General features: G+C 38.1%; 2 protein-coding genes across 2 annotated transcripts in view; both read right to left on the reverse strand.

Annotated features, from left to right (window-relative positions):
- The window catches only part of LOC146002761 (uncharacterized), a 23,070-nt gene extending 18,529 nt beyond the window's left edge, over positions 1-4,541 (reverse strand). Inside the window, exon 1 of the mRNA XM_083140696.1 lies at positions 4,407-4,541. Coding sequence (XP_082996822.1) covers positions 4,407-4,541 — 135 coding nt within the window. The remainder of the gene's footprint in view (positions 1-4,406) is intronic.
- A 23,946-nt stretch (positions 4,542-28,487) lies between these two features.
- Positions 28,488-38,586, reverse strand: LOC146003058 (uncharacterized). The gene is made up of 3 exons (XM_083141224.1): positions 38,391-38,586; positions 36,825-37,437; positions 28,488-28,675 (listed from the first exon to the last, which is right to left on the reverse strand). Exons 2-3 carry the CDS (start codon positions 37,432-37,434, stop codon positions 28,488-28,490), a joined length of 798 nt encoding a protein of 265 aa, XP_082997350.1. The 5' UTR covers positions 37,435-37,437; positions 38,391-38,586.
- Between the last annotated feature and the right edge of the window lie 33,503 nt (positions 38,587-72,089).

The following is a 72,089-nucleotide window of genomic DNA, read 5'->3' on the forward strand; positions in this document are numbered from 1 at the left end:
AGTATATTTATGCACAAAGAGCACTAAACTTGACGTTATTTTGGTCGATCCCAGCTGCCATGGGTCTATAATTTAAAAAAATAGATTTTTGCACTACGCTTTTATGTTTCCTCTTGTTGCGACTTGCGAGTATGTGTAATTCAACGGCGGGAGTAGGAATCTGAGAAACTACCCAAATTACAAAGAGAAAATGTATTAAGCAGATAAGCGCATAATATTTATTATTATACACTATGCCCTATCCGATAACTTAATATTAACATATGTTTTCCTTGTATTAAGCAGACATTTCCAACTTGTATTTTCGTCCTTTTAAAATTATAATTCCTGTAAATAAGAAAGCCCTAGAGGTTGCGAGATATGAATCAGAATGTAACATATTTTTTGTAATAACTATTCTTCTCGATAAATGTGTATGTATAAAGTAGAGAACCATATTTACTAGCCATGAGGAATAGTATGATATCACGTAAAAAAATGAGTCGGGTATTAATAACAACTAGCTATAAAAAAAAAGTGCAGTCGCGAGGAATTAATATGTATTATTATTTACCAGATTCAAAAGAATAAAGCACTTAAATTGTGAAAATTCAAAGTGACGTAAACAAGTGCTGTGCAAATTTTAAGGCTTTTTTTAGTTCCGATATCTTTTCTGTTATTGACGATCGTCTTACTAAAATTCTTAGTTTCACAGCACTGATGTTCCGACATAATTTCCGATGTTAAGATGAAATTAAACTTGCAATTTAATGTAATAGCAGCACATTCAGAATTAACTTCCCCATATATTTAAATGGGAGAACAATTGCTCATCAAAAGCGTGGGGTCACAACAGGGGTGCTGCCACCTACAATAGTTTGCTTTGACCAGGAACATACAAAGAATGCATGACTTGGTGGGAAGCTGTTCATTCTTGCAGCTGTTGGTCCAGAATAATGACGGTCCGTGGAGGAACATTTGAAAATAACTGTTCCTGAATACACTTTCCATACGTCTTGCTCTCTATTTTATCACATGCGTCGGCAGTGATTTTCTTTGCTCTATGCACAAAAAGGCAAATCGGGACTGGACCTACAGTTTAAAGTGGGATCTGAACCACTATGTGTCTCCAATGGGTATCAAACCCGGGACCCCTTGATTACAAGGCGACGACGTTACCACTGCGCCATCGGGGAGGCTTCTTTCACATTTTTCGGTGCACTGTCTCATTTGAAACGGAACAGTGTTTATAATACCGGCATACACTAAAGCAAATCACCCCCGGTCGTTGCATTTTAATTAAAGCATTAGGTTTCCATACCCAGTGGAGGCACATAGTGGTTCATATCTCACATAAAACCGTAGGTCCAGTCCCAATTAACATATCTGTGCAGAAAAGTGGATTTAAAACTCAATTAATCAATTACTAGAGGTGTGAAGTAGATGAAGTTCTGTTGTATTTGTGTGAACAATGAATACAGAAAGAAAGAGACAGACATTGGAAATATTCAATCTAAAATGCTCTCACTTTGTGTCCATCAGTTAACGTTATTGTCTTGCAAACAAGTTCAGGATTAAATTTACTTAGGTATCTCATAAATCTATTTCCTATTTATGCATTTGCATCAAACTTTACTATCTGGAAAAGAACTGTTCGATCATTTTATATTCTTTTAATATGATGCTATCGATACTTTTTATAATAGTTAGTCATCCTTTGGGAAGAGCAAGTGAACTGGGGGTCTTCCCGTAGATCCGCCAATGCATACAATATGCCTGTTTTCAGAGAAAAATTCCCCCAAAAAAGAGAAAGCGCACGCACAAATAATAAATTTCTTGACCTGGCCCTAAGATGGAAGCCTATTCACGAACTTTTGCCTGGCCATTCCCCGCTCCCTTCCCTCTTCCCAACACGTGTTTGCAGCGAGTGGCAACAGGCGGAAGGCTGTTATTTTTCACTCCCCAAATCCCGGTTAACATAAGAAAGGAAAGCGCATTCTTTGAATGTTCTGAATTGTAAAAGAAGGTATAGACCATCAAAACCTTACATTTCTTCTCCTTTTTGCATATTTATTATTTTCTCTTCGCATGTTAACCACTTTTGTTTCTGACAGAATAGGGGTGGGGATCTCAAAAGTAAAAGCCCATAACAGCCCATACTGAACTCTTAACTTGGGCTCCTCTATAGCACATTGATTGGTTAAATGTAGTAAATGAAATTACGTAAATATGCATATAAATAGTGTTTGTGAGTGGGTTTATAAAATTCAAATTTTCAGTATTAACACAAATTGTTACACAACTTACAATAATATAATACGGTTCTTCTTTCAAAGAACTCCCCCCCCTCATTTTCTTGGGGTAAATATAATAATTTAGTAACCCATAACAACAATTATGTGGATTTTATCAAGTAAAACTTTCCTGTGACAAGAAGTTAAAAATGCAGATTCGATAGATTTTTGTTCCAAATGATGCACCAAATTAAGCAGTATACAAAACATTATATTCTAAGAAGTGATGCTATTAATGAATATCGAGAATATTGTTTATACTTGTAATGCAGCTATAGTATAAAACAAAACATTCACCTCAGTATAGTGCAAACATGTATTCTCACAACACATCATTGCGAACGAAGCGAGCCAAGATAATTTTTACATCCATTTATTTGCAAGCTTTCAAGAATATTAATTTAATGGGGTGTCAATACTTTCTTAGGATCCCGAGATATTTAGTCTTTTCCAGCTTCTCTTTTGGCACGTTCGGGGTGTTGGAAACATGTGGATACCATATTGTATCAAAATTTAATGTTCGAACTCTCTCTCCACTAAAGAAATCCCTTGACAATCTAAGATTTAACACTTTATCAAGATCTTTCTATCTCCCCCTTTAAATTTAATACTCAATCATACCACCAAAAGTTTCATGACAATTTTAGACTTACTGTTGATATTAGAGAGTGGATATTGCCTCCTCCAAAAATTAATTCTCAATATCCACACCAGAATTTCCGACAGTCTAAGACAATAGTAATACACAAGAATTGATACCCCCCTCATTTTAATGCTCAATCCCCCCTCTAACTAAAATACCCACCATAATCTAAGACCTAGAGTTGGATACTGACCCCCCCCATTTAATTCACAATGCACATGTCAATTAAGGCCTAATATGTAAGAGTTGGATTTATATATCCCCCCTTTCTTCGACAATACTGCCCGACCCTGTGGCCGAGTGGTTAGCACATTGCACTGCGATGCCAAGGGTCCCAGGTTCAAATCCCGGTCGGGCTTGGTTGTTTGTGAATGTCCATTCATCAATTTCATCATTTCATCACTCATCCCCATCTTCGCAAATTAGCCAAGAGGCACAAAACGCGAAGTAAAATAAACTAAATCAATCAATCAATCAATCTTCAACAATACTCATAAACACTTTCTATTTTTCATCTAATGGATTAAATATGGTGCATTTAAGGTGTAAAAGTTTTACATGTATTTTGGAAAAATATATAAATGTTGAATTTTATATTATTTGAAGGGAAAAATCACCCCAAAAATCTCAATGGCGCAGTCTGTGGGCACCCCTGCTGAGTATAAATAAAAACAAAACACAAGACAGCAACAACACAGTAACTGAGGTGTACTATGTGGAAGTGTGGTTGACTTTTGAGTGTCTCCTGTGAAGGTCACCCCTTTTTCCCTGTATTATAAAATTAGAACTGACATTGGTTGCTACTTATTGCAGCTCCATAATGCTATGAAAATTCTTGATGCAGCTGGCATGTTCATTGCAACATTGATTGTCTTCCTAGTTTGTCGAATGTAAGCCTTACCAAAAGTGCACATGTTATGGTTATCCATGCACTTCCGTTCCCAGATTATCCTTTGGGCTTAATAGTCAGCTTCTGGTTTACAGTGGCAATTTGTTACCAGTCTTGAGATGCTTGGAAAGAATGTGGCTGATGATTCTAGATAATATTCCAGTGTATGGAGTAAAGACTATATTCTCCTCTAGGTCTGATGTGCCTGTGTTCCTTGGAGTGTCCAGGTATCCTGAAATGTCTGGGTTGTCTCAAAGTGTCCAGTTTTTTTTATTATTATTATTTTTCTTGTTCCTGTTGTGCACCACTCTCTCTAGTGTAACATTGATGGTGATAACTGAGCATCCATTGCACCTGAAAACTGAGTTCAGACAGCCTACTTTATCTGGCTTGACTTGATTTGGTGTTTTAAGTCCACTTTATGCACAGTAAGGCTGATTGGGACTGGACCTACAGTTCAAAGTGAGATCCGAACCACTATGTGCCTCCACCATGTATCGAAACCGGGACCCCTTGATTACAACGTGATGACGCTACCACTGTGCCATTGGGGAGGCCTTACTTTATCTTAAAAATGCTCTGTATCAATGATGCAAATCACCCTGTGGCATAATGTAGATGGTGGTGTTGATTGCTGCACTGGATTGTCATAGCCCTTGACACTGAGGTATAGATGTTTGTGCACCAGTTGGCCAGACATGCTGTGTCCTCTTGTTCCATCTACCTTGCATTTCATGATGTCCAGGAATGTGAGGTTCAATTCAATTTAACTATCCTTTATTGAAGGGTGAGGTTCAGCTTGGGGCTGTTCAGTTGGACTCTGTCGCCTTAACGAATTTGATGGTGGGTTGTTCAGGTGGTCCATGAATGCCATTAGGAAAGCTTCACCAAGTAACCAGATGTCAAAGGTATCATCCACATAACTGTAAAAGACAGCAGATTTCTGTGGTACTGTAAGGAGTGCTTCATGTTCAAAGTTCTCCATGAAGTTTTGTTGCCCTGGTCAATTCTGACCATACATGCATTGTAACCTGGTATTGTAGCATCTGCGTGATCATTAATCTATGACATAAGTTACATTTAATCTGAATCTTCTGAAAGAGAATATCTTCAGTTTTAAAAACCAAAATTAAAACATTTGTTTGTTTTGGATTCAGAGAAATATTTCATGAAGGTATGTCAATTTCAAGTTTATCTGTTTCATGTAAAAATTGCAAATGCTAAAATTGATTGATTGATTTGTTGTTTTAAGTCCACTTTATGCACAGTAAGGCTAATCGGGACTGGACCTAGAGTTTTAAAGTGGGATCTGAACCACTATGTGCCTCCACCGGGTATAGAACCCGGGATCCCTTGATTACGATGGTACCACTGCGCCATTAGGAAGGCACACAAATGCTAAAATTGAATGATGTAATTTTGGTACACATTTTCACTATGAAAATAGGTAAAATTTTAAATTATTCAGCCTACTTCAACCTCTGGTCATCTGTTACTCCATAAGCCACCAAGTTGCGAAGTCTGATATTGGGTAACCCAGCTGTGACCAGTTTTGACAAGTAGTTTGCTGACTAGAGGGTCCCTGCAAGATGTTCTGATGTTCAGATTCTGCAGAGTTCTTGAAGTGGTGGTCACAGTTGCCCACCTGAGATTGGAGCTGTGCAGTTAAAAATGTGTACATTGAACATCCAATGATGCTCATGGTTGAGTGGCTTTGTCCATACCATCACAGTGGTACTATTTCCATTGGTGTTAATTGTTGATCTGTGTTTGCATTTGTTACTTGCCTGGCCCCCACACTTTACCTCCACACTCGAGGAGGGTGCACTCCGTACTCGGCTCTCATTTGTCTACGGGTATCTATCTTTGTACGACAATGCACATGGGTTGCAACATGTCAACAAAATTATAAAATTAACAACAAATACCAAGAGACAACGGATAACCTTTGAGAAACCTTTTTGATCAGAGGGATAAATTACCTTGTCCAGCAACTGTGAAATTAAAAACAGAAATTTTGGACATTTTCTAAAGTTTAATTAATGTAAACTTAAATATGTACACAAGCCGTATCCGAACGTTCATTTTTCTAATTATCAGGCCAAAACCCTAATTTTGATGTTGGAAATCTCTATTGTTTATACCTGGATGCTTTACATTTTCATGAATTTCATCGGGAGTACGCTTGTCACAAGGTAGACTCGCGATACTCCAAGAAACGTCTTAACAGGCACAAGGTTGCCCGACGTGTACATTTCTCAACACTCCACGGTGACAAGGCACTAGGCTGCCATGCGCACCTTAATTGCTTCCAAATAACATCCAGAACAAACTACCTTTTCACCTGTAAATGGGACACCAAGGAACTAGCTTGCCTGGCAATCCAATCTCTTACAGCATCCGTTGCGGGAGATCTGTCCTCTGATCCGAGCTGACCGAAGCGAAACAGCCTCTCCCTTCCAAGTCACAGTTCCAACAGCAGACCTCCCCCACTCTCATCTGGGAGTTTATATACGTTTGGTTGGCGTCTGTCGCCAACAGCCCTTCCTTCAAAATTTTTAATCTTTAACAGCTAAAACACCCACCTTTCCTTGAACGTTCGAGATACGAAGAAAGAACAGAGTGCTACATAGAATATACGAACCTAAAATGCATAATAAATAGATTTACACTAATCTCACACACTTATTTTTACACACTCAATTACCTAATTGATTAACATATTAATCAAATATTTCAATAAGAAAAAAATACTGTTGCCCTGACATGGGGTCAGGGTAACACATTCTTACACCAATGCAGATTTTTTCAGAAGTCCTCTGGTTTTCCTATCTATTGCAGCCATACGTAGAAATTTCAGCGAAAAATGTAGGTTCGAGCAGGACTCAAACCCAGCTTAGTAGAACACCAAGCCATTGCTGAACCACTGAGCTCTGGTTTTGTCGGATTTTTTGCTGTCGCTCTTACCTGCATGAAATCGTTGAGCAAAGCTAGAGCTGGCTCAGTAACTCTGTGGTAGAGCAATGGCACAGTATGCCAGAGACCCGGGTTTGAGTCCTGATCGAACCTGTCTTTTTTGCTGAAATTTCTACATCTCCTGTGGGTGCCAAATCTTAATGCAGCTATAGGGTCTAAAGAAATGGTTGGTACATTCTGTCAGTTACGATTATGTCATTGCCTGAGGTTTTGCAACTAAGCTCATCAATAAGAGATTTAAATATTGATAGTCAAACATGAGTTTTTTTGGGGAATTCAAATTGTATTTCAGCAGCTCGGGAGTAAAACTTGATAATCCATAAAATTATGCAACCGAGAAAAATGCAGGTTTCCATGTGGCTTATGGGTTACCTAGATGTTCCAGTGTGTTTCTGGCCAGCTACTGAAGGAATGTTAACTCAATTTTGAACGGAGTGTGGGTTATCAAGTTTTACTCCAAAGCTGCTCATTTATCAGGGATATCTAAAATAACCCTTCACCAATTTTTAACACAATATTTTACAGGGTAAGAATCTAGAACTGGACTAGCTGTAAACATATATCAATCATCGTTTCAAACTTCATGCTAAATGCTTGAATCTCCACAATTTTCCAAACCATCCTAACATATGGTACATAAAATTATGGTGCTCTTAATGTAAAAATGTTTCGGCTTTTTGCCAGACACAGTCAATCTTCTCTAATGGCTGTATTAACTTAAATTATTTACCTGTTCTCTATTCCTTTCATTGAGTTTCACCCTCTTTGCTGAGGTCTTGTCTTTCATCGTCATATCAGCATCAACACAGTTTTGGAGGAAATCGAGAAATATATCAATCTCGGCTAAACATTGGATGCACACAATATCTGATGAGTCAAGTGGATTTGTTGCCTAAAAAAAGGATGGAAAAATGTTTATGTTTGAAATAAATTAACAATACATGTGAGGTGCTCAGAATAATAACAGCAGATCCCAACCGACCTCGAATTTTGAGATACAAGTATGGCTGTATACTGCTGCCACCTACTTTTCATATGCTGAAGTATTAAAAGAATAGGGATATGACAAAACTCATATCCGTAAAGAAAAATGAAAATATTATCAGTGAAAAAATGACATATCCCTACTGTGTGTTCTTTTGTTTATGTCCACTACGAGTTTGGTGGCGTTGTAGACAATATGGCAAAGGTTTATATGACATACGACGGTCACTATTTATATTTTGAGCCTAGCAATGTAAAAACAGGAATTTGGCATTGAAAACTGCTTTATTGTTTTTCGAAGTATTCTCCTTGATGGTCAATACAATTTTGCATTCGTTCGAACCATTTGTCAAAGCAGTTTTTCCAATCTTCTTGAGACACCTACATAATATGGTTTTTGAACCCATCAACGGCATCTTCCGCCGACGAAAATCGTTGTCCACGCAATTTATTCTTGACATTCGGGAAGAAGAAGAAGTCATTGGGTGCCAAATCAGGACTGTACGGCGGATGACCCATCAATTCGATTTTTTGACTGTTCATAAAGTCGGTTGTTAGACGAGATGTGTGACAGCTGGCACTGTCTTGATGAAGAATGATCCGACGACATTTGTTTGTATTCCGTATTTGACCGAAGACCTCTGGCAAACAAATTGTTGTGTACCATTCAGAGTTGACCGTTCTACGTTCCTCTAAAGGCACAGTTGCCACATGACCAGTTTTCCCGAAAAAACAAGCGACCATTTGTTTCGATGTGATTCGAGGGGGAACAACTTTTGTTGGATTGGGTTCATCTTGAAACACCCATACAGTCGACTGCTGTTTATGTTCTGGCTCATATGCATATATCCATGATTCGTCACCTGTTACAATCTTATATACGTCTTTTGAAGCAACACAATCATATTTATTGAGCATTTGTTTGCACCAATTGACGCGAGCGTCTTTTTGAGTTTTTGTCAAATTGTGTGGGATCCAACGAGAAAATGCCTTTCTCACAGCTAAATGATCATGTAATATTTTATATATGCTGGTGGAACTAATGCCTATGGTTGCCTCAATCTCACAGTATGTCACATGACGATCTTGCAGTATTAGGTTTTGCACAGCATCAATGTTTTCTTGAACAACAACTGATTTTGGACGACCTTCGCGAATCTCGTCGGTGAGCGAATGGCGGCCACGATTAAATTCTTTATACTAGCGTTTCACAGTGGCAAAGGATGGGGCTTCATCGCCAAATGTGGAAGTAAGTTGATCGATGCACTCTTGCCTTGATAATCCACGTCGAAAATCGTAAAAAATCATCGCATGAAAATGTTCACGAGTTAATTCCATTTTATTGTTGTCGCGCAATCTCCAAGGCAACATAAACAACACAAATCAAGTTATTGACAAAACATTTGAAGTATGTTATGGTCAATAACGCCAGACGATTCCATGCAAACGTCAAATCGCACCTAACTTCAATCAGTGTTGCCAAGGCTCAAAATATAAATAGTGACCCTCATATCACTGTGTCAGAAAGCATTCCTGAACTTATTTGGTATTACCGTACGTCATTATCTTCTTTTTCAGAGATTCTGGCATAACAACACACTCAGTCAGCACTGTGCGAGGTATGTGTTTTAATCATTACGTTACCTAGTGAAGTTATGTTTCACATTGCTTGTTTACATGCAATTCAACGCATGTTTTACTGATTTTGGCTGATTTCAGAGCAAGATAAGATCTTCCGCAACCTTTTTTTAACTGCGATTACACTACTGAACATTAGAGAAGTGCTGTAACTTTCCTGATTCAACTTGCATGTTTCAACGTTTGTCTGGCGATGTGAAGGACACATTTTTTTAGAGTTTTATGGCCTTGGTAATTATAATAAGCAGAATGCCTATTTGATTAATTTAATCGAGAAAAACGAACCTCGAAAGGCATACAGAATGGACAGAATAATCTAGAGACGAAAGTAGGTGCAAGTTTACCTATAAGTATCACAGTGAAGTGAAATTTCAGCTTCTTCCGAATAAAGAAAATCCTGCATACAGTAGGGACAAGAGGTGCATGATGTTCGGTTGGGTTCTTTCTTGTTTATAACTTTTACCCAATTTTTTCACCTATTTTTTCCTAGTAAACAGCACAAAATCTGTGAAACCACCATGGTTCAAGAATTTGCAGATAAACTCGAAAAATCATATTTAAAAGAATCTAAAATAATTACGTCATAATGTTAAAAGTCTCCTGAGTTTTGAAATGAAACAGATAACTGTTATTTTTCTCAAAATGAACTTTGGTTGGGATCTGCCGTATTAGTCTGAGTGTCTCATGGAAATTAGGTAATAAATTTTGGAAAAATATTTCTTTACAATGTTTCTCTTTTGAGATCTTGTCCTGTGTAAGAGACAGGTGACCCCCCACCATTGTGAGAAAACTGGAAAGATAGGAATGAATGGCATATCCTGTCATGGAAACCTAAAACAATGACAGGGGGCTCCTTGTGCTGACAACACGCCAATGCATAACTGAGTGGATGATCCCCCAACTCGGCAGGAGGGAGTGAAACTGGCAATCAATAGGTAGGCCCTGGCCCGTGGGCTGTTGTGCCATTTTTTTTTAAAAATTATGTACATACCTGTCCATTTCAGAGATAAGGAAAATATCATTACAAATGCTTAGTCAGGAACATGAAAGTTGTGCAACTCAATCTTTAATACAATCCACAATACATCAATTGCATCTGGATTTTTCTTGTATACCCCGTGAGGCACCTAAAAGTACCACCTGAAATAGCGAAGAAACCAGAAACAGTAGCGATGTGAGGTTTGCGGGAAACAATAATATCAAATGGGGCTCGTAAATCGGAGGTATGGGGTGGGTCGAAAAATATCGACAAATGGGGCATCTGGAGCAAAGTCATATTTTTTTAAATGGAACAATATACAATAACATGCATAATATAAAAGAGCACATGCAGAGAAACACAACGCCGTTGGTCTCATGCATCTACTGCACATAGGAACGAAGATATGGCCACGTGAAAATATGTAAACAAACTAACAAGTGGCCCACTTGACACTCAGTACCACGACACGTAAGACTTCTCAGGTGCCTGACAGAACTGCCTTTACGCAGAGCAAGTTTTGATAGCAGGTCCACGAGATCGTGTTAGTTCATAGCAAGCAGTCATAGTGGTAAGAGCGAAGATTATGGTGTACACAAACATAGAAAAAGCGGACATGATCCTGATTTATGGGGAATGCCGAAAGAATGCCTCAGAAGCCTACCATGTGTACGCAGAGAGATATCCGGACAGACGACAGCCATCTCAACGTCTGTTTGGTAAGTTATTTATTAAATTAAGAGACACCGGAAGTGTAACACCACGAGCAGGTGCGCGGAACAAGCCAACTACAGGTGAGGCAGGTGCAACAAATGTTCTCGCTGCTGTTGCTGTGAATCCGCACGTTAGCTCCCGTGAAATTGCCAGGGATGCTGGGATGAGTCAGCGAAGTGTATTGCGCATTCTGGACACACACAAATTTCACCAATATCATATCTCCCTCCATCAGGAACTTCATGGGAATGATTTTGTGGACTGTGTTCGGTTTTGCACATGGTTGTTACGACACGACACACCCGATTTGTCACGTATCCTCTTCACTGACGAGGCAACTTTTACCAATCATGGAAATGTCAACCTAAGGAACATGCACTATTGGTCGGTGACAAATCCACATTGGCTTCGCCAAGTGGAACGCCAGCGCCCATGGAGTGTGAACGTGTGGTGTGGTATAGTGGGTGAACATCTCATTGGCCCTTTTTTTTATACAAGGGACACTAAATGCTGACCGATACATACAGTTTTTACAAAATGAACTGCCTGTACTATTGGAGGACATACCACTTCAGACAAGGAGGGACATGTGGTACCAACATGACGGGTGCCCAGCTCACAGTGCAAGACGCGCTACAGCATGTGTGGAAAATACATTTCCAAATCGTTGGATTGGACGTGGAGGGCTTGTCAAATGGCCGGCTCATTCCCCAGATTTGACACCGTTAGACTTTTTCCTGTGGGGAAAGCTGAAGGACATTGTCTACCGGGATGTGCCAACAACTCCAGAGGATATGCAACACCGCTTTACTGCAGCCTGTAGGGACATTTCCTACGAGATGCTACATTCTGTGCAATGATCTTTGCGTGGGCGCCTCGTTGCCTGTATCGCAGCTGACGGCCACCACTTTGAACACACACTTTGACAGGTTTTCGCTTCTTACGCAGTGGTTCTTCCACATACTGTCATGGTCATTTTCATTATGCTGTAACACTGTCAAATACATGGTGCTGACGATGTCTACTGTATTTTTTCTTCCTTTAACACGTTCTGTCTTCATCTTGTCCAATGGCTTCCGACATCTCATACTTGTACATGCCGTGGTACTGACGGTCAAGTGGGCCACTTGTTAGTTTGTTTACATATTTTCACATGGCCATATCTTCGTTCCTATGTGCAGTAGATGCATGAGACCAACGGCGTTGTGTTTCTCTGCGTGTGCTCTTTTATATTATGCATGTTATTGTATATCGTTCCATTTAAAAAAATATGACTTTGCTCCAGATGCCCCATTTGTCGAAATTTTTCGACCCACCCCATACCTCCGATTTACGAGCCCCATTTGATATTATTGTTTCCTGCAAACCTCACATCGCTACTGTTTCTGGTTTCTTCGCTATTTCAGGTGGAACTTTTAGGTGCATCACGCGGTATATACACATTGCTTGCATTGTAGAATAATTTCTGTTGTAGTTTACGGTTCTTCCAAGCACATAAACACAATCCTCAACATAACGTTTTGGGAGAACACATGTTTCCTTCATTACAATTTATTCTTGTTAAATATATTTGAATGTCATAGATTGAAATGTGGGGGAGGCATCATTCTTTCATTGAAGAAGAACACTGGAAGAAATTAAATAATGAGAATGGCATTATATATTAGCTATGGAGTTCTATTTTCCAGAAATGGAGTAAGCTGCTACCTTTGAAATTTAATCCTAGAGAAGAGATAAAGAATCTTTGTAGAGAGGAATAGGATTTTGAATTTGATAATGATATGAAAAAACTAAATATGCTTACGAAGGCAGTAATTTATTTTATTAAAAACATAAACTAACCGTAATGTTTCAACCTTCTATCAAGGTCTTCTGCAGACTCTGTATCAAGTACAAACGTACATTGAAGAAGACCTTGCTAGAAGGTTGAAACGTTACGTTTAGTTTATGTTTTTAATAAAATAAATTACTGCCTTGGTCAGCATATTTAGTTTTTTTCATATCACGGAAACAAGGCTTAATAGTGTTATAATTGCTAATGATATTTGGGACCAAGGTTAAAATTTGATGATTTCATTTAAAACAATAACACAATTTACATAAGAAGTGATTGTTTCACAGTTGTTATGTTTCAACACCATCACAATATTGACAGGGTTTTCATTTAATTGACTATTGTTGTAACTGTATCATTAATAAAACAAGAATAAATGTTAGATAAAGGGAGCATGTGTTCTCCAGAAACAAACATTATATTGAAAATTATGTTCATGTGCTTGTAAGAGCCGTAAATGAGAGAAATAATGCATCTGGATATGTGGTGACCAACTTACACCTCTAATAATAAAAAATAGAACAAGTAAATAAATAATATCAATATTCATAAATTATGGAAAGAGTCTAGTCGCTAGGGTGTCTGACTGCCATGCAGGAGACCAAGATTCGCATGATCGATCTAATGTCTGGGAAGCTTCCTTTGTTCATGGCAGATAAACATTGGAATAAATTAAATAATGAAAATGTTAACATAGACCCACTAGAGTTGTTTTCTTTTTCACAAGTGGAGTAGGCTACCATCTTTAAAATTTAATATAACGGAAAACAATGAAGAATCTCTGTAAAGCAATGATGATTTTAAATTGCCTGATGATATTTCGGATTTATAGTTTTTTTAAAGTTTTTTTTATCTAAAAAATAATAATAGTAGTAATAAAACAGACTGCTTATTTCACAGTTAAGTTGCTACATTACAGCAATGTAACATTGACAAGATCTAATACATAACTGGCTCTTTTTTGTTAAAAAAATTGTAAACATTGTTATAACTGTATTTTTAATCAAACTAAAAATAAATGTCTGGTGAAGGGAACGTGTGTTCTCCTGAACAGTCACAACAAAAAACTGTTTTTATGCTTGTAACAACCGTACAATACAAGAGAAATAATTTGGAACCATGTCTGACCACATTTATTTGCATGATGTTGTTTGTTCTGCTGTGCTCGCCAAAACCAGATTGAATGTGAACACTAAAAAAGTTAGCAACTTAACCACTGAGGCGGTGCTAAGCTACCCATGTAATCACTAGAGCCCACGACTTTATGTTATTACACATTTTTAATTTGGCATCGGATCAGATACTGGTGTGAGATCTTTATGTATATGATGAAAATAAAATAAAATAGACAAACTTGATAAGGCATGTTTTCACACATTTTACCAATTTCGGGATTTTACAACATATTCTTCAACTTTCTCATAATAAGACACATATAATTTTGTAATTTTCTTGCTTATAATTATAATTTTGTCATTCATTCTTTGCACCTTTAGAGCAATGAATAGCTTATATTATCAACGGCAAGATCAGGAAATCACGGACAAAGAAATTGAAAGCAGATTCCATGTTTTACCAAGCAGTACAGAACAATAATACTCCATTTGTTTTATCCTGTCGACAATTGATAGCCGTGCTAAGATTATTGACGAAAATGTTCTGTCATTGTTTTGAATGCACTAAAATTATCGTAAACAAGTTACAATTGTTCTCATTACATTAGCTTTCTTTTTCGCTTCTCAAAACAACCAGTCAAAAATAAAAATAACATTCGGTAAATTAACTCTTAACTAACTCTCTAGCCTTCTTGACCCCGAAGGTTCATGGCTGCAGTAACACAAGCCTTCCATCTATCCCTATCCTGAGCAAGATCTATATACTCCTTTCCATCTCTACCAATTTCCTTTAGGTCTATCTCAACATTATCCTTGCATCTTCCCCTTGCTCTTCCTACTGGTCTCTTATCATCAGGTTTCCCAACAACAATCCTGTAAACTCTCCTTTCCTCTCCCAATGGGCCACATGGCCTGCCCACCTAAGTCTTCTTGATTTAATCATTCTAATAATATCTGGACATGAATACAAATTATGTACTTCTAAATTATGTAACCTTCTCCACTCACCTGTCTCCTCATCCCTTTTAGGTCCAAAGATTTTCCTAAGGATCTTATTTTCAAATACTCTCAATTTATGTTCCTCTTTCAATGTAAGGGACCAAGTTTCACATCCATATAATACTACAGGCAAAATTACGGTTTTGTATATTTTAACTTTTAGTTTCTTAGATATTATACGAGAAGACAAAAGTTTATGAAGAGAGAAGTAACATGCATTTCCTGAATTAAGCCTACTTTTTATTTCCTCTTTAACATAATTTTCATTTGTTAATATTATTCCTAAGTATTTGAATTTGGAAACTGGTTCAAACGAGTTGTTATCAATAATTAGATTTTGATTATTACCTAACATTTGGTTTCGGCCTGTAAGCACATATTTAGTTTTCTCTTTGCTAACTTCCAAACCTATCTCTTTAGCTGCCTTCAAAAATCTTTTAGCATTATTCTTAAATGTATTTACATCATCCCCCAGTAAGTGTACATCATCTGCATATGCTAACGGCTGAGTCACACTGTTTAATTTTAGTCCTTTGTTAGTTTCTTTGACCTTCCTAACAGCATATTCTAAGGCAAAATTAAAGAACAATGGAGATAATGCATCTCCTTATTTTAACCCATCATGAATTGTAAATTTGTCAGACATATTACTATTCACATGAAATTTTACATTGTTTCACTGGTGCATACTTTTATCATATTAAGAAGCTTCTTAGGTATTCCAAACTCGACTAATATATTATATAATTTATCTCTTTTGACTGAATCATATGCTTTTTTAAAATCAATGAATAGCTGATGGTCATTTTGATTATATTCCCACTTTTTCTCAAGTGTCTGTCTAATGTGCAAAATTTGATCTGTTGTTGATCTATTACGTTTAAATCCACAATGATAGTCACCTATAATTTCATTAGCATATGGGATTAGTCTTGTTAAAAGAATGTTAGATAATATTTTATATGTTGTTGAGAGTAGAAACATTCCACGGTAATTATTGCAGTTTATTTTATCACCATTTTTAAAGAACCATGGATTCTTTCCACTGTTGAGGGATTTCTTCTCTATTCCATATTAAAAAAAAAAAAAAATTTATGAATTTGACATTAACAAATTCCCACCATATTTAATTAACTCGGCTGGTATTAAATCAATGCCAGGTGCTTTGCTATTCTTTGACCTTTTAATAGCATCTCTAACTTCAGTCGAGTTAGGTTCTGGAACTATAGGTCCTGCTGTGTGTACTTTATTTTCTTCTGATTTATCTCCTACATGAAAATTTAAAAGTTCATTAAAGTAGTTCTTCCATATATTCAAAATATCACTTTCACTTGGGTCAGCCAAAAAATTGCAGTTTTTATCTTTTGTCAAGTTTGCTTTAGGTTGCCACCCTTTTTTAAATTCATTAGCACCTTTATATAAATCTGTGATGTTCTTATTTTTGCTGTTTGTTCGTTAATTTTTCTTTTCAAGTAATCTCTTTCTTTACTTCTAAATGTGTGGTTAACTTCTCGCTTTGTTCTATTATAATTGCTTAAATTTTTATCATCAGAGTTATTTAACCACCTAAGTCTAGCCTGATTTCTTATTTCTATTAGGTTATGACATTCATTTTCAAACCATGGCTTACTTAATCCTGAAAAATATTGAATCTATTTGACATTTTCATTTGGTAATCTTTCTTAATTCTATCATCAGCATACTTTCCTGCATTAAATTTTTGAGCTCTTAGCTTTTGTTGCTTATGATTTATCAGTCTTTATCTTAATTCAGTAATTACTAAATAATGGTCACTGGCACAGTCAGCACCTCTATGTCAATTATATTGGTATGCCTTCTTTTATCAATTAGACTATGATCTATCTGATTATGAGTTTACCATCTGGAGAAGATGTGATACTTTTCACAATTAAATTCTTTGAGGTTGCAAAAGTAATTAATCTTATACCATTATCATTACTTAATTCACGAAGACATTCTTTACCAATAGTAGGTTTAAATGTCTCTTCTTTGCCAATCTGTGCATTACAGTCACCTAACAGAATTTTCATATCATACTGGGAAAATTTATCAAAGACCTGTTCTAACTCTGCATAAAAATCATCTTTAGTATTATCATCTTTATCTTCCGTTGGTGCATGAATTTTTATTAAAATAATTTTGCACCACCTACCTTGTAAAACTGCATATGATATCCTAGCATTAATAAATTTAATATCCTTATTCCTAATGTAGATCTTATTCTTAGTCCAAGCAGTCCTCGCCTGGAGATGTATTTGGAAGACTATTTTACCTCTGGAATATTTTACCTTGGGAACATCCATGGCCTCATATTGCTGATTCTTGACATGTCTTTTTACAGTGCAGAGTTGTCAGCTGTACGCCTAACCCCAAATATGAATGGAGGACCGCACATGTCGTTGGTCAGCGGATCCCTCTGATCTAGCTGGGAGGACCACACTAGTCCACCAACCATACCCCACTTTCTGCCAATTGTGGGATGCTCATACAGCCATGACAGGACAGCTCTGTAGATCCCAACAGAGCAAAAAGTTGACCATATCACTCTGTTGGTTGACTAACTGCAGTGAACAAGCCACTGGGCAAAGGGGTCGTCACATCCCTTCGCTTACAGATTAACTGCATTTTTATTCAAATTAACAACACAATCATAAAATGCAGTGATAAAACTACAGACATACCACAATGGTCTGGATGGCCTAGTGTGGGATTCAAACTGCAAACACTCCGAATGTGAATCCATCACCTTAACCGTCAATTGAAAGGAAGCAATGCTGGATTGCTACATTTAACGTGAGGATCTGGTGGCGATAGAGTTCGCACAGAGGCAGCAAACCATCTTCTGCACTATGAATCTGTGGTTGGCACCTACCGTAACATGTGAGTCGAACAAACGCTACTTGTCGCGTGAGATTTAATGGAAAATAATGCACAACGATAGACCAAATAATAATAAAAGCATAATTCTTTTTAGCATAAATTATGCTCAGGTTATATTCGAGATATGTGACAATTTTCCATACTATATGACATAAAAAACGGCATTAAATATACAAATGCCATAAAAACGGCATTAAATATATCAATAAATACACAAATCCCACAGACGCTGTCTCAGTTTCTATAGGTCTGCCATCTTTCTTTTTCCAATTATTTTAATAGTAAATTTAGCACTTCAAATCACTACTACTATAGTGAAGAAAGTCACTCAAAAATCATGTTTAATCTTCAACTGTATGTTGTTTGAATATTTAGCTGCAATACATTGATAGATATAATCGCAGAAAGTTATTGTACTTTTTATTATGTCCAATTTAAGAATAAAATACGCTCACAGTGCATATCTTCATCACCTGACCATCATTCCCTTAGCTTCTACTGTCTTCATTTTTTGTACTCAAATAACAGAACGGTCCATCACTAGGTTATACAGCAGCATTGTTCCCAAAAATTAACACAAGTTTATGAAAATCACAGTGTCCAGTCCTACGAAGGCAACAAATGTTTTCTGTTACCAAAAATGAAAGCTCTGTTTGACTATGGCAAATTTCCATTTAAGTTGTTAAAAACTACTCTAAATACCTGGAATGTATTACATGTTTAGAGCATACTTGACAAATAACTATGCCGGCAGTGGTAAAAAACATCGTTACCTTCTACTCACTGTTGGAGAAATATGATCTTGTGTCTTGTCTCCTTTGGCATTTATTGTCACTTCTGCAGCACACACACACAGTCACAGATTTATCAAGATGTCACTAACAGATAATCCTCAAATAATGCGACCCCAGTGTTATCACTGGAATTTGGAAATGTGACTCACATATCTGAAAGGTCCTTCGTTTGTGAAAGGGTGGGATTTCTCTATCATTGCAACCAGACCACCTGCAACCCTATGAGATGAGTTTTGGAATGTCCTTGACCCAACTAGTGCCCATGACCAGACACAAGTAGGCTATTTTTTAATGCTGACACAAAGAGCGGGAAAAATGAAACAGACAAACTTGAAATGAACAATTACATGAAAATTACTCCCAATATATGCAAATTATATGCAGGGCCACCATCAGGGAATACGAGGCCCTGTGCGAACTATATCCACGAGGCCCCTGTATTATGAAAAGTGAAAATATCGACATCTGTTTTTCGTACAATTCTACGCTACAGTTTTTAGTATTATGTAATTATTATCTATTGTTATACCCATGTGTGTTTTCGCAGCCATGTACTGCAAATTTATTATTTAAAACCGATGGTCACTCATCTGAGTCTATCATCTGGTACTGGTGCAGAAGATGAAATACACACTTCCTCGCAATTTGTTCTTACATTGCCACCTGGCTCACAGAAGAGTTAAATTTAAGATCGCCACTGCCACTGGTACTCACGGCTGCGACTAATCACCAACAACGCTAACACTAAACCCCAGGATTTTACCATTATTTCAGTTCATCAATCGCGGCGGAATTTGAAGCGAACTGTATTTAGAGGTAGTAACATTTTTCGAGTCACCCTTCTGACTTTTAAAAACTTGTCCCCCCCTTCTTTCCTATTTTATTTTTTGGAACCTTGATTAAAATTTACGAAATTTGTCTCGTTCCCAAGACATTTCATTTCCCACATTCGCGATTCTAAATACCCACGCACTATTGTCTCAAACAAGAATGACAAGGAAGGTAGATAATGATTTCATTGACTTGAAACTTGTTGGGACTTAGGCATAGTTGTAGAATCTGGCAAAATCTGCAAACACCCCTTCTCTGAGATGGTTTGTGAGGAAATAAAAATAAAATATTTCCAGATCTTTATTTCTATTCATCCGTGGGGGAACATGCCGACCCAAGGCCCGTTGACCTGCTCACCACTTGCCTTGAGGTTTGTTTATGAAGCCCCTTTTTGAAAATGGATAGAGCTGTAAACTTTGACGTCAGAAGGATGAATGGTTGCCTCAGAAAACTTAGAAAATGCTTGCTTAGAAAGTAAAACAGGTACGTAGCCAGGCAGGGGCCAGGGGGTTCTGAAATTTGGTAAAAACTGCTTTATAAAATTTGTTTCCAGTGAAAGTGTAGACAGCAGATATTATTTTGCTCAAGACTTGATAAAGGTAAAATTCACATAATAAAAAGAACAAATATCATATTCTTTCATCTGATTTATGACCCGAAGTCAAAGTAGCGGGAAGGAATTAGAATATTCTCTCGGCTTCAGTTACAAGTGGGAACAAGGGGTGTGTGCAAGATATTTAAAAAAAAAAGTATTCATTTGAATGATATTTCTACATTTTCTGTGTCCTCTATTAACTTAATACCCCTCTCCCCCCACACACATAGTACTGTTAAACGTTTGCAAATGGACTTGCTTTACAAAGCTACCGCTGATAACCCGTGACCACCCCTACCCTGGAGATAAATTTTGACTACGAGCCTGAAGTGAAATATGCTTGTGCATTTTATTATTATTATATTCGTTTGTTTCTTCTGAGAAATAAATCTGTCCGCAAGAATATTGTTAGGTGTAAAATATCGTTAGGCTTCTGTTTATGTTTTGTTGAAATATGGAGGTGTCCATTGTGGGAATTGTATGTTAAGCTGTCTGTCAGTAAATCTATCGTTAAATGTTAATTAGTGGTCTGTTTATATCTCAAGTTTAAGTATGAATAATACGCGTGCGTATTTGCCTGTGTGCATACACGACAGCTTACAATGTGGCAACGAGAAGGTAAATCTGAGTAATTACAAGTTTGTTACAAGTCTAGTAAAATGGCTTATGTATAGTACCTTTCGATAAATACGATCCTCTAAATGGATCTGTTTCTGCATATTTGGAAAAAATTGCTAATTATTGTCGTATTCAGCATCTTGCACCAGAGGATAAAGTTCCTACATTGATTGCTGTAATTGGGTCGCAACCGTATGAAGTTCTTCGAGAATTGTTTGCTCCAGCACTGCCAGAAGTTAAAACATTTGAAGATATTTCACAAAGATTAATTTCTTACTATAGTCCTGCTAGTAATTACATTGTGCACAGGCTGAAACTATGGAACTGTAAACAAGAAGATAACGAACAGATTGAAGATTTCATAAGACGGTCAAGGAAAATAGGTGAGCAATGCGGTTATGATAACTTTTTGCCAATTGCTTTATTTGATTCTCTAATTAGCAGTATTAAATCAGAAGCAATTAGAAAGCACATAATTTCTAAAAACATTATGGTTTTTCAAAAGGCTTTCGAAATTGCTAAACAGAGGGAAAAATTAGAGCATGACATGAATGAATATTACAAGCAGACTAATGTAAATCACATTTATCATCATAGGCCAAGTAGTTCTTACAATAAGGAAGATGACAGACCACAGAACGAATTAAGTGCAAGGGCAAATCAACGTTTCAGCTCAGATAGGATGCATGATACCAACAAAAGGCACTTTACAAGTAAGAATTCTGCTAGGTTTCAAAATACGTGCTTGAACACACCAGGACAAGGTCATTCACATAATTTTATCAATTATGAAAAACAATTTACAACGTTTCATAAAGAATATCAACCTAGACACAATGCAAATATTGTAAAAAATATGGACACAAAATAAAAGATGGCTATAAATTGTTGAATCAGAGAGATAGAAATGATGTCAATTTGAAGAAACCTTATTATACATACAAATCAAATAATGTTACAATGCCAGTTTTGAAGGAAGTGCAGTTGGATAAAGACCTAACCGACTTGACAATTGGTATAATTGAAGTAATTCCAAGGAATACACATCCAGTAGATGATGTTACTTCAAGTAAAGAATCTGGAAATTATACTTCTTCCAATACATCTAATGATCAAGGATGGAAGCATTTAAACAATTTATTATCTGGGACAAACATTTCATATTGTAATGGATTTATAACCAAATTAGCACCTTCATCTGAGTATTTACTCAATTTAAGTATGAATAATATCATGGTAAATTTTGAAATAGACACTGGATCATATGTGTCAATTATGAGTAAATCTGTTTGTGAAAGTATTTTTTCTAATGTACAATACGAAGAACCAAATTGTATTCTTCAAGGTGCGAATAATTCTATCCTGCCATTAATAGGAAAGATTGTTGTTAAAGTTGAGTTTCAACAAATTCCACAGATGTTAGACTTGTACATAGTTGATTGTAAAATGAAATATCCTTTAATGGGACGTCAGTGGATTACACAGATTATACCTAATTGCCATGATTATTTATTTCGGTTAAACATTCCAACTGATGAGAAACATTGTGAATTTAACTTTATTGCTGTGCATAACAACGACTTGTTACAAAATGTCCAAGTGCATGTTACGATGCAGCAGATATTGGATAAATGTAAGCAACTGAACAAAACTAAAAATGTGCAAGGAGTTGTTGATTTAATCAAAGTGAATTACAATGAATTGTTTAATGAAGATTTGTCTCAACCCATAATAGGTTATAAAGAAAAGATACCTATGAAAGCAAGTGCTACGCCTATTTCTAAGAAGTTTTACAACATTGCATTCGGTATGAGAGATAGAGTAAAGGAAGAATTGGACAAGTTGATTGACCAAAATATTTTGGAAAAGGTGGAATCGAGTGACTGGGCGAGTCCAACGGTTGTAGTTGCAAAGAGAGATGGTAATGTACGCTTGTGTTGTGATTTTAAGAACACAATTAATAGGTTTGTGGAAAATGTAACATATCCTTTGCCAAGAATTGGTGAAATTTTTCATAAGGTGAATGGTCACGATACATTTGTTTCTTTGGACCTGAAGAAACCTTATTTACAACTAGCATTAGACAATCAGGCGAAACAATTGCTCATTATGAATACCCCATGGGGCTTGGTTCAACATACGAGACTACCATTTGGAGTTAGTGTATCTTCCCAAATATTTCAGAAGACAATCGAATATATACTTCATGGTTTGAATTATGTCATACCATATCAAGACGATTTGCTCATATCAGGGAAAGGAATGCATGCAACGTGTGTACGAACACTGTAAGTTCTGCAGCGTTTAAAATAACACAACTTTAAGATTAATTGGGAGAAATGTGTATGGTTTGTACATGAAGTATAAGGTATGCCCAAATGAAAAGGAGACCTTTGCTGTAGCGGCATTGTATCTAATCGAAGAAGGTATATATGTTTGCCAAGAGATGGCATGGTTCATGTCCCAGTTTGCAGGTGTAGCGAACGGCTTCGCCTGTTGTTTCCTCAGTTTGCGAGAGTTGTTTTGCGTGGACAGGTGCATTATGGATTCCTTCAGATCAGCGCAAAGAGCTATAATCCAATTTCTTCGCGCAGAAGGTGAGCATGCTTCACAAATTCCTCACACATCCTCCGTATAGCCACGATATTTCCCCATGTGACTCCCATATCTTCGGCCCCTTAAAACAATCACTGAAAGGTCAACGGTTCACCTCCTGTGACAAAGAAGTGCAGAACACTGTGGAAAATTGGATCCGTAATCAACCCAGGAGTTTCTACACTGAAGCCATCCACTCCCTTCCTACGTGCTGGGATCAGTCCATCAATATCAATGGCAATTATGTGTAGGTATCATGTTACACATTAACTGTGATTCACATATTATGTAATGCAAATATTCTGGAATATAATATTCTTTAGATATAACCGTAGTCTCCTTTTCATTTGAGCATACCTTATAGAATATCTGGGATATGTGCTGAGTAGGACAGTGATTAGACCATCAAAAAAAAAATGGAAACATCATTGCAATGTCCTGAGCCACGTAACGTTCGTGAGGTAAAAGCATTTCTTGGTGGAATCAATTTTTATAGATGTGTGCCCAATTTATCAATAATACTGTCTGAATTATATAATCTGTTAAGGAAGAATGTTATGTTGAGGTGGACTGATTCGTGTCGCAAGCAGTTTGAAGCTGCAAAACTGGCGTTGGCAAGTGCTAAAGTTCTGGTGCCATATGATCAGAATCAAGATTTGGTATTGAAATGCAATGCTACACAAAATGGTCTAGGAGCACAGTTGTGCCACAAGATAAATGGGCAGCTTCATACAATAGAATGCATATCATGTACGTTAACCAAACATGAATTGCAATATCCTATGCACGAAAAGGAAGCATTGTGCATTGTATTTGCGGTGAAAAGGTTTCAAAAGTATGTTCAAGGAAGGTTTTTCGAAATTTGTACAGATTCTCAACCTGCAAAACAGTTACTTACGTTAGATAAGCCAATACCCATTCATACAGGCTGAAGTATACCAAGAAAGTGGAGATGGCTGACATGTTGTCTAGATTGCCGTTAGCAGATGTATGTCATGAAGATGCTCTTGAAGAGGAATTAGTTTATCAGGTGACGCCTAAAGTGCAAGAAGTTATGAGAAAATGTACAAGTGAAGACATAATACTGAGCGCAATTATGAACTTCGTTAAGCATGGCTGGCCTAATGAGATAAAGGGTTATAATGGAGATGATTTAAAGGAACTGATTGCCTTTAAAAGGAGGCTAGCAGAATTGAGCATGCTTGAAGGATTGTTATTTTGGGGTTATAAATTGGTGGTACCCAAAATAGTTCGGAACATAATACTCAAGAAAGCACACGATGATCACAGGGGCATTGTCAAAATAAAGATGATGTTGAGGCAAAAGTATTGGTGGCCAGGAATAGACGCGGCTATCGAGGCATATGTTAAAAGATTGTGGAATATGCGCAGCAGTAAAACCAGATAATTCATTGAGAGAATACAGCTCTTGGGATAACTGTCAATATCCATGGGAAAGAATGCACATTGACTTTTTCTCATACAGAAATAGTGCTGACATCATAATAGTAGATGCGTACAGTAAATGGAGAGATTGTCAGAGGGTCTCTTCCACATCTTTCAAGGAAGTGAAATATTATTTAGTAAAACATTTTGCTATATTTGGTTTTCCAAAACACACAGTTTGTGATAATGGACCACCATTTTCATCTAAAGAATTTGGAGCTTTCTGTAAAAAGCACAGCATTACATTATATCACACACCGGCCTACCACCCAGAGAGCAATGGTCAAGTCGAGAGGTGTGTCCAGACAATTAAAACTAAATTGGATTGTGCAGTACAAGAGTGCCTAAATAAAAACATGCATTTTGACATCATTCATTTGCTGCAAAAGGTCTTGCTGGCCGTGCGGAGTGAATGTAGTACAGCGACGGGTAAATCTCCGCAGCAAGTTATATTTTCGTATACGCTGGTCAAAACATTTGACGTGAATATGGAGAAGATATCTGAAGAGGATTATGAACAGATGAAGGAACCTCTGAAGAAGGACAATGATAATTTAGGAAGTAATGTAGTGTGGGTGAAATTACTGATCAAAGACAAAAAGGATGCAATGAGATATGTTCAGGGCAGAATAATGAGAAGCTACAGCGATGTCATTTGGATGGTAGAAGTGGATGGGAAGAGACGAATGGTGCACGAAAACCAGCTGAAGTGGCCGAATAGAAGAAAAGGTACTCAGGAAAATGACATTGAGAAGCGCCAAGTGTTTCCCGGAACTTCTACTGGATCAACATTTCCAAGATTTTATGACGAACTTTTGATGGATTTCCAAGATCCAGGTGATGTAAATGACAACCCAATTTTGGATAATGGGGCAGGTTGTAGTTCAGCATAATCCTTAGAGAGACCAGAGCAACAACAGGGAAGCAAAGTAGATGCCATTAGGAGATCAATCAGAGAGAAAAGACCTCCTGATAGAGTTCAATATGTTAAAGACTGAAAATTTTAAAGGAAGATAGGGGAATGTTAGGTGTGAAATATATCGTTAGGCTTCTGTTTATGTTTTGTTGAAATATGGAGGTGTCCATTGTAGGAGTTGTATGTTAAGCTGTCTGTCAGTAAATCTATTGTTAAATGTTAATTAGTGGTCTGTTTATATATCAAGTTCAAGTATGTATGAAACGCGTGCGTATTAGCCTGTGTGCATACACGACAAATATGTTGAAAGTATTATATAAATATAATTATAAAATATAATTTAGAAAACCTGGTATTTATTTTCCATGTTTCCTTCTGACAAGAAGTAGCGAAATCTTATTGAAAAGACAAATTTCAGGTAGGAAATCGTAAATTTGCCCTTTCTTTTTTCACAAGAGTGCTACGAGCGCTGTTTAAAATCTGAAGTGCTTTGAATACCACCCTATAAGGGACTAAATAAAGATGAAAGCCAATCCTGTGTCGCGAATTGCTCACCTCAAAAAGCCCAAATGAAAACACAATGAAAAAAATTCTTGCAAACTGAGTGCTGTGCAGTCACAAGTAAGAGGAAAATGATTGTGCCAGCGATAGGACTGTTCTCAAACGTATGTTTATTCCAGCTTTTCTTATTTTGCATCACTTTTCTGCCTCTTTAAGAACATTGTAACAATGAGCACGAATGATGGTTAGATGAAATTAAAGAAGGAACACTCACAGAGAAACGGGCCTCCCCATGGCGCAGTGGTAGCGTCATTGCCTTGTAATCAAGGGGTCCCGGGTTCGATACCCGGTGGAGGCACAAGTGGTTCGGATCCCACTTTAAACTGTAGGTCCAGTCCCGATTAGCCTTACTGTGCATAAAGTGGACTTAAAACACCAAATCAAACCAACTCACAGAGAAACACCCATGCCCACCACTATATGAAATTTATGGATACGAGGGTCACTATTTATACTTTGAGCCTTGGAAAGACTGATTGAAGTTAGGCGCGATTTGACGTTTGCACGGAATCATCTGGCATTATTGACCATAATGTACTTCAAATGTTTTGTCAATAGCTTCATTTGTGTTGCTTATGTTGCCTTGGAGATTGCGCGACAACAATAAAATGGAATTAACTCGTGAACATTTTCGTGCGATGATTTTTTACGATTTTCGACGTGGATTATCAAGACAAGAGTGCATCGATTAACTTACTTCCACATTTGGCGATGAAGCCCCATCCCTTGCCACTGGTATAATGAATTTAATCGTGGCCGACATTCACTCACCGACGAGATTTGCGAAGGTCGTCCAAAATCAGTTGTTTTTCCAGAAAACGTTGATGCTGTGCAAAACCTAATACTGCAAGATCGTCATGTGACATACTGTGAGATTGAGGCAACCATAGGCATTAGTTCCACCAGCACATATAAAATATTACATGATCATTTAGCTGTGAGAAAGGTATGTTCTCATTGGATCCCACACAATTTGACAAAAACTCAAAAAGACGCTCGAGTCAATTGATGCAAACAAATGCTCAATAAATGCAATCGTGGTGCTTCAAAAGACGTATATAAGATTGTAACAGGTGACGAATCATGGATATATGCATATGAGCCGGAACGTAAACAGCAGTCGACTGTATGGGTGTTTCAAGATGAACCCAATTCAACAAAAGTTGTTCGCGCTCAAAGCACATCGAAACAAATGGTCGCCTGTTTTTTCGGGAAAACTGGTCATGTGGCAACTGTGCCTTTAGAGGAACGTAGAACGGTCAACTCTGAATGGTCCACAACAATTTGTTTGCCAGAGGTCTTCGGTCAAATACGGAAAACAAACAAACGCCGTCGGATCATTCTTCATCAAGACAATGCCAGCTGTCACACATCTCGTCTAACAACCGACTTTATGAACAGTCAAAAAATCGAATTGATGGGTCATCCGCCGTACAGTCCTGATTTGGCACCCAGTGACTTCTTCTTGTTCCCGAATGTCAAGAATAAATTGCGTGGACAACGATTTTCGTCGGCGGAAGACGCCGTTGATGCGTTCAAAAACCATATTACGGAGGTGTCTCAAGAAGATTGGAAAACTGCTTTGACAAATGGTTCGAACGAATGCAAAAGTGTATTGACCATAAAGGAGAATACTTCGAAAAACAATAAAGCAGTTTTCAATGCCAAATTCCTGTTTTTTCATTGTTAGGCTCAAAATATGAATAGTGACCCTCGCACTCACAATGAAATGAAATTAAGCACTGAAGTCCATGCCAGGATTTGAACTTGGAATTTTCTGTGGGATTCACCGCTCAACCACCTTGACTTTCTTACCAGAGAACTCAATAAGAATGCCCTAGATAAACTTTTCTTGCAAACCTTGTAAGACGGAGGATTTTCATTTAAAAAAAGAAGCTGAATGTTAAGCACACAAATAATCTTGTGTCACAGTAATGTAAACAGGTAGACAAAGTCATGTATGATTTACAACCAATATATTTACCTATTTATCATGTAGATGATGGTCTTGTCTCTTCCTCTACTCCACTATTACAAATTATGACGAGTTCTTAAACTTTATTCACAAAGTTTAGTTGGCAAACACTAATAGAGAAAACATAATTTGCAGTTTGCTTGGATTCTGAAGAAAAAATATTATGAAGATGGCAAAAACAAAAGCGATAGCTTTCTTTAGAACTCAATATTTAATCGTACTGGGATGATGCAAAAGCACTGAACGTATCCATAATTTCAAAGTTCTTCACATTAATGCTGCTACAAACAACTCCAGCCCTCTGATGGCCAGGGCGTGCCATCAAATTTTCTTTGAGTGACCCGTGATCTCCACATCGAGTCCCATCGCCGCTGTTTTCTGGCTTTGGAGACCGAAGACCTGCACATCATCTTTTCAAGCATCTCCTCAATTGTCCTCACAATGCTGTCAACCCGAAATTTTGGGCATTCCGACTGGGACCGCTTGCTCTAAAACTAGTAGCGACTATGCTACGTGGGAGCTATGCTTATTTTTTTTCTTTATCTAAAGTAATTTTTTCTAATTTCATCTAGCATCATCATCACAATCAGCCCAAAGAACAGAAAAGTGCGCCTTCTTAGCATTGTGGTGCCCATTTGCCTACTTGCTTTAGGAGTTTTTAGTGCCAACAAATCTGCACCCATACTCATTACTTTCTAAAACGATAGAGTTACATGCACTACTTAAAGTACCAAACACTCTAAAAGACAGTTTCATATTACCGGCAGATAAACCTTGCTGTGGTTGTAAACACGATGGCTTGAAGAGAGCCCAAGTGGTCCTTCAGTGGTTCTCTTCTTTTCGTCTTTTCTCAAATAGGCCAGATCATAAATTCGAAATTTGGGGCGGCACACCCTCAAATGTGTTGTCCGTTGGCTTGAAGAGTAGACAAATAACCATTTTATGGTGCTTGTCCTCTGTCGAGCAATAATATACGACAGGAAATTGAGGAAAGTTGGATTCACAAATACGTCGCTGTTCCCTGTCGGCGAATTCTGACTGATGGCTTGACAAGAATGGACACTGTTGTCCGTTACGAGAAATTCATTATTTGTTATGGTGAAATTTTTCATTTCACAGGAATTATGTTCTTCTTCCTTTCTCTTCCCTCTATTCGAATGCAATCTCGCTTGCACGCACAAGAAATTAATGAACTACTTATTTAGAAGTGTGAGGCCCTGTGCGGTGACACGCATCGCACACCCCTAACGGCGGCCATGATTATATGCATTATATGCACTGTACATTAAATTTTACATTATTCCCTTGATTATGAGATTTCAATTTGGTGCAAGTGCCCTAGAAGCAAGAATCCCGATCGGAGGAATATGTGGTCTATACAGGGTGATAAACAAAAGTTGTACTGGAACGAGTTTACAATACCAGACCCCTCTTCAATTTCTATGAAATTTCGCCTACTCACTGATTGAGACCTCCTAATCACGAATCTACATGTAATGATTTTGGAGCTAATGAAGTATACTTTCTATGATATTCAAGTATGTTTTACTCAAAATTGCATCCTAATTACAAAAATTATGGTGGAAATTTAGGTAATAATAATTAAAAAATTGAATTCTTAAGCCTGATTTTCTAAATGAAGGGGTTTAGTCTAAGGCTTGATGTTTTTTTATGTGTAGACCTACCTGCAGGGTGTCTGTAAATAAAATATAAGTGCTTAGAAATGCATCTCTTTTTTACAGCATGGGCTCAAACATGGCCGTTCATTGAATTTTGACAGTTTTCAGGGTCAAATATCTCAGATGGGTCTCTTGAAAAATTCTGAAATTTGGCACAAAGGAAGCCCTGCATGAACCTAACTCACAGTAAAAATCTCAACTTGTTTTGGTCAAAATGAGGTAACGTATGTCACCTAATTTCTGACATTGCAAAGTAAGGTTAAACTACATCCCATACTTAGAATAATTAAGTATTTTCTTTTTCTTTTTTAAATTTGGGTCAAATAAAGCCTCAGAAAATATAGTAACATAAGGTTTTAATACTTGACTTACCAGAAATTGAAATTACAAGGTCTGACAATTGAAAATCTGTGAAATCTCATTGCACAAGGTTTGATTTATTAGGTACCCATGACCAGTTGGTGGTGTCAGCTCCAGTTTCCTACTCATTCTCTTTGTCAAATCAGGCAGAATTATTTGTTCTTTCACTAAGTTCCTAAATAAATTATCAGAAACCTTCAGTTCATCACATATATTCTTTCTTGACCAAGTGGTAGCAATCAAACTGATCATTCTGACATTTTCAATGTTATTTTATGCTAATTTACATTTTTCTTCTTATAATTTCAATTATATGATTGTACTGGCCATGCAAAGGATTGTCACACTTGCCTTCCTTTTCTTCAGTTCTAATACTATGTGAAAAGCAACTTTCCAGTTTCCTTTGCACTTCTTGCATGATGTGAATAGTTTTTCGAGCAAGAGCACTTTATTATTTTTCTGCAATCAGCCTCCTCAATTTTGAAACAGGGGATACATCAAAAGCAGAACAGACTTCATGCATTTCCTTTAGTTTTTTTTGGGTTGGCACAAAGACATCATTTACATTCTGGCATTTAAGTGAGTCACTTTCTCCAGATATGAAAATTTTACTCGAACATGTCAGGCATATTGATTTAACTGGGCTTACTTGATAGTTTTTTGCCTTACCATATGATGCAAATTAATTTTAAAAATTCCTTAATTAACTTCTTCTTTACGTAGTACTTCTGAAGATCACAACATACTTTACCATATAAATAACTATTTTCAGTGGTATTTGCATATTGTCTCTAAGTCATCCACCTGTAGTCTTGACCTAAGAAGTGTTTTATCATTTTCACCGAGTTCGTTAAGATTATTTAGGTCTTTGGGACCCTTACCAAAAGTGTATTTATGACAGTCCTCTCCAGTTAAAAATTCGACAGAACACTCCATTTCCAGTTCACAGATAACGAACATTCACAAGTCATTACTCTCGACACATTAGGCAAAGGAAGAATGACAGCAGAGATTGTCCATGCACATGTCAATTCCAGGCTTGTCTCACATTCTATCAAAACATGTCTATGAATCTTCTGTTGTGCATGACTCACGTCTATTTCAATGAATGTATTTTCTTGAAAAATAAAAAACGTGGAATAAAGGAAACAAAAAATAATATATTCTACCAGCTTTAACCCTCCAAGTAAATAGCCTACTTACAATGGAGTGCCCAAGAGGGGTTGGTGGGGGTCATAACCCAATACCTTTGGGCTAGTATTCCATAAACAATTACGTCAAAGGCAGGATAATGAGTCAAAAACAGGGCTGTATACTAAAAAAGTATATGTAACCACCCCTCTCCTCCCTTTCAAAATTCCTGAGCATGCCACTGCCTATCTTAAGCTGCATGTACTGCTACATTTAAAAAATGTGAGGGAGCTCAGTTTTGGAGCTGACAATACCAACTGGTCATGGGGTACCTAATAAATCAAACCTTTTGCAATGAGATTTCACAGGTTTTCAATTGTCATACCTTGTAATTTCAATTTCTGGTAAGTCAAGTATTAAAACCTTACGTTACTATATTTTCTGAGGCTTTATTTAAGTCAAATTTAAAAGGAAAAGGAAAAAAACTTAATTATATATTAACTATATATTTCAGAATTTTTCAAGAGGACCCATCTGAGATATTTGGCCCCAAAAACTGTCAAAATTCAATGAAAGGCCATGTTTGAGCCCATGCTGTAAAAAAAAGATGCATCTCTAAGCACTTATATTTTATTTACAGACACCCTGCAGGTAGGTCTACACGTAAAAAAAATCAAGCCTTAGATTAAACCCCTTCATTTAGAAAATCGGGCTTAAAAATCCAAATTTTTAACTATTGTTACCCAAATTTCCACCATAATTTTTGTAATTAGGATGCAATTTTGAGTAAAACATACTTGAATATCATAGAAAGTATACTTCATTAGCTACAAAATAAATTTTGTTTCAGGTCTCTAGCTCTAATGGTTTTTCAGATATTAAGGTTTCCGTATACTACCACATGAGCAAAAAATGCCATGCGCCATGTTGGAAAAATGGCTGCCGCAGGAGAACTAAAAAACAATTTTTTTTAACATTGATTTTGATATCTAGAAACATGTACAAACGTATGTACTAAAAATGATTTTTTTTCTAAAATGGTCGTACAACCAATTTTTAAAAAAATTGTTTCTTTTAACATGGAAGAAAAGCAGCTCCACAGAAGACGAGTTTACAATACTGGAACACTCTCCAATTTCTATGAAATTTCACCTACTCACTAATTGAGACCTCCCAATCACAAATCTGCATGTAATAATTGCCAGTCAAGAGAAAAACGAAATAAACTATGTTTCCTAATGTAACGTAACCTTACCGTAACAGCAGCAGCTCGACGGAAGATGCCATTTTCCCAACATGAAGAAATCAGTGTGCAAAACACCATTGCCAAACTTACCTAATCAAACGAGTCCACATTCCTAAATAATATATTTTTTTTTTAATTTGCCACTTATAACTTCATTGTTATCAGTAAGTACAAGAGTCTTCAAAATGCCATTGCCTTCAGCTTTTATCATTGAACTTGGTCTCGTATCGGACAAACAGATTTCTTCAAATTTACAGGAGAAATTACATACCGAATGCAGTTTCTTTATAGTTGTGGAAGTTTGGGGAAGTGTTTTCTTGCATTGTTCATTGAATTTTGCCAGTAAATAATGTATTTTTCGATATAAAATGTGTGACCGATGCACGAAAGTTGTTGCTTCCATTTCCTTCCAGTTGGATGTTGCCTGTGTGTGATGACGTATTCCCGGTCAATCTCGGTCAGTGTTTCCAAACACGTGTTTTTGTAACTGAAGAAGGTACATTTCCGCGAATGGTTTGTGGGGCTATGTGTCAATGGTTCGTGGGGCTATGCATTTTTTTTCTAAACCAATTTTTAACAATTGTGACCGAAACATGACCCAACCTACCCTAACCTACATAGGTGTTTTTGAGTGGAGTGGGGTGGGATGGAAACACTGCATGCTGACTACAGTAGTGAAACTGTGACCGCCATTTTGCATGTTACTGAAGGGAAGAAACAACGAAGAAAACTTACTCGATATGTCGCAAATAGAGCTTATTTCTGTGAAATAAGTGAAATGCCACCTTCGACAATGTTTCTCAATGCATAATATGTAAGTACGAATATTCAAATTAAAAGAACTAGCAAATTTCAGCCATTTGTCCGATACGAGAAATTTACCAAACTATGTTAGAAAATTGTTATTCCAATACTTTTTTACCTTTTCCTTGGTTTGGAGACGGAACGACTTGAGATGACCGGACCCCTCTCCGATTTTCTTCATATTTGGCATACTCACTAATTGAGACCTCCTAATCACGCATCTGAAGTTAAAATTTGTAGGAAACTTCTAGAAATTGCAAAAATAAGGGGTTAGTTTTCGGAATGGAAACTCGATTTTCGCGATTTTTTTTTTGTTTCACAACCACATATATATATTCCTGATACTACCACGACACCAAATTTAAACTATGTTTGCCTAACCTAACCACGCGCCAATGGTTCGTGGGGCTAGCATCAATGGTTCGCAATTTCTAGACGTGACCGACAAATTTTAACTTCAGATTCGTGATTAGGAGGCCTCAATTAGTGAGTATGTCAAATATGAAGAAAATCGGAGAGGGGTCCGGTCATCTCAAGTCATACCGGTGTGAATATTACCAACGTTAAGATGTCACCTTAAACAAGTTATGGTACTAATTTACTATCCTTCGGACACATTTATTTATTTGTAGAGAAGAAACTACTTACCGTAATAAGTTCCTGTAGCATTGTCGAACATCGGGAAGGTGTTTTGTGTGATTTGGGAATGTTTCAGAGCTGAAATTCATGTTCTTCGTTGAAAATTAATTCTCCGACGGAGATAGCGTTTGGCGCGTACATCTTCATACACCATCACGTTCGTACACCTTCGTACACCATCACCTTCGTACACCGTCGTGACTATCATGACGTGTCGTGATTGTGTTTTGTTGGTATCCAGTGTTTCGAACTCCCTGCGTTTGCGACGAGAGTTAGAACTGTGGATCGAGGGTTTGGAGAATGACGTGTGGTGGGTGTGTTGTAAAGTTTGTGGCGGGTGTGGACAAACCATTGGCGCGTGGAGATGTTAGTAGGGCCACGCAAAGGTTTCAATAGTTAAAAAGATAGCCCCACGAACCATTGGCGCTAGCCGCACGAACCATTGGCGCTAGCCCCACAAACCATTGGCGCGTGGATAGGTTAGTAGGCCACGCAAAGGTTTCAATAGTGAAAAAGATAGCCCCACGAACCATTGGCGCTAGCCCCACGAACCATTGGCGTGTGGATAGGTTAGTAGGCCACGCAAAGGTTTCAATAGTGAAAAAGAAAGCCCCACGAACCATTGGCGCTAGCCCCACAAACCATTGGCGCGTGGATAGGTTAGTAGGCCACGCAAAGGTTTCAATAGTGAAAAAGAAAGCCCCACGAACCATTGGCGCTAGCCCCACAAACCATTGGCGCTAGCCCCACGAACCATTGGCGCGTGGATAGGTTAGTAGGCCACGCAAAGGTTTCAATAGTGAAAAAGAAAGCCCCACGAACCATTGGCGCTAGCCCCACGAACCATTGGCGCTAGCCCCACGAACCATTGGTGCGTGGATAGGTTAGTAGGCCACGCAAAGGTTTCAATAGTGAAAAAGAAAGCCCCACGAACCATTGGCGCGTGGATAGGTTAGTAGGCCACGCAAAGGTTTCAATAGTGAAAAAGAAAGCCCCATGAACCATTGGCGCTAGCCCCACGAACCATTGGCGCTAGCCCCACAAACCATTGGCGCTAGCCCCACGAACCATTGGCGCATGGATAGGTTAGTAGGCCACGCAAAGGTTTCAATAGTGAAAAAGAAAGCCCCACGAACCATTGGCGCTAGCCCCATGAACCATTGGCGCGTGGATAGGTTAGTAGGCCACGCAAAGGTTTCAATAGTGAAAAAGAAAGCCCCACGAACCATTGGCGCTAGCCCCACGAACCATTGGTGCGTGGATAGGTTAGTTGAGTTAGGTTGGGATACATAGTTAAAATTTGGTGTCAGAACGCGAAAAATAAAGTTAAAAAGAAATAGATCTGATTAAGTTTGTCGACGGGCATTTCTTGGGTTCCGAAGGTTGAAACACTGCATAACAATTGAAAATCGAGAAAAAACAAGGCTGATGCGTCATTCCTACGCGTTATTATTTACGAAGGTGTGCACGCCATGTTGTGTGTGAGGCAAACAGAAAGGTAGGAGGAAGAAGTAGTTGTAAGGTGAAAAATTGCTCTTAGTTTCATCAAACCAACGTCAATACACGTTCAGGAATGTTCCGCGAAGCAGATACGTAAGTTTGAATGTCAAAAATTTGGCAAAAGAGAAGCCGGACGCGCAATTATGTAGGAAGGTGTACTCGCGATATTGTGTCTCAGGCAAGGGAAAACACCTACCAGAAAGACGTTCTGGTAATGTGAAAAATTGCAATTAATTTCATCAAAACAACGTTAATACACCTTCAGGAATGTTCCGCGAAGCAGATACGTAAGTATCAATCAGCCATTCTTTTGTAACGGACGTGACACGTACACAACGTAAAAGTATTAAAAAATACACTAATTAAGATTTGTATCCATTTTAATTATTGAGAAAGGTTGTAGTCACTGAAATGTACAGTCACAAAAATTGTCATGCCAAATACTTAACTGTATTTGATTTTATCTGATATGAAAGAGGTGTAACGGACGTGACGTGTAAAACACCCTGTAATGAACATAGGGTTGGGTTTTCCATAGTTTCTGTTAATTGGACAGACAAATTAACTGGTAAATATTTGTTATAGTAATGTTAATATTTCCTCTTTTAAGACTATAAAGTATGACCTGTTAAAAGTTTTGATGTCTTATTGAAAAATGTTTAACTTTGTAACGGACGTGACAAAGGATTTGTAACGGACGTGACAAAAAAGTGCATAATTTATAATGACAGTTTTTATTTGAAAAAAACACTAATATTATGTAATACATCCTTGTACATAATAATAATATAGTTATACATAGTTGCAAAAGTTTAATACTACAATTCTAGTGAATTAACATTAATTAACATAAAAGAAACAGGTCTGGGAAAGAGATTAGGCTACATTCTGCTAGTTATGGACTAATTCTCATTTAATAAGCAGGTTGAGTAACAAAAAAGACATTACACCTTTGTGGACACTAGGTCTATAGACTATTTATGTTTTTCTCAGCACAGGTCGTAAATTATCACTTTACTGTGTCACAACATACTTCATTCAACACTTCCTTGTTAGTTTTTGGAAAACAGGCTGCTGCCTTAGACAGTGTTTCAGTCATAAAAAATTGCATGCTTAATGCAAACACACACTGTGTGAGGCATATCACTAACCGGGAGCACATGTTTTGGACGTAAGCTATAAAACTTACTTTTTGAAATTTGGTCATGTGGATACAGCAGTTTATATTCTTCATAGGCCTCGCCAATACCCAGTTGGTATAAACTGCGTTTACCAGTGACAGGGTCTTTCACTGATTTCCCGTCTCTTTTCCCAGATGCGTGACGACTTATTTCATTGCACTGGAGAAACTCATTCACTCTTTTAAGACAATCTGATTGAATCTTTCTTGGTCCAGTTTTCTTAGCATTCACAATATCCTTTTTTAATTCTGAACCTAAGTCTTCTCTTACCAGTTTTCTAAATATTGCAACCTTCTTAGTAGGACTGTTAGGTAATGCATTTTTTATTCTCTTTACTGCTTTGCCATTTGTTCTTGGACTTTTGTATGAACCGAGCTCACTCTGACCACCATTTTGAATCACCTTCTTTCTTGCTCTATACAACCGCTGTCGTTCTTTATCTTTCTGCCTTTTTTCAGCTAACAGTCTTTTATCTTTGGTCAATTCATTTTTTTCCTTCTCTCTCACTTTCCTCTTCCTCAATTTATCTTTCTCCAAATAAGCCTTCCATTGCTCTTGATTCTTTTTTCTCTCTTCTCTACATTTAGCTATTCTTGTCTTGTTGGGAGTGGGAGCCATAATCTGAAACAAAACAATAAATTTAGAGCCAAATAACCTATAAATAAATGTAGGGCCAACCTAAAAGTAACATTTAACATAAACATTTGTTGCAATGTTGAATATTTATATTATTGTCATGCCTTTGCTAATAAGTTTCTGTTAGAATTGTGAAAAAACATGTTGAAGTTGGTCAGCTCCAGCTGGTTTTGTTTCAAATAGATTTTAAACATAATAAAAGGTTGTTTTATTATCAAAACATGTTAAAAATAGGTACTATTGCTTTTCATTAACAGCTTAATACCATTTTGAAGTATGTGGAAAGTTTTATTTCTTTGTAGCATAATGGAATCTGAAGCTCTGCTATCAGTTGCACATGGTGTTTATATCTGAGTGTTGTTAATTCAGTCTCATTAGTTCTTGTATCCTTATTTATTAAACAACTTATAGTTTTGAGTATATAATTGCATTTTAATTTATAGAAATATTTTTTAGGTTAGGTAGGCCTACCTATTTTATGAGACATTTTAGTCCTATCTTGTATGGTCTGAAAACTGAATTAAATCTTATCTCCCAACAACAAATAAATTTTGAATTACATAAATAAAGAAAATTTAGTTCTACTTTTACAGAAATATGAAAATCAGGCCAGAAATATGGACCCTGCTCTAAAAGTAATTAAATGAGAGGAAAATAAATATGAAAAACAAGCAAAAAATATAGTATTTTTTTTTTGTCACGTCCGTTACACTAAAGTTTGTCACGTCCGTTACAGGATTTTCACAGGTAATGCTATTTTATACAAAACAGAAAACACTAGAAATCAATAAACAATGCACATAACCCCACTTCTACCAAGAGTCACTTACATCACATTATTAGGGTTGGTGTGATATAAACTTATTCATGTTTTTTGTAACGGACGTGACATTTGTTCTTCCCCTTCTTAATAAACAAATAAACAGCTTAATACTTACATAAATCAATAACTCTTGAGTGTAAACAATACTCCAGACATCAATATTTCTTCATATAACTGAGAAGAACAGCTCACTGGATGATTTGATTATGTTCAGCTGTTTACAAAGCAGCTGATTTTAACTAACAACTGATCACATCTCAGTGTTCCAACTTCAATGTAAGGAAATGTGATGAAAAATAAAATGAAATAAGAAATAAATGCTTGAAATAGTTATTCTAGATTATTTGCTGCTTAGCTAGGCAGTTTATATGATATTTTAAACAGTTTTCAATTTTCGCTATGAGGTGTATGTTATAAAAGAAAGGCTGCAATGTCAAAAATTGACGAAACCAAAAAAATAGAGGTGTCCGAAGGATAGTAAATTTTTACCCAAGTTATTAATGCTTACCAACATGCCGAGCCAACTCTCAATTTTTTTTACAATGTGTATTCCATTTTCTTTTGCCTTCAGAATACTTATACTTTCGTTGAAGCTAGTTCGTGCAGAACAGAAAACACACTTCGAATAAGCCATCATTTCGTTTAACCACTGCAGCATTAACTTAGCCTCTCTTCATCGTTCATTTGTAATAACATTGTTACAATTACATATTTCACATAAATAGGTCGTAATATGTTATTTGTGACAGCTACTACAATTCTTTCAATCACTTTTGTTAACACCACCACCAAATCACGTCAGATGTACAACTTGTTTGCCACAGATTAGATATAGGTTGCTTGCGTTGCTACCACAGATTACTACTTAGTAGCTAGGGTTGTTAGTTTCGTTTTCGGTTACTCTTATCGCACAACACTGGAACAACATTGAGTTCTGACGTCACCGGGAAATTCATTCTTTCCTTCTGCGCTTTCCGTGCACCAAAAATGACGTCAAATTCAGTGAAATTCGGAAAGCTTCATGCCGAAACAAATGAAAGTTAGGTTCGGAATGCGCGCGTATAGACGGTGTTAAAGGCGGAGCTACTGCGGAGCATGCGCACTCGTCTGGCTCCCCTGGAACATCCGGTTACGCTTACGGTGCTATGGACGATAATATGAAACGGCAAAGTGGAGATTCTTTTACATGGAAATAGCGTGTCAGCTGCATAGCATATGGTTGCACAGTTCGATCGGGAACAAATTTATTGAGTCAAGTATCACTTCGTAGGTTTCCGAAGGACGTAGAGACACGAAACCTGTGGATACAAGCTGAACGAAAAAAGGATTGGTACCCGTGCAAATTTGTACGACTTGCATTTCGTTAATAGCATGTTGATCGCTTATCTGCGTATTGTGGTGAAAAGAACGACTCTTAGTAACCGAAGCGACACGCGACAGCAGTGGTTCACACCGAAGAGACAAGCGACACAGGCCCATTTAGTCTATAAATAAGCGCATGGAAAATCAAGTCTCAGGCGGCACAATACACGCGTTTATGAGGGAAAATTCACCATCAGTGACTAAATCACAGACGATATTTCATGAATATTATATATTTTCACTTAGCGACATGTTATATTGGGAGCGTTCCGAAAGTCTCAACGAAAGTAACTGGGCTCGTGAATCTGGTGAAACCAGTTATTTTACGGACTTATGGGACACTCTAGGCGAAAGCGCAGGCGCAGCGTTTTGTTTAGAGAAAGTTTCCGCATGGCGTCAGCGGAAGGAATGTCCTTATGGCAAAAATGAACTCTACTGTGGACACTGTTACTCATTTTAATCACATTCTAAGAACGGTCAAGGCATACTCATCTTGTGCATGTTGCTTCATATCGCTATCTGTTAAAATTATAATACATTTTCCGAACTAGTGCAGTTTGAATCCATCAGCACGCGCTTTGTCTGCAAGGAGCAGACGATTTTCACGGAACAAACCAGCCTCCTGGCCCGTGCGTTTGGTGAATCTCGTTCTTGCACGAAACGCATGGAATGCGACTTTTGGGACAGCATAATGAAACGCACGGAAGCACTTATGGAACGGCCAGTTACCATAACTCGTTTAACGTGTTAAACTCGTGTGACTTTCGGAACGGGCCCTTTGCATTTGCAGTACGAATTTAAGTGATATTTTTATGTAAAGATATCGAATTTTGCAAATGGATGCTTTCCTGCATGTTGCAGCAGAAGATGGACGCATGTTTTGATGCATCGTCATGTTCTATTTCATTTTGCGTGCAAGTGAAGGAGAAGTAGTATTTAAAATGTCGACAGTTTTTGCTTGCCTCCAGTATATTCGCCTTCCGTGCAACAAAATCGACGTGACATTCCGTACTATTGCCTACAGGACGCACATCACGAATCAAAACAAGCTCGAGTGCAGACGACTCCATTTTGATCCACCAGCCGCACCAGCTCTTGAGGCTGGTGTAAATTGATGACGTCATGGTTTAGCCTGGTGAAAGCTTTGGTGCGCCCCGGTGAAATACGGAAAGCCGAAGCGTGCATCAGCGGTGTACCTCCGTCCACTGGTGAAATCTGGAAAGCGCGGATTGGTAGGCTAACCGCTCTTTCCAGAATTCACCAGCGTGCATCAGGCTGGTGCACCAAAAATGACGTCAAATTCACATCCCCTTACATTAACCCAGCACAACACGGATTTCTTCCAAATTCTTCATGCCTTACAAATCTGTCTTCTATGTAATCCTATGCCATAAACGCAATTACTAATCATAATCAGTTGTATGTTGTGTACTTTGATCTGTCCAAAGCTTTTGATTCAGTGGATCACCATTATTTACTGCATAAATTAGCTAACAGATTTAATATAACTGGAAACACGTTAAAAAATAGTGAAAGACTATCTAAGAAATAGACAACAACGTGTTATACTTCCTGGAATTAATTCTAACTGGCTTCCTGTTATATCTGGTGTGCCGCAAGGAAGCGTTCTTGGCTCTCTGTTATTTGTATTAGTATATCTGCATGATCTCACAGACCTCTTTAATTCCCCCATCTCAAGCACAATTCTAATGGTCGCTGATGATTGCAAGATTATGAGAGAAATAAAACAGCTATCAGACATACAACTTCTCCAAAATGACATAAATAGATTCTCCGAATGGTGTAAGCGATGGAAACTGTCCACAAACCCTTCGAAATGCTCTTACATAACAATTTCATTGAAGCAAAACATTCTTGAAGGTAATTATACACTCACCGACATCACTCTAGCAAAAGAAACACAACACCGAGATCTAGGTATCCTCATAGATTCTAAACTAACTTTCCATAATCACATATCAACCATCACAAAAAAGGCAATGCGTATGCTAGGCTTACTTTACAGATTCACCGAAATCCATAACCCGAAAGCACTTTCTATTTACTTCAAAACAAAACACGGAGCAAGGAAACTTTCCACACTGCAACTCCAAGACTCTCACTCATTCAACGTTCACTATTTCATAGGCTACCAAATCAGTTCAATGTCATATCAAACCAAACCGATATATTCAGTTCGTATCCATCTTTTATCAACAACATAGAAAAAATTGTATGTAAGTAATGCTTTTGTGAAACACATCTGTTTACCTTGGAACTGTCTTGACTTGTTTATGTTTATAATTTGTTTATTTTATTATATCATGTTTCGTGTGTTCATTTTAACACTAGTGTACTGTTTTACTGTTGTTTCTTTCCGGTTTAAAATGGCTTCTGCTGTACTGGAAATGTCAATAAATAAATAAATACGGAAAGCATCATGTTGCACCAAATGAAAGCTAAATCTGGAATGCGAGCCGCATATTCACGTTTATTAGGAAAAAATCACTGATGGTGACTAAATAACAGAAATTATTTCATAAATATTATATATATTCACTTAGCGACATCTTATTTTGCACGTGCACTACGAATTTCGGTTGTATTTTTTTGTAAAAAATGTCGAATATTGCCAATTGATGCTTTCCTGCATGTTGCAGCAGAAGACAGATGCATGTTTTGATGCATCGGCATACTTTATTTCACTTTCCGTGCAAGTGAAGGAGTAGTAGATGCTGGAACGCTTACGAGTTTCGAATCTCCTCGTTCGTAAATCTATTAATTTAACTATATGTTGGCAAAGCAAGTGCTATTTCTTTTTCTGAGGGTAGAGCCATGGCACGGCGGCTCACCCCTAGAGCCGCCGCTGAGGATGAGTGATGATATGGTGAAATTGATGAAAAAACACCCACAAAGAACATCCATGCCCAGGCCGCGATTCAAACTCGGGACTCCTGGCGTCATAGCGCGCAGTGATAACCACTCCGCTAAAGCGGTAAGTGTTTACTTCTATTTCATTATATCTCTCGTATTTACAATAGTTTTCATTTTAACAACTAATATTTGTATTTTAAAAAGTCACACTAGTTTTGACACGTTGTGGAAAATACTGACACTGAAGCTAACATGTGCGCTGGGAGGGAGAGGCAAGTGCTGGCGAATACAAAGTGGGCACCGCGCGCATTATTACAAATTTCGGTAACAGAATAAATTATTTCTAAGAGAAAGGTTCTAAATTACCTGTACATTCATCCCCACTAGTGATTAACTTGCATTTTTCTCGTCTTAATCTGTTCTTAAGATTTGTAACATCCTCTTAGCAGACGAATTACGTGGCAGGAGCAAATTTGACACAGGCGTGGCAGCAGCAGACTCGGGCCGTGTCCGGATTGGCAAGCGCTCCGTCCCGTTGCTCTCGCGTGCCGTCGAAGTCACGTCCAAGTCGTCCGAATCTACATGTCCCCTTGTAGTGCGGTTGTCACTTTTCCCGCCAGGTGTCAGCCCGAACTTCACCCACCGCGCCCTGGGGCGCAGGCGCATCGCTCGGAAGCAGAAGGCAGACGCCAAACAAACATGACAATGATTTCCACCTATTTACAACCTTAGTGACAATGAAGTTCGACCAGTGACAAATATAGGAGTGCGTTTTGAAAGAAGGAGAACACATGCATATGCTGAACATATTTTATTCAGCAGGCTACATGGAACAAAGGAAAACATAAATTTCCGCTGCAACGCAGCAATGTATGGTGTCCACACAAAATAAAACATTTTCGTCCATCTACACGTGACATTGAAGTTCGACCACTGTTAGAGGGGATCCTGTTTACCATGGTGTGAAGCCGCCCCGTCGGCGAATAACTGTGGCAATGCGTCGGGGCATGCTGCGGACGAGTCGTTCAAGGTATTCCACATCGATGCGGTGCCATTCCTCCTGCAGGCAGGCTATAAGAGCAGCCACTGTGGTGGGTCCCCTCTGTTGCACACGTCGCTTAAGAACACGCCACACATTCTCAATGGGCGAGAGGTCGGGACTCGATGGTGGCCATGGCAGAGTTCGCACGTGATGGCGAGTCAACCATTCTCTTGTCAGCCGCGCTGTATGAGGCCTGGCATTGTCGTGTTGAAAGATGAGACGTCGCCTGTGGAACAGGTGCCTTCGCACTGTGGGAAGATGCCGATCCAGTATGCGTGTGCATTCACAATGCCCTCACAGACGTGTAGTGGGCCAACCCCAGATGACGTCATGCATCCCCATACCATCACTGACGCAGGTTTCTGTACCCGACGTGCATAACATTTTGCTTCATTCTGTTCCTCCTTCCGACAAATGACTGTTTTCCGTATTTTCCCGTACACAACATTGTAAATGGATTCGTCCGTCCACAAAGCCCTGTTCCACTGCCGAAATGTCCATCCCCGGTACATTCGTGCCCACCGTAGTCGATTGCCTTTGTTCAACACGGAAAGGAAGGGTTTACGTTTCGCCTTGTACACTCGGTAACCGCATCGCTGTAGGTAACGGCGAATGGTTCTGGTTGACACTTCAATGTGAAAGCGTTCTCGAGTCCACAGTCGTAATTCGGCCACAGAAACATGATTGTTGGTCTGGATATAGCGCCTAAATATCCGTAGGTCACGCACGCTCAGCAGGCGTTTTCGACCGGGGGGCCTTACCTGGCTCTGTAGTACCCGTATTTTGGTGGTGTTTGATGATGCAGTGGACGGTTGACTTGGGTAAGTTCAGTTGGCGCCCTATTTCCCGTTCACTGAGTCCATCCCGTTGCAAATCCACCACTCTTGTCCTTACGGTGTTGTCAGTAGGTTTGCCCCTGGCCATGGTGATGATGCACTGCGGTTCCTCGGTGCACAGCACGCGCTTATATACGGCGGACTCCCTTATCGTGTCCGTGACCTCATGCTTCCGTCGAATGCGCCACTATCTGGAATTTTCCGTATGAGTCTGGTGCCTGGTCGAAGTTCAATGTCACGCGTATTGTTCCCCGTTTTCGTTCTTTACGTGACCTTGGGTGCAACATGCTGGGATCACGATTCTTGCCTGCTCACATGCCTCCTCTTACTCACATGCGTCACTTCTGCGGGTCACCCATTCCACCGCCTATGCCTCTGTGCATTTAATCACGTATTCCTTTCTGGTCGAACTTCATTGTCACCAAGTTTGTACTACTCATATTAAAATTGCAACACGCTATTTCATCATTTACAATTTTTCTACATTCAGTATTATCGATAAAATGTTAAAGTATAACTGAGTTTTCCATCGTCTATTCAGTAAATGTTGTCTGTACAAAGTGAAAGTTAGAATATGGCAGCCAAGCGCAGCGTCACAGCGAGTTCAAGCGTGCATCTGTCGCGCCTCTCTGCTCTTCCCTCTGACTCCACGTCTGCAGCGAATTCGGACAACGGAGGTTGGCTGAGTCCCCGGATGAAACGGTGCTTTAGGTGACATCTCCTGCCGATTCGGACGCGGCCTCGGCCTTAGAATAATCCGCCATGATTGATAAAAAGATGGAATATCTTGAATAATTTGAATAAGCGAATGAATCGATTATTTAGAATCGATTATGGCCATCACTAAACTAGAGTTTTCTCCTGTAAAATTGAAGAAATACGTTTTGCGGATACGAAAATTTTACCGAAATATTAAAATGGTTCTGTCCACACACGAAAATAAATTTTGGACCACAGACAAGTGATGGGCATAATCGATAAAATAATCGAATATTTCGATTATGTTAATAATTCGAGATATTCGATCTTTTTTGTCAATCCTCGATTACAGCGCCGTAAATAACGTAGTGTGGAAAACGATAGCACGGTTCTGCGCTCTCTGGCTGGTTCCACTCAAAAATAATCCGCTAGAGGCGCTGATGTTTCACCCGGTGCTTGGTATTCGTCTGCTTATAATGGAATTAAATTGAGTTTTCGCTGCAACGTCTGATTCTTTTACATGAAGCATTTCTATGAATATGATAATTGCTATGATATTTGGTACAGTGGTCGCGAAGATATTAACGAACATTCTAGACAGTCGACCACGTCCTGTTATCGTCATGCTTTCGTTAATAATACGGGAGAAAAGATACGCGTGGAATGCTCTTGCAACTAAATTTTTGTGTATGAATTAGGTTCAGTGTTATTATCATCATCATCATCATTTTTAAAGTTATACACACTGGAGCATTTGTATTTTTGATATTTACCGTTTCTTTCCATCCGCTTTAAACTAATCGCGGCGATGATGATAATGATGATTGCATGAAACGACAAGGGGAACCCCACAAAACTTTCTTAGTGCCATCGACATGAGTGTAAGGCAACTTTCAAACCAATGGGACAAGCGACACGGGATGTTCACACTGTCACACTAGTGACACACACTTCCAGACTGTGAAATAGCATTCATTGCACTTGAGGGTCCAAACAGCAAACGACACGTTCATACGGCGTATTCGCGTGCTACTTGTTACTTCGGTCGGAAAGGTCCTTAAAGGAAGGGTGCTGAGACCGAAGCGACGCAGTAGTGTAATTGATGCTATAAGCATTTCGAGAAATGATGACCCCCTCAGGCAGATTTGCCTACACTTAAAACTAGCTCAACATGAGCACATGAGCTTATAGCTCAAGTGTGGAACCCTGTCTAATCCAAGATTTTTATAAAAATGCCCTTGGGAATTTTCTGTGAAATGATGAGCCCTCTCAGATTGATTTGGCTACACTTACAAAAGCCACATCTGTGAGATTTTTGTCCATAATCCTGTCAAAAATATGCCCCTCTTGATTTTTTTTTGGATACACTTAAAACTAAGCCAAATGTATTAACACACACACACACATATTTACTTCCGGTCCACTTCCGGTTTAAGTTCAATTGGGTACCAGGCTCAACTTGTATATCTAGTATTAAGATAATGTATTTCTTCTAGAATTGCTCTGTGACTCTCTCATTTCTTACATCATAAACATATGATTTTTCACCTATAAGAATAACACTACATATGGTGTCATCGGGGAGTGTATTATGGAATTCACAGATAATTTTAATGTTTGTCCTGTCATTAACCACAACTTGTTTTCTTTTTGAAGTGTTGATGACAAACATGGGCCTCTGTGCTTTGAATTCATCTGGTGTGTAATACATGTCAGTATTGCCAGTAGTGACCCTTTTGTATGATGTAAATGCCTCATATAATTTAAGAAAATCATCCTTGGACATGTCTAAATTATAATTTTCTCTAGGAAATACCTCATTTCTGCCATTTTTAAGATATATGTTCTTGATGTTGCAGTTATCAAATTTACTTGAATTTTTTTCCTGATTATTGTGTTTTCCAGTCTGAAACAGTACCACCACAAAATCTGGCATGTCATATTGTATACTGGAGAATGAATTTGTAGCATCAAACTCATAATAGGTACCAGATGCAGGCTTCTGTACACATTGATATGTATAAAATTGTAGAGGAATCTGTGGATTTTTTATTATATCTGCTTTGTATTTAAGAGCATAGCTGGCTTCATATTCAACAACAGGGATTCTTAGCTCCATAGTCTGAATAAGGCACTTGCCTTCATCAGGTAGGGTATTAGGCATAGCTTCCCCTGTAGAGTTTAATGTACTGTACCTCATCAAAGCATTATTATCATTGGCAGCTCTTCTAAATGTAATTCTTAAACCACCCTTCCACATAATATCTTTGTAATCTGAGAAGAATCCTGGCAACAGGCGCATGGGGAACAGCACAGTGTGGCTCTTAGATAATATCTTATCACCAGCCTCAAATCCACCTATTTTGTAGTAAGAAGCCTCGGTTTTGGATAATTTTAATGTGGCCAAAGCTGTGGAGGTAATGCCGGGATAATCTATTCTGTTTATAACAACACCATGTTTTCTGATCTCAATTTCAGAGAATAGATGCGGCACAAAATTGTCCACCAATCTTATATTTGAATTTGCGGGATAATCGGTACCATCGAGCTTTACAACATCAAATTTGATGTATAGATCTGCTCTGTGGGGGTGTATAAAGCCATCCCCTACATCAAGATCAACCTCAATCTCTGTGTTGGGTTGATTTAAATTTGCAAATGTCCTCCTGTTTGGAGGGAATGATTGTAGCTCATAACTCTCAATATTTTCCATTTTTTTGTATGTATTTTTATTTAAATATTAATTTCTATGATAGCAGTTGTTGTGGCTCCAGCAAAATCAACTAATTCTTCTTTTTCATTAGTGACCATCAATTCAATGTAATCTATTCTATCATGACACACAGGAAAATATAATGTTGGGGATGGATTGTAGATGATGGGCTCCATGAATTCAGAGTTAGGTTTGAATGTTGCAATGATTCCTGTTTGTTTGTGAGTGCCTATGCCATTTGATTTGGTGATCATACCCTCGGCCACATTACAGTGAATATTCAGAGTCTCTATGGCTAAGAATTTAGGTATATTAATAGCAGTGTGTTTGATGCCTGCTTCAAGTTTTGTGTTGTTCTCAAAGCCTAACAGCTCTCCTATAGTACCCAGATCCACTGTCTCTGTAGCAGATACAATCTCTACTCTGTGAGTGACAGAATTTTGACTTAACACTACACCTCTGGGTAATTGAGCATTTAAAGTAGATAGATTATACTGCCCTGGAGTGATGACAATTTTTTCATCACCAACTGCAATTTTGTTGTTGTGGTGTGTAATATTAGGGATCAAGTACATGCCATAAAATGCTCTGAGAGCTATTGTTTTGGGATACACTATGTCATCATGTAATTTGAGTTTCAATATTGAATTTTGGCTGGTGAGATGGAATACCCCCATGATGTTTTAAATACCACAAGGCCTTTTGAAAATCTTCAATTGATGGTTTATTTATTTGAGACATATATCTAAGAACAGATAAACACAAATGTCCACAATTAACATCTTTGAAATTTTGAACACGGGCATTATTGTAATAAAGATTAGCTGAATTTAGATATTTTATTAAATTTTCAGGTGGAACACCTCCAAATGAATCAAACACAAATGCCTTATTGTTTAAATATTTAAGATAACAGATCCAGTGAGTGCCCTGATTTTTGTACTTATCCAAATGAACTATGCCACACTCTTTGTTGAGTGGTTGCTCTGGCAAAGAATCAGACATGTACACACCTCTAAAATGTTTGATGCCCAGTGGCTTGATTAAAGCTTCAATATCTTGGTTTGTAAGCGGCTCTTGTTTTTTTTAAACTTATTCATGGCTCTCTTAACACCTTTGCCTTGTTTCTCCATGGCCAGGTTATGGCGCCTCTGCTCATCTAATTCTGCCCTATTTTTCTTGGCATCTATTACTGTTTTTGCTATGGCAGCTGATCCCCCAGCCAAGCTCCCAACAGCCCCGAGAGCAGCTAAGATGGCTGGGATAGTAAATATAAATCCCCCCACATGTGATTTTTTTCTAGATTGCTGTAATTTTTTTAATTGGGGGGTGCTAAGCAACAATTTCATACCATGGCCCTTGGCAATACAAGAATTTTTTTTCTTGCGCTGCTTTTTGGTTAAAAGACTATCAATAGTTTTAAGAGATTTAAGACCTGCATAAGGTATTTGATACATAACACCCTTGGCCTTCATTGTAGGTTTATTATATGCATATTCACAACACCCACCCCAGTTTTTGTTTGGTGTTCATAGCTATGGTGGTTCCCAATGCTGCTACTCTTTCACTTAAAGAAGCATTTTTGCTTACAAATCTACCAAATGCAGCCTCTTCTAATTTCTTGTCTGCAACATGTCTCTTGTCAAGATCAGAATGTGTGTTGTATGCTATATCATGGTCTCTACAAGCAGCATCTAGGGGATTAACACCAGGATCACCTCTGTTTAATCTATGGTCCAATTTTGTGCCTGGACCACAATACTGATAACCTGGAATGTGTAGTTCAAATGGCAGCTTGTTTATAATGTCATTAACAAGCCCCCGACCCTCAGAAATATTCCAAAATTTAGGTGGTAGAGTATTAATAATTTTTATAAGATATCCAATCCCCTTAGTGTCATTCACTATAAAATTGGACAATTTGGTGCTTATCATGTCCATAATTCCAACCTTTTCATTGTAAAAATTGTGGTTGCCAGCATTTTCCTCCCCAGCTATCACCAATAACCTATCTACAAGTTTCCTGACATCATCAACCCACACAAATTCTTTGGGCAGTGTGTTGTAATGTTTGATTCCACTGCCAGTCTTGATCTGTGACCATATGGGCTTGATTAAGTTGTTATATTTTGCTCCACTGCTAGACTTGACTCTTTTTTGTGTGGGATCATTGTTCTGGTATAGAGCATCTGATTTTATTAATATTTCTTTGTAGTGCTCATAATCTTGATCTGTATAGCTGCCAGGCCTTTTCCTAGTCATCAGTTCCCACAATCCAGGTGTTCCAGGATACTTAACAAAAGCACCTTTTTCTCCGAGACGAGATTCTGAATTAACAATCAGATCATCTCCCATAAATGTTACTCTGAAATTGCCAATTCTATGTATGATGCTACCATCACGCTCTGTGTCAGCATATAAGCCAAAGACCTCATCTTTGTTGTCTTTAGGTGTGCTTAAATATTTTTGAGCAAGAAGACCCAATTCAATAGGATCCAGACTAGCTTCAATTCTTCGAGGAGCAACAGGACTAGGTGTATGAATACTGGAAAGTGGGGTGAATGGATAATCTAATATGTTCCTTGCAGCTACAGGTACAAGCTCTGTGATCAAATTTTGATTTTGCTCTGTAACAGTTTTGATATTTTTACCTAATTCACTAATAGCATCAATAATAGGCTGTTCTGTTTGTTTGTGTTTTTCATAAATTCCTCGGTTCTCTGATTTCCATCCCTTAAATCTTTTTACAAGATAATCTCTTAATTTAAGATCATCAATAATTGGCCTTTTCATGGTTATTTATATATGTTTCAATGTCTAGAAAATTGTTGATTTTATTTCTGTATTTGCCAGTATTAGGTGTTCTTGTCATATCAATTGTGACAAACCCATAACTGTCCTGGTTCCAGCACCTACTGCAAAACTTGGAAAAATCATTGTAGCTCAAGTCCCCACCTACATATTCATCATGTATGTGTTTGAGGTTGGTATGATCTTGATGAAACACACATATAAAATTGCTGTTGTCTCGGATCAGCTGCTTGGGTATTTTTGAAAAAGTCTGTGCCAGGTAGAAGCAATCAATGTTTTTGTGTCGGCCCTGTGTAAAAAAATTTCTAACCTTGTTTTGATTATCCAGTATAATATCATCAAACACAACAACAGAATTATTGAGACATTCATGGAGTGGCTTAACATCTGATTCAAAAGTGGCAATATCCAGTCCATCATATAGCTTCATCAGCTGCTGATATTTTAATTGTTCCAAGCTCTTAGAGAAGACATACAAGTGCCTGTTTTTCCAGTCTAACCAGTTGGGTGCCAATAAAAAATTATCAACCATTAGTGTAGTTTTACAACAAGCCGATGGCCCAACAATAAGACATCTAATATTTTCAGGCAGCAACTTGCCATTTCTCTTAATCTGCTGTTCAGGTTCTGGCAGCCTTTTTATAACATCCCAGGTGCTCATATTATCACTTTGTTTGCCTCGATCCAGCTGTGTTCTGGAAGTCCTAGCCATTTGACAAATAACTTGTTGCCTTTTCTGCGGATGATTTTTTCTATGAGATATGTGTCAGGCTGTTTAGTTTTGTTGAGTTCTTCTTCATAGAACCGGCCTTTGAGAATTTCTCCTCGGTGATCCTTTATTATATATGTGTTAAGAGTCCCAGGTTTAACTTGAACCACTGTAAATAATTCAGTGCTCCAGTTTCTTGTAAAGCCTCTTTTGAATAAGTGCTTATATTTGCTGATTCTTACTTGATCACCCACCTTGTATTTGGCTTTTCTTGTTGTTGGCTGATATTTAGGATAATAAACAGTGCTGATCAATTTTTGCTCATCAGATGAAGTTACTTCAGAGGGTTTCATGTTGATTGTGGAATGGACCGAGTTGTTATATTTTTGTAGAAGTTCTGGAAGAATATTAATCCATTTATAATTACCTTGAAGTGTAAATTGTTTATACATAAGATTTTTTAGGGTTCTGTTGAATCTCTCTACAATTGAGGCCTTGAGATCACTGTAACTCGAATAATGTTGTATTGCCTGGCTTTTAATAAATTGTTGGAACACAGAATTATAAAATTCTTTGCCATTATCTGTTTGCAAATAGCGCGGTGATCTTCCACTCTGATTGATAATTGTCCTGAAGGCTTCTGTAACACATTTTCCAGTCTTGGATTTGAGTGGCACAGCCCAGGCAAATTTTGAAAATGTGTCTATTACAGTAAGTAGATACTTGTAGCCCTTGTTGATTTTGTCTAAGTTTTTCAACTGTCCACTTGCCATCTCAATCAAGTCGCTCTGCCATAAATCATCTATGCCCTTTGTGACTACTGGCAGTCTCTGATAATTATGTCTGGCTTCTCTGTGTAATTCATCAACAATAATTTGTCTAGACATAATATGTAAACAAGAATATTGCAACTATAGGGTGTTCAGCAGCTGATACTACAGGATTTTCTAAATATAATTTGTCCCCTATTTGTATTTTAAATTCCAGAGAGCCATCATCTTCAACATATGCTGTTTCTAATGTATTGGGATCTGTGAAATCCTCTAATTCTACACGGGTGATTTTCACTTTGTTATCAGCATTTGTTACTGATAAGGTAGGGTAGTGGTGTGCCTGTGGTTGTAGCCAATATTTGATCTTGATTGGTCTAAGTGTGCCCCCAACAAAAAACTGGTAATAAAATTGTGCAGGGGACAGCATATATATTTTGCCGCCTGGTGTAAATGGTGAATCATATTCTTTGTTGGGGATGCTGTACAATTCAAGAATTACTGTATGTTTAGGATTTTCAATTATGCCTGTTATTTCTTTTTTTGCTGTAAGCAATCTGCTTGTTACAGATTCAAGGTGCTCATTGATGGTCCTAACAACATCATCATGGCCTGGCTTGATTTTTATGTCCACAACAAGTTTTTTGTATTGTTGCACAATCTCTTGTAGCTGGGTGGCAAAAACAGACAAAGCATTTGCTTGATTGGATTCCATGGTCCCTAGCTGTTGCTTGATATTGGCTACAATTTGCTGTAAATTTTCAACAACTGCCAATTTTGAATTTTGAGCAGTAAGATCATGGACCTGTCTTCTGATATCCTCAAACAGGGCATGCAGTTCATTAATATGTTGATTGGTTGGTAGAGTGGCCACTGTCTGAGTGAGTTGTTTGATCTCTGTATGGATATTCTTGATATCTTCTGATTTCAATATGCGATTCACAGCTCTCTTAATATTTTTAAGTTCCTGTGATGTAGGCAGATTTGATACAGTATTTTGCAAAGATTCAAGTGCCAATTTCACATCATTTAATTCAGAAGCATCAACCACACCACGCATAGCATCTTGGAGCAGGGCTATATCTGGCTGAGTGGGTGTGGATTGTTGTAAAATTTCAAGCTTTGTTTGGATATCATCGATCAAGTGATGAAAATGAGATAGCTCAGATTCAGTGTTGAGGTTTTCAAGCTTTGTGATCTGTTGCTGGACACTAACAAGGGTATCTACAATCCCAGGCAAGCGGGATTCTAGAGTTTCTTGTACATTTGCCAAATCACTTTGCACTGCTGCTATTGTACCCTCAAGATGGGTTATGGTACTTTGAATTTTTCCAAAATCTTCATATGTTTCAACTTGAAGCTTAATGTTGGCAACACTCCGAGTTATTGCACTCAAAGCATCAGAAGATGGCAAGTTGTTCATAAAATTTTCAAGTGTCTCAATTTTTTCTTTAACCTCGGCTATGGCATTGTTCAAGGGGTCCAGACTTGGTATCTCCAGTGACTGAATCTGTTCTTTTAGAGTGGAAATCACTAGATCAAAATCTTCTTGTGATTTTATGCTTTTGACAGTTGTTTTGAGCTGTGTCTGGACATTATTTATCTGCTCTTCTAATTGTTGTTTCAATTGCTCAGAGTTGTTAGCCTGGGTCTTAAATTTGGCTTGAAGAGCTGCTACAGCCTCTTCTAAACTTTGAAAATTATCCAATGTGTCCAAATCAGTATATTTCTGAAGCAACAATTTGAGTTCAGAATCAATTTTAAGAAGAGGGTCCATGCATTGTGATTGCAAGTTTGTAATTTCTAATTGAAGACTGGCATTGAGTGTGGTTTGTAAAGCTTGTAAATCACTTCTTAATTTCTAGACTCTGACATCAAGCATCAAAATCTCATCACTGTGATCTTCATGCCTTGTATGGCCAAATATATCATTAGGCATTTTGTTTTAGCGGTTATTTATTATTGAATATCTAATTCTTAATTCTATAAAAAAAGGTATAAGCTTGTCATAGGATCCTGGGACCTCAATATATAAGCAGTCACCAGCAGAAACAGTATATACAGTGCCAGAAACCATGTTTGAGTGCTTAATTCTATAAATATTTCTCCCTATTGAAATTTTAACATCACCCTCAGGGGTTGTAATAAATTGTAGTTGACCACCTACAGGTAATTGGTAATGATTTAAATTATTGTTAAATATGTACAATGTTTTACCTGTTTCATCATCAACATCTGTAAGTATGCTGTTCAGATGAATAATTAACAAAGCACTTAGTTTAGATATTATATCAGAAGAGGGTTGTGGTTTTGGCAGGTCCATAATAGCCTGTTTTTTGAACCCAAATAAGTTCATAGGCATGTTTATTTATTTCAAATCATGCTCTGTAATTGGGCATTGATTGCCATTTTTCAAATCACAATGACCCCATGGTAAAGTATGTATGCCACATGATAAAATGCATCTCTTATCATCATGTGGGTCCAGAGCCACTTTTCTTACAATATTGCTAGTCAACAAGTGATCCACACTCTGAATTCTGGATTCTGATGTTATGATTGTGCTACATGATTTGAGGCAATTTTTGTAATCTTCAAATTCAAGCTCTTTGTCAACAATTACTCTGCCAATGCCCTTGGCTTTTTTTTGCAACAGCACCACTACATGTTTCAAAGCTGTACATCTTGGCCCTTAACCCAGCAAATGCCACAATAACATCACCAAGTGTCTCATCTTTTAACTTGCCAGGCACCTTTTTGTTGTGGTGTTGAATTTTTGAATGTTCACTGGTATCAAAGTATTTAAACAATTCAGGCTGGGACATATCTTGATAAACATCTTCTGTCTGAATATCAAGAACAAAACTATCTGTGTCCATGTACATCAGTTTTACACGATCCTTATAAAAAGGCTTCAACACATCATAATACAATTTTAACATATGTAATTTGGCCAATTCCAATATCACAGCCCCTACATAAATAGGTTTATCAAACTTAATCTTTGTTTTTTTCATGTTGAAAAGTGCCATATTTTCATCATAAATTCTTCTATAATTGAAATTAGGCTTTGCAATCAATTTTTTGCTCCGGCTGGGGTCAGTAATTATTTTAACATCAATATGTTTTCTGACATTTTCAATTGTTTTGCCATACACTGAATTGACCATCAATTTAAACAAAGTTTTATCAAATTGGCTCATTGCAGATGTTCGAAGCTCTGTGTTTGTATCCATATATGGCTTCAACCATCTTGAGTGGCTGAACCTCAAAACTTTTCCAACTTTGGTCACTTGAACACCATGATGCATCAGGAACTGGAGGTTTTTGTAATATATAACATAATCCTGTTTCGGCTCCAGAGTCATCATCAATTTCTTCTGTTTAGAGCCAGGTGAGCACTGAACCTCAGGAATTGGGGGCAGATCAGAAAATTTGTTGTGTAAATCATCAGGAATTGTCAGATCAACTTCTAAGAACAGGCCATACTTGCTGTCGTCAAAATCCTTAAGATCTTCAATATTAAAATCTTCAACCCACTCAAGCCCTGCATATGGCAGTTTATCCATCATAGCATAACCATACAGGCTGTTTGCATCCACATACAATATATAATTTGATGGCCGTGCTGGATCATAATCAGGAATATATTTGTTATTAGCTCTGGCATATCTCTGAGAACATTGCACCATGCCTCCTTTTATACATTGTTCCATAAACAGATACATATCTTGATCTTGGATCAGATCCAATTGCATTTTAGTGTTCAAAAACATTGCAGACCATGCTAGGCCCGGAGCACTGTAAAAATATATTGGATCCAGTTTATAATTTTGCATGGAGATTTTCTGAATGCCTGCAGTATATCAGCTAAGAGAGTGACATCAAGTTTTAAATATGCCATGTGATAATCACCAAATGTCTGGCATTTTAAATTGTTCCACATCAACTGGGCATGGTGATAATCTTCATCAGTGATTCCAGATCCTCTGATTTTGCTGTAAAACTTTTGTTGTGGTGGCAGAGAACACTAATCAAATTTAGAAAAATCTGTAACATAGTCATATGGATATACACCCTTCCGCCTAATTAATTTCAGGTCCTGATTTGGAAACAAAGCACATGTGATTTTGAATTGATCATCAGATAATTGAGTGGCCAGTGTAGCCAGGCTAGCAGATAAAATTCTGTAGGAATCAAGAAATCTTAAGTGAATAGGAACACCATTAACTTTAATTATTTTGCTAATAGCAATATATTTCTCATTATTTTCAGCTAAAATATTTAAATTCTGCTTGTCAAACCCCTCGTATCTGATCAGATAATGGAAATCATAATTGGATGCTCCATGGCAAAATATGGGGACAAATTTTGGTCTCTGGATCTTAATATTACAGCTATTACACAGGGCCATTAAGAATTTACCATCTGTATGAGAATGGTGATGTACCTTGATATTTGTATCTGAAAATTCAGAATCACATACCGGGCATTTTTCTGCATTGTTGAAATCTTCAATCTGTTTCTCTGTTAAAGGCAACATGGGTTTTGATTTTAATAAGACATTAGATGCTATGTCATGGCACTTATTTTCTATTCTATGTGCAAATTCTTTGATGGCATCTGCTCCCATGTATGAATCTTTTTTACTAACAACACCATCCTGTACAACAACATAATAAAAACTAGAAGGTTCATGTAACTGGTATGGTGTAATTGAAGGTTCATCAGGATCTGGGCTACAGAATGCAAGAGGTTTGAGATTTGATTCAAAATCACAGACTATATATGCTGGGTGTTCCAACAAGGCCTCAAACTTTTTGAATTTGGCATTTTCAGTTGGCATTGGCATCACCATATGAACAGGTTTATGGTTGCCACAGTATTTCAGATGCTCAATTAACTTGTTTTTAGCAATTTCTGCATTTTTTTCACGAACCCCATTCACCATTTTTTGACCATCAAATACAGTTAAACATCTTCTGCACAACTTAAATATTCTATTAGATTTGTCTAGTTGTGTTCTCACTAAAGCTTCAAGATTATGTATCAGAGTGTAATGGTGTGTATCATTCCCTTCAATTAAGAGCAGATCAATCGGAACAGCAGAATCATCATTAAATGTACTGATTCTGAGAGGTGCTATCAAGCAATTGCCACGGCCAGTAGAACAAATAAATACATTAATAGATAATTGTTTACCATTAATATCCCTGGCCTTTTTTTCAAATTTATCAATATTCTGAACAGACATTGGATATTCTAAGCCCTTCATTGCTTCATCAAAATCATTTTCATGCTGTTTATAATAACTTATTCTCTCAGGATTCCTTAAAACTGGATACAAAGCAGCTAAAATACACCACAAAAAGCATTTCTCATCATTATTTTTTATATTAACCACGGCTTGTTTGTTTTTAATATTGGCAGGTAATGGCAAATATGTAGATCCTTGTAATGGGCTGAATTCAGAAATATTAACATAGAGCTTGTGTGGAGATCCGCATAGGCTCCATCCTGACTCTTTTGTTGCAAATTCAGAATGTTTAATATTCAATTGATCTATCAAACTGCTTATTATTTTGTCTGAATTTGCATTTGAGTATACAGGTACAGTTTCTGTTATGTGGGGCTGTGTAAATTTTGTGCCATTTGGTTTCTTATATTGTGTAAACAATTTGAGAGACAGCTTATAAGAGCCATTTTGTGCATTTAGAATTGCCTGCACATCAGGATTTACACTGTTCAAAAAATTCTTAATACCACATCTTGGCTCTGATACAAAACAGTGATCTCTTAATTGCCATTAAAACTGCTATGGATAAGTGATGCATAGCGTGGCTGTTTTGCTGCTCTAGCATTAACAGGTGCTTCATGCTTTCTTTTCAGACCAGATGTAGATGGTTGTGAGGGCAATGTTGATGACTGTGCAGAGCAAGTACCTTTATGTTTATATGTGAAATATTCCATGCTATATTTTCTATGGCATTTAGGGCATATTTTAGTGGGAGTTCTGCATTTGTCTAGAAGACAATTCCTTTGGTGCCTGGCCCAATTGGGGCTGGATATATTTTTTTTGCATTGATTACAATGTTTTTGATTTGGCATTTTTATTATTGGTTTATTATATAAAATTTCTTGGGGTTCAAATCAAAATTCTATGCTTAATAATAAATATCAGTTGGGTTCAGCAGTGTGATTTGTGTGTGTATATGTTTGTTAATATTTTTGTCCTTGGTATTTTTGTTGTTGGTTTATTATATAAAATTTCTTGGGATTCAAATCAAAATTCTATGCTTAATAAAAAATATCAGTTGGGTTCAGTGCAGAAAAAAACTGCAAAGCTCTATGTCAATTAGTTCTTGAGATATTAATTATTTTGTATTTAGGAACCACTTTGGCCCCCCTGCCAAAAATTGGCTTTTATTGCATCAGTGTATATTGTTTCTATGACCTTACTTGGGTTATTCCACCAGACAAAAAAACTGCAAAGCTCTATGTCAATTAGTTCTTGAGATATTAATTATTTTGTATTTAGGAACCACTTTGGCCCCCCTGCCAAAAATTGGCTTTTATTGCATCAGTGTATATTGTTTCTATGACCTTACTTGGGTTATTCCACCAGACAAAAAAACTGCAAAGCTCTATGTCAATTAGTTCTTGAGATATTAATTATTTTGTATTTAGGAACCACTTTGGCCCCCCTGCCAAAAATTGGCTTTTATTGCATCAGTGTATATTGTTTCTATGACCTTACTTGGGTTTTCCGCCAAATTATATGCTTCAAGTCTCCTATACTTTGGTGGAGCCTGTTCAGGTTCTATCCCCCGCGATGTGGGTTCCTCTGCCGATCCAGCAAAGGTGAGGAATCTGCACTGTGCTCTGGCTTATATAGATTTATAGAGCCAATAGAAACCTTGCTTATTTAAACCAATCAGAAAACACCACATCATCACATTATGTCATAACCAATTAATCAGAAAACAACACATGCCTAATAATTTATTGCATAATATTATGCAATAGAAGTGTACCGGGAAGTAAATATGTATGGATGTGGGTGGGTGGGGGTGGGTGGGGGTGCATCTTGGCTTAGTTTTAAGTGCTGTGTTCAAAATAAAAATATAGTGGCTGGTAGCTGTATCCAAGCCCTATTATAATTTTTGTTTCTGCATTCTGTCACTAGTTTTGATCCTAGGACAGGTATATTTATGGGGGTGACTCTGCATGGCCCCCAGAGCAACATACTGAAATTTTGAAAAAAATCGATTATTTTATTTTTGCAATTTTCACTAGTTTTGATCCTAGGCCAGTTATATTCCTGGGGGTGACTCTGCATGTTCCCCAGAGCAACATACTCAAATTTTGAAAAAATCGATAATTTTTTGAATTTTGATTATCTCTGGAACCATGAATCCTAGAGACATGGGGTTTGTTGCTTTGGCCTGGGCATGGCAAAGTGCAACTTTTTGATCTCTATAATTTTTCAAAAATCTCTTGTTTTTCTCTAGATCTTGAATAACTTGCCTATTTTTCAAGATAGGTGCATGGGTGTTGCATATTTGAAGTTTAGAAGTTTTGTTAAAAAATCGATATTTTTTTGAATTTTGATTATCTCTGGAACCATGAATCCTAGAGACATGGGGTTTGTTGCTTTGGCCTGGGCATGGCAAGATGCAACTTTTTGATCTCAATAATTTTTCAAAAATCTCTTGTTGTTCTCTAGATCTTGAATAACTTGCCTATTTTTCAAGATAGGTGCATGGGAGTTGCATATTTGAAATCTAGAGGCTGTTTAGAAGTTTTGTTAAAAAATCGATAATTTTTTGAATTTGAGATTTTTCAAAAACTATCAGTACTGGAGACTTGAAATTTTGTAGGCATATTCTCGCCATGATTCTCTACATTTTATGTCTCTATAATTTTCCTGATATATGCAATACTTAAGCTGTAAATGCCTAATTTTTATAAATAGAATTTTCTGAAAAATGCAATATTAACAGAATTGTTAATATTTTGAAATCTAAACATGCTAGGGCACTATAGCAGTCACTATACTTAAGATATCAAAAAATATCAAGAGGAGCATATTTTTGACAGGATTATGGACAAAAATCTCACAGATGTGGCTTTTGTAAGTGTAGCCAAATCAATCTGAGGGGGCTCATCATTTCACAGGAAATTCCCAAGGGCATTTTTACAAAAATCTTGGATTAGACAGGGTTCCACACTTGAGCAATAAGCTCATGTGCTCATGTTGAGCTAGTTTTAAGTGTAGGCAAATCTGCCTGAGGGGGGTCATCATTTCTCGAAATGGTTATAGCATCAATTACACTACTCGACGCGCTACAGGGGGAGTTCCCAACTAAGTTACAAGCGACATGGTGCCTTCAGTATATTGGCAAGCGTTCACTGCTAATTGTGCGAACAACAGATAGGCTACTCGAGAAACCGCACATTACAACAACAGATCTAGGCGACACGATAAGTCACACGTGTCGCTCAACCTGGGCCATTTCCTCAATAGTTTGCAACATGTTGCCGTTGTGTGTTGTTCGAGCATGCGCGATGCAGTGAGTGTTGTTTTAGGGAGATTGTGCACCAAAGCGACAAGCAGCACGCGACACTTATCGCTTGAGGATTTCACCAACCGAACGCTGGCCTGTGCTGCCCGTCATGCCGCTACGATGTGAAATGTTGCTCTTGATTGGCTAGTTTCCAAGCAACATGTGTCGCTTCGGTGTGAAAGTAGCCTTGGATCGAAGGACCCGTGTCGCTTTTGTGTGAAATCCTCGTATCGTTTGTCGCGTGTCGCTCTGGTGTAAAATCTCCTTGAGGAAAAATAAAACTGTAGTACACAATCCAACACCTGACGTCTGGAATCACTTTGCGATGTTTCTTCTTGTGTTACGCAAGGCTATTTATTTATTAATTTTATTTTACTTTCCTTTCCAAATTAATGTCATTTCGTGACTGCAAATCACTCCACAAATATAACTGTTTCCATCAATTCACGTACCGCCTTTCAAGACAAACAAATCTACATAATATATTCCAAAAACTAACAAAGCCGCATTACTTTTATCAGAAAATTAGCACCGACATTGATCGCACTGCCATGTGTGTTTCTCATCCGTCTGGGGAACCAGTTTTCCACACTACGTTATTCAAGGCGCTGTAGTCGGGATATTAGAAATTTCCTTTCTCGACCCAAAAATTCCACCGTTCCATGATTGATTGATAAAAAATCGAATATATTGCATTTTTAAAATAATCGAAATAATCGTTTATATTTAATCGATTATGGCCATCACTAATCCAAAAGACTAAACTGTGCATGCAGAAAGAAACAGTGGTGATAGTGATGGGTTCAAGCCGTTCATTTGTGCGAGTCGACTCATGAGCGCTCGCTCACTGAGAAGAGTCGTTCAAAAGAGTCGCCAAGCTTCTTTTTCTCGAAACACATGCCTGCAGATGGGGAAGGGGGTAGGTGGTGTTGAAGCAGATGATTGTATTTAAGTAAACGAACACAACGTACGTCCTTCAAGATTAATAAATTGTATTGCATTTTTGTGTATGTGTGTGTGCGTGTAGCCGACTAGATGGCCAAGATTCTGAAGTAATCGACATTTGATCTTGCAACAGAAGTTCCCGGGATCTAGTCCCAGTCTGGGCAAGGATATTCTTTACGAGTGTCCCTACATCTATATCATCACGCATCATCCTCATCGTCGCGATTACTTAAAATTTGAAGAAAAGCGGCATAAAATAAGAAAAATACAAATACGATTCTGTATGTGTGTGGATATACATATATGTGTAAACAGTAAACACACACACACACACAAACAAAATTTATACTTTTTTTTATACACATACTTGTTTTCATTACTCTGCCTCATGGGTGAGATTTTCTATATTTGTATCTTGTTTCAGTTTACATTTCATGCTGCGGATAATGCAAATTATGCAGTACGATAGCATACACAGAAATGCTATATAATTATATCAACCTTTTATTAGTAATAACGTGCATTTACATATTCTTCCTTTTTTGCATTCGATCACTGGTTTTAATATCGCAACAAAATGCACTCCAGATCTGCGCTGCGACACATGCTTGCATTTCCACGAGCATCGCTCGTTCACGACTCTTGAAACAGCACGAAGAGTCACAGCACAGTCCCACGACTCTTTCCCCATCATTCGTTCACGACTCGCGAGTCGGCACGAAGAGTCATTAAGCACCTTAGCGACTCTTCTCCTCCCTCATCGTTCACGACTCGCGAGTCGGCACGAAGAGTCATTAAGCACCTTAACGACTCGCTCGCCTTAGCGACTCTTCTCCTCACTCATCGTTCGCTCGCGAGTCGCGAGCTCTCTTACACAAGGCGCGGCGGCGGCAGTCTCGCCAGCAGACTGGATCTACAGTTTAAAGTAGGATCCACCCGCTCGCTCTCCGCGGATGGCTAACAGCTGTGTTTAAGAAATATATATCGCTCTTGAACATTATCCATGTCCATCCCATATCCATGTTTTTGTTGTTCTACAGTCATTCAATATAAGTTTCTGCCAATATCATAATGTATGATCGAATTTCTATAAAGCGGGCCAAATTATACGTATGTATTTTTTTTAATGTTGCTTCCTACTAGTAAAACACCTTAACACGTAGGCTCACCGCAGATGGCCAACAGCTGTTTATATCACTCGTGAACATGACCCATGCCCATCTTACGTAGTTGTTCCTAATTCTGCAGTCATTCAATAAAAGCTTTTTTGCAGTATCATGTACGATGAGATTTATGATTAAACTTCTATATTTATTCTTTAATGCTGTTTTCATTAGTAAAATATTTACACGTTAATGTTAATGAAATACTTCACGTCATATGAAAACGATTTTGTCAGACAATGTTTAAAGTTCACTTTATGCTCGGGATTGAAGCTACATTTTAAACTGGGGGTCTAAATCACTGGGCAAGGTGCCTCCACAGAGGATCGAATCCGAGACAGGAAGCGATTTCCTTACCAGGATTTAACAAGGAATGAAAGGATGGCTGAATAACATAAATAAAACATACTCCATGGTGCATGTTCTTTGTTTCTTGGTTTCTATGTTGGCCAGCTTGAAATAATCTTGGAGTGACAGATAAGTGGTGTCGCCCTCCTCAAAGTAAGCCTATTGACACTGAAAGTTCCGGGTTCGAACCCCAGCCCAGAGATGAGTGGTAATCTGTATTTAACCTCTTGTCAATTACTCTAATCACCATCCATCCTCCGTCGTTGCCTTGTAACGATACCTGGTGGATCCCACTTTAAACTGTAGATCCAGTCACGATTAGCTTATCTGTACGTAAAATTCATTCATCCTCGCTGTCAATACTAAGTAATTAGGTATAAAAGATGCATAAAATACAACAAAGCGGGTTAGGCAGTTAAAATATTAAAACTGAATTAATAAATTATAAAATATAATTACTGCATGCTAATTTATAAGAAATTATAGCATTTTAAAATTTGTTTGTTCCTTAATGGGAAAATAACTAGTAGCTTATTTCTTCTGTTCATTCTCATGTTAACAGATTTGTTTTCTTGGATAAATAAAATTGAACGTGTAAATTAAAAGGTTTACATGTGCACGAAGCGGAAGAGCAACTCGATCGTGTATCGTGGTGAGACAAGATGACTTGGCACATCGTTTCAACTCGTGAATGAGAATGCATATCTTGTTCGTGATTTGATTTCAAGTTAAAAACACCTGTCAGGTCTTGTTCGCTTATCGATTTCAAAGCATAAATCGGTATCGTTACTCCAATGAGACGAGATTCTCGGACAGTACATTTTACACAGAGTGTCTCTCATCATCTCACCAACTTTGGAAGGGTTGGCCCTGTTTTCATTGCGATTTTGTAATGTCCTGCTACTTGTGAAACTGATTCACTTCCAACAATTTCAGTCGCCTCTGTGGAGGAGTGGTTAGAACAGTGCGCTAAGAGGAATCTCGGAATTGAGTGTCACTTCATCAATTTCATTATATCATCACTGATTTTCATGTTCGCGATTAGCCAAAGTGGCAGAAGAGCAAAGCCTGGGCAAAAGTGGTATCCCGAGCCGCTATGTGTTTCCACCGAATATCGGCCTCAGGATTCCCTGCCCTCGTGCCGCGATGTGCTAACCACTCCGCCACGGGGGCCGGCCCTCCCCATCACATCTCTGTTTTATACTAAAGGCTATGATTGAATATGAATTTAAAATTTTGTGTGCGTCACTTAGGCTATTTTGCACCCTTCACTTTATACGGGATCCAGCCCCTTACCAGAACTAAAATAACATAACTGTAATGTCCTGTAGTAACCAAAATATTAAAATAATCTGACCGGTTAAAAGCTGAGGCTGTAAAGGCACTCTGCACACATAAGGACAAAACACAGGACAACACATTCCTACGAAAATTATACTGGCCGTAGGTATAGACGCCAGAGCCTCCTTAGTCTGCAAAATGCAGTCCAGGGTGTACTATGTGGAAGTGAGGTTGGCAATTGGGTGTACTACGTGGAAGGATCATCCCTTACATCCCTTAAACTATATTTCTCGAGACCCTTGATGTGCTAACCACGCCGGCATACATTATAGAATACTTGAGTTAGTTTTGTCAATATTAATTTTATTGATTGCATTTTTGTTTTGCAATGATTTTGCGCACTGAATTTTCATATTTATCTTTGCTTTTCATTTGTGTTTTACTTTTATTTTGTATATAATGCTGTGTTTCTATTGGTGTAAATTTGTGATTCGTCTCTAATAACGTTATCATTTCAATGTGATTTAAATTTTAATCTCCTAATCTCACGTGTATAATATATAAGTATATGTATGTACACATGCATACAGAGAGAAAGAGAGGGAAATTGCATGATATGATCGTTAGAGGGGAAATCCCCACCGTTCCCCGCATAATTTCAAATTTGTTCCTTGTATTACACAAAATATATTAAATTAATGTTATAACAAATTGAATATCTATTATAGATCGGATTATAAGAAATTATGTATAACTGCGTGTGTGAGCGTGTGTTTGTCTCTCAGGTTCTTTATTAAAAAATCAGAAAAACAGAACATAATCTAGTATTCAAATATAAAAAGACCTTCATTTCACGAGTCCACTTATAATTAATTCATTATCATGTGGTTTGTTCTATTAGGTAATTCTTAACTGAATATAAAAAATTGTAAGTTATAATTTTTGTTTTAATACATGTTTGTTATTTTCACTAAAGGTTTATCATTTGAACTTGTGCTTGCTGCTTGTATTACGTCATTTTTGGATTTGGAGTAACATAAAACAAAAGGTGTTTATTGTCTTTGATCTTGCTTTAGAAAATAATGATTGGTTGATTGATTTGGTTTATTTTACTTCGCCTTTCTGTCACTTTTTTTGGGTAATCGCGAAGATCAGGATGAGTAATGAGGTGTACTAACCACTCCACCATGGAGGCCGGCGCTTTAGAAAATAATTAAAAGTAACAATCGCTTTCCACACTAAGTATTTTGTGTTGCAAATTATAAATTACTGCCTCCCTTTTCTGATTCACTTTAATAGCATAGTGGTTAACGCTGTCATGTATTAAAATGGTTTGCTTGGCAAAAATTGTTATAAGTCCACTTTTATGCTCCAATAGGCTAATCGGGTCTCCCCGATGGCGTAGTTATAACGTCGCCGGTAATCAAGGGGTAACGTGTTCAATACAAAGTGGAGGTTCGGATCCCACTTTAAACTGTAGGTCCAGTCCCGACTATCCTATCTGCACATAAAGTGGACTTAAACAATAACTCAAAATAGGCTAATCGGAATATTGTAATCAAGAGGTCTGTGCCTAACACCTTCCCAAAATCTTTACAAGACTCCCCTAATATTTTTTACTAACATTTAATTTCTTGTAATTTTAGCGCTAATGGTTTGGCCGAACTTGAAACTACAGGACAAATTTGTTGGCTGTTCTTCGCTGCCCGTCATGGGCTGAGGTTGCGCTCTCTCTCTCTCTGCAAACAACACTCGCGAGTCGCGAGCCCGCGAGTCGACTCTTTCCTTCGTTCAAAGAGTCGCTAAAGTGTGCCACGACTCTTTGAACGAAGGAAAGAGTCGACTCGCGAGCATGCTCCTTCCCCTCTCATCGTACACGGCACGTTTCAGCCAGCTTTACTCAACTAGGGGTAGGGAAGAGGAACAGAGAGGACCCCCCCCCCCTCCCTCTCCTCTCCAGTCCCCATTTGCTGCCCGCAGAATCGACTTGCTTTCTTTAAAAAATTCCGGCCGCCAGGCGAGTATACACTTGCGCATGCGCCTCCCTCGCAAAATTCGTGGAAAGGAGAGGGAATAATGGAATAATAGTTGCTTGGCGGGCGGAGGAGTCGTGGCACACATACGACTCTTTGAACGTGTCGTTCAATTCTGGTGAACGAGTCGTTCACCGCTCACAAGGGAGAGTCGTTACTTTTGAAGGACTCGTTCACGAACGACCCATCACTAGTGGTGAACCATATATGAGTGTGTGCATCAAAAATAATATGTTGTGCTGTTGCTCTCAGAAAGTTAGGGTAAACGAGCCATGAAAAGTAGCCAAGTTAATGTTGTAATAGTTATGTGAAATGATGGCTTATTCTAAGTGTTTTTTTTGTACTGATCCAACAACCTCGAACGAAAGTATAAGTATTCTCGAGGCAGAAGAAAACAGGATGCAAATTCTAAGGAAAATCAAGAGTTGCCTGGGTGTTTGGATAAGAAGGTAACAGTTTCATAGATCGGAGACACATCAAAATCGCATATTTTGTGTTTCGTATGGTTCGTACTTATATTGCGGAACATAGTTCAAGATGCCATTATACTTTTTACACGAAAACAAACTCAATTTTTCACATTCTGAGGGCTTTTTTTTTGTCCTTCGCTTCTGGAGCACACAATATGGCGGGCACATCTTGACTCGTGTTGTGTGTATGCAGTGTTTCAACCTTCTTCACCAGTGGAAATTATACATTATGCACGGGTAGCTGATGGATAGCCCCACAAAGCATTCATGGATAGCCCCATGAACCATTTTGCACGGTAGCTGACCGATAACCCCACAAACCATTTGCGATAAGGTTAGGGTTGGTTATGTTAGGCAAGCATAGTAAAAAAAAAGAAGGTAAATATGCGATATAGCCCGAACAGATTTCTTCAAATTTACAGGAGAATCTACTTACTGAAATCAGTTTCTGTAGCATTGTCGAAGTTCTTCGAGGTATTTTCTTTCGTGGAAACTGAAAACATGGTAACAGTAGTATAAGCCGGAGACATTAAACTCATTTGTTTTCAAACCAACTTCACCATAGAGTGCTGCAGAACAAGAAATAATCACTTTTTATGTAAGGAATTTGCATTTTCTGTAAAGCGACAACATTTTGCCGTTGTTTCCATTTTGTACCTGCAGATCACTCGGTCTCGCCAGTGTTTCCAAATGTGCCTTTTTTAACGAGATTTTTTCTTTTTCTCTTTAACTATGCTTACCTAACCTAACCTTGCCAGAAATGTTCTGTGGGGCTATCGTGAATGTTTTTTTGGGGCTATCCGCCAATGGTTTGTGATGACATAATGAACACGAAAGTAGGTATTTTTTGGTTAAGAAGGTTGAAACACTGAATACCCACTTCAAATCGACAAAACACAAGCATGGCGCACGATGATCCAGGACAAGTGCATGCCATATTGTCTGTTACCCAAGCAGAACAAGGAAGACGAATAATGACTCGTAACATGAAAAGTTGACACTATTTTTTGGAAAAAGGCATAACTTCACCTTAAAGAATCTTCTGCAATGCAGAATAGGTAAGTATCACTGCTAAAATTAACGAAATAAACGAGTGAGAGGTAAAAAAGTGTTCCCCTGTGCTTAGCACCACGCCATGAAGGCGTATAGGGGGTGTGGGGGTAACGCCCCACACTTTCTTGATCCGGTCGTGAGTGGGGGTGATGTGATCAGCATCATGCCCCTGACCACCTGTTTCTCCCAGGTACCCATGTTATTCGACGCTGGGTGGGTGCCGGGGCCGCTTCCAACGTTGGAAAAGTTCCCGGATTTGGAGGTGTTCGGGCTATATCGCATAATTATCAACAAAAAAAAACAAAAAAAAAAATGGGTTGAAACACTGACAGGGGATTACGTCATCAAACGTACGCAGCATCCAGTTGTCGTAGGTCAAGCAAATGAAAGCAATGGCAATTGTGCGTTGGTGAGATATTTCTCTTGAAAAGTACATGATTTCCCGCTCAAATATATTCCACGATGAAAGAAAATACCTCGACGAATGTTGTAAACCTTGGAGAAACTCATTTCCGTAAGTAAGCCGCGCGTCAGGCTAAGTTTGCAGCAGGTTTTATGTATCAATCCGCGCTAGAACTGAGCTCAGAATCTTCCGTGCCAGTCTTGCCTCAACCGCCGAGCTGCTTACATCGCAGACACTGAGAAAATCCACAGTATTGCCAACCGCACAACACATCAAAACCTGCAGGAATGTCAAGCGGAATATATTTGTGTTTCTTTTTGTGTCCTGAAACATAACATTTTAGAAGTATTTTGGGCGCATAAATTATTTAGAAAATGTGAAATTCCTTAATATAAATGCGAAATATCTTCGAAACATGAGAGCATGTGCATGGACGTCCGCCGGATTTTTTCCAGGGAGGGGCAAGAAAGGTATTTTTTACCAGGGGGCAAACAAGTCACATTTCCCCCCAAAAGAGTGTAGTTCCCTAAAAAAATCATTGCTTAAATTTGAATTTATGGTGTTAATGCAATAATTAACACATATTATTGTGGCTAAAATGAAATTATATGTGTGAAATACATAATTTTTGGTTGACTTTCATTTTCCAGGGGAGCACGGCCCCCTTGCCCCCCTTCCGGATGCCCATGAGCATGTGTGTAGATTTCGAGCACGCAAAAATAAAAATAAACAAAGATATAAGTAAACAACGACAGGCCCTCTTGAATTTAATGACAAATTATTGTTTTTAGTTTATAAAAAAATACATTTATGAAAACCTTTGTTACTGTAAGACCCATGCACTTCAAGTTATACCAGCAAAAAAAAGAATGATTTGTTATTGGCGATATATACAATCAGGTGCATTGTCTGCTGCTATTACTCTGGTTTTAATTTATGAATCACTTCACTAAACCAGGATTCAAATCTTGGTCTGTCCATTTCTTGCTAATCATCCATACCTTTCTTTGCACGGAACAGTAAATATGCGCCTTCAACAAAGACGTGATTGCCGCCAGTGGGTGAAACAATAAGCCTCCCCCTTCCCCTCTCCCTTTCTCGTCGGTTTCTTCAGCCCTGGCGGTGGTTTTGCACGGTGTTATATAAAAAAAATCAATGTACGCCCCCGCTCCTCCCCTCCCCTCACCGAGTTAAAGCACGTCTGGTCCAAATAATAAACATGTTACTTCTACGGGGATATCTTTTAATACCGGGGACATTCTTTTGTTGTCAAACAACAAACAATCGTTTCCTCTTCCTAAACTCCAACCTCAAATCATTCAACACCCGGGATACAGTTCGTGCGCACATTGACGGCAAATCACCTCACTCCCTGTTTCACTTTGCTCTTGTTTCTGGAAGGAGGATTATGCATTTTAAACAACTTGCTTGATTTGAAGAGCTTTTCCCTTCGAATGAGTCCCACAATAACACTCGCTGAACAGGAGACCTTGATTCAGCCATTCTCGCCGCTGTATAGCACGATTATTAATCACAATAAACATAGGGTTAAAATAGTGGGATGTGCAACACTGGTATCACGGATTCCACGCGCTCTGCAACGTATTCAGTCTTGCTCGACTTGCACTTGGGCTTCAGCGATTCCTCAGCACAATACAAACTCGAGTTGTCGAATCTGCGGATCCAAGTTCGTCTGCACAGTGATTGCATCCGATCAAGTCCACACCTGCTAATGGATGTATCATTTTGTCTGTATTTTACAAATTATATAACTGTTTTCTTGCAAGTATGCAGTTGTGTCGGAATAGAACCTGTCTCAGTGGAACTATATTCTGCGCGCACGTTTGGATCTACATATGCGAAAACCTGCTGCAAGGTTAACCTGACGCTTGGCTTAGTTTCTTGTGTAAAATTGAAGAAATGTGTCTCCGATGTGTGAAACTGTTTGATAAGAGATGAAATCTTATCCCCTCTTGCAATCTCTCGCCTCCCCCCCTCTCTCTTGCACATGCACACACTGACATATTGTATCTATTTATGTCATTTATCCTCGCGTAAACATAATTCATCCGTACTTTCTTTTGTTTTCTTGTCTTCCACAACTTAAGCAAGCCTTAAAAGTTTTAACAGTAGATAGTGCATTATGCTTTTTCTTCTACCACCCCTGTTCCCAGGCTTGCACCAACCCCAGCCCCTATTCAAGGATACATTTCACTTTTTTGTGTGCAATGATGTGTTAAGCGACCAAGTGAGTACATCATTTGAATATGAAGCGACGGAATGCCAGTGTTGCAATATGCAAATGTAACCCTAGAAAGCTAAGTCTTCATCCAGTTGACGACGTGTAAATACAAAAAGGAATTCCCCATCCTTTCTTACCACATGATGTACTTGACACACTCAGTAGGGTCAGTTGGGGTAAAACGGGTATAAAATATGACCCCTTTTCATCTGTGACGTTTTATAATGAATTCCAATTAAACATTCTTTTTTAAAATTTTGTTCCAGTTCAGCACTGTGACTTTCTAGAATAGTTTTATGTATGTTATAAGTTGATGACCACTTAGTATAAAGATGATTTCCATTTCTACACTATACTTATTTTACCACATGGATGGGGGAAAACTGGTATAGTACATGTTTTCAAAGTAAAACATAGCTTTAACAAGTATTATACTGGTTTTACCCCAGAATATGTGTAATGTATGTAGAGTAAGAAATAATTAAAAATAATTAATAAATCATATAATTGGCTACATATTAATAATGGCTCATATAGTTAGGCAAAAAAAAAAGAACAAAGCATAAACTGATCATAGTCCATTATTTGTGGCAAAAATATTTACAACCTTGGTGACAATGAAGTTCGACCAGAAAGGAATACGTGATTAAATGCACAGAGGCATATGCGGTGGAATGGGTGACCCGCAGAAGTGACGCATGTGTGTAAGAAGAGGCGTGTGAGCAGACAAGAATCGTGATCCCAGCATGTTGCACCCAAGGTCACGTAAAGATCGAAAACGGTGAACAATACGCGTGACATTGAACTTCGACCAGGCACCAGACCCATACGGAAAATTCCAGATAGTGGCACATTCGACGGAAGCATGACGTCACGGACACGATAAGGGAGTCCGCCGTATATAAGCGCGTGCTGTGCACCGAGGAACCGCAGTGCATCATCACCATGGCCAGGGGCAAACCTACTGACAACACCGTAAGGAGAAGAGTGGTGGATTTGCAACGGGATGGACTCAGTGAACGGGAAATAGGGCGCCAACTGAATTTACCCAAGTCAACCGCCCACTGCATCATCAAACACCACCAAAATACGGGTACTACAGAGCCAGGTAAGGCCCCCGGTCAAAAACGCCTGCTGAGCGTGCGTGACCTACAGATATTTAGGTGCTATATCCAGACCAACAATCATGTTTCTGTGGCCCAATTACGACTGTGGACTCAAGAATGCTTTCACATTGAAGTGTCAACCAGAACCATTCGCCGTTACCTACAGCGATGCGGTTACCGAATGTACAAGGCGAAACGTAAACCCTTCCTTTCCATGTTGAACGAAGGCAATCGACTACTGTGGGCACGAATGTACCGGGGATGGACAATTCGGCAGTGGAACAGGGTTTTGTGGACAGACGAATCCATTTTCAATGTTGTGTACGGGAAAATACGGAAAATGGTCATTTGTCGGAAGGAGGAACAGAATGAAGCAAAATGTTATGC

This window comes from Lepisma saccharinum, chromosome 19 (genome assembly GCF_977018435.1).
Source record: "Lepisma saccharinum chromosome 19, izLepSacc3.1, whole genome shotgun sequence".
NCBI classification, from domain to species: Eukaryota; Metazoa; Arthropoda; class Insecta; order Zygentoma; family Lepismatidae; genus Lepisma; species Lepisma saccharinum.

Bases quoted from the DNA above. Each gene is read 5' to 3' on its own strand.
- LOC146003058 (XM_083141224.1), bottom strand. From the start codon at position 37,434: ATGGCTCCCACTCCCAACAAGACAAGAATAGCTAAATGTAGAGAAGAG. The intron at 28,676-36,824 runs GTAAGTTTTATA...GATGATGTGCAG, and splicing joins ACATGACCAAATTTCAAAAA to GTCTTCGGTCTCCAAAGCCA.